The sequence below is a fragment of the Carettochelys insculpta genome, chromosome 1 (assembly GCF_033958435.1).
Source record: "Carettochelys insculpta isolate YL-2023 chromosome 1, ASM3395843v1, whole genome shotgun sequence".
NCBI lineage: Eukaryota > Metazoa > Chordata > Testudines > Carettochelyidae > Carettochelys > Carettochelys insculpta.
The window spans coordinates 137,581,440-137,653,528 of NC_134137.1; the positions used below are offsets into that span (position 1 = coordinate 137,581,440).

Sequence of the window (72,089 nt, forward strand, 5' to 3'; positions counted from 1 at the left end):
TTCTCTGCCTGATTTTTCCTCCCTACCTTATTCTTTCTCATTCCTACCCCTCATTTCCCCCTCCCCACATTCTGTCTAACTGAAGTCTGACTTAGCTGGCCAAGTCTCTGTATTTAGCAACACAGTGACCGGAAGGGCAGTTCAAAGCAATGCCCTAAACAGCTCAATACTGGTTTATATTTGCCACATCTGAAAGTGTCAGGTAAGCTCATGTGCCACACCTGTATTTCTCCAGCAGTGAGATTGCAACTGAAACACAACATCAGTGACAGATGCAATATTTTCTTTCTTTGTTGTCCCTTTTCTCTCCCCACTTCTGTGTATATTTGACTTGTTTTTTCTTTAGGGAAACAGCTGATACTCTCTGCGTGCCCCAGCTACTAAAGGGGGAACACCATGCACATTTTCCCAATGACTCACACAGCTGGTTGCTAGAAAGCAGAGGAACATTGCTTTCGACCCCCGGATGGAAGTGTGGTCTTGGGATTACAGACAGAACAGCTAAGCACATACATTAGGCACATTCATTGGGAAATACCATGTGGATAAATGGATGAGATTGGCCATATTAGAGACTCAGATTCTTGTCCCGGTTACTTTACATAGCATCTCAGCTACCTTTTTAAAAAAAAAATAGAGGAAAACAATAGCTGCCTAACTTCCAAAGTAGGGATGGGAGATATTTCTCTAATTGCTGCAAAGCACATGAAATTAACACCAGTTAAATGGAATATCTGAAAGCTAGAGGTGGCTATCTCTTCCTATAGCTAGTCCAGTACCCCTTCCCCTAGTTATGATGTGGCTGCTGCTATTATATTGCTCAGAGGGAGCAACAGCTTGTATTTACCAGGCAGTAGACTCTGTGCAGTTGGACTGAAAAGAGGTCCATGAGATTGAAGCATGCTTAGTGCAGATAGAATGTTCAGAAATGTTAGCATCAAGTCTCTAACTAGGTCTGGTAAACCTGGACCAAGGCTTATTACTCACCCCAAATTAGTGAATTTTCATGGAAACGGCAAAAGGTCCATCTTTGATCTCAGGATTATTGCCTTTACAAAATTTCAAAATGCCATTGCCTTCTCCAACGCATGGAGGTCCTGTAGCTCTTCAATTAAATAGTTGAAAGCATTTGTCACATTGGGAAAACTACCTTTCCCCCATCTCCCTAACCTAATTCTTGGAAGCATCTGAACAATTTTTAGTGAGACTTAAATAAAATAAATTCAGCTGGAGACAGAAAGCAAGCATGGAAAATTTCAGCTCAAGCAGTTAATTTGGCAAAACCTGAACTGAAATCAGAAGCTTACAATGGAAAGTGTTAGGTAATCATAACTATGGACATCTCTGCCAGCTTTGCATTTAATATAATTTGTAGAAAAATAAAAGATACAAAGGTTGTGGTTGCTGGGTTCATTGCATGGATTCATGTTTAAAGTTCATTCAAATGCAGTGTCATGTTCATTTAAAATTAAGTTGCTGTGAAAGAATAATACTAAAATACATTTGTGTAAAACAAAACAGTGATAGACACCAGCAAAATAACTTGGGCAAGATAGAATTATTCATTTTCTTTTCATATAAGCATGCACATTTTGAGGTGTAAAGTCATAATTTCGACTTGATTTAAATAGTTCAGTTGATCTCTGGCAGTATCGTTAGCTCATTAACAGTTTCTACTGTCTTCTTCTTGTAATAACATTGCAACAAGCTCAATATATATTTTTCTGTCTAAGTCTTGCACAAAAGTCTGCCAGCTACTTTATTATTTTTTGAAAAGTAAGGCTAAAATTAATGAATGCTTGATGTGTTTCCTAGTAGCTCCTTCTGTAAACTAGACAGCAAGATTTGGCAACAAAATAATTGTAATAAACAACAGCCCTGGGTCATCAGTACCTAGATACTACATATCTGTGACTCCCAGACTGCAGAATCTCCTTGTCTCCATTGTACAACCCCATTTTTGTTTGAAATCGTTCCATTACATAGTGAGGCAATTTGTCATCTGCAATTCAATTGGTACCCTGGGGACGAAATCTGTATTATTTACACCCATTTATATTCACTCCAGGCAATAGGATTGTACCAGTGTTAGTCAGCTCTGAAATTAGTTCCTTGATGGTGTCCTTCAAAACTAATTCTTTAGATTAGTCTGGAGTGTCTTTCATGTTGCACATTGTAATCATTCCAGTTAACTTTCCCGCTGTATTTTTCAGATTAGTTTAAAATCAGAGGAAAAGGGTAAAGTGGATATGTTATGTAACTATCACAAACCAGCCAAGCATGCATGCAGGTTAGTGTCTCACCCTTGCTATGCTGGATGTATTCTTTGAAAACACTGTCAACACTTCCCACAGAGCTATGTATTCATAAGAGATGTTATTGTTTGCTATCAGAACACATACAAATCTAAGCTTTATTGGTATAGTTTTAAACACAAATTTTGTTAGATGAAATCACCTTTATTAACCTCTGAAAGTCGAGGTGACATGCCAAGCAGGTCAAGGACTGTTTTTTAAGTGTCTCAATTTTAGCTCCTGCCATATTGTAAGTAGCCATTAGGCAGTTTTAAAATAGATTTAAGAAATATAAAATCTTATGCACCCAATAGATGCAGATTTGTTTAGTCAACATTGTTTTGGGGGTTCTGCTGTCTTCAGTTGGCAGAGTCTAAGAAAAGGGGCCCCAGAATTGATGATGCAAGACTCTCTGCTCCACTGAAAGATCCAGCTTCCTGGTCAATGAACATGTATTAGTAGTGATGCTGGATAGCTAAAGGAACAGGACCAGGGCACCAATGTGTGCTGGGAGGGATCTCTCCTTATCTTGCTAGGCAGCAAGCTCCTGCATATGAAATCTCAATGCCTCTTGCAGTCAAGACATTCTGAAGAATTTACCAAAGACAGTCCAGGTACCAGCTTGAAAAAGGCCTGGTGTTCATGAATGGTGGGGCATTAGCTGTTCCTATGCCCCTCCTGAGATTACATTCTGAAGGGCCTTTGCAAGGTTTAGCATTTTGCAGTGTAGAAGAATGGGTTGCAGATTTTTCCCTTCAAATCAAGTCAGGTAAGGCAGTGCCTGGTCCCAGGGCCACGTGTCATGTCTTAACTCTCATATCTGGCACTCTACCTACACAGATCTAGATGCAGAACATCGCATGCTGTAATTTTGACGTCTGTAGTACTGCACAGGCATAAGAACATAATATTCAAATACAGGCTGAACTCTCTAGTTCAGCACCTTCAGGACCTGACCGGCGCCAAACAAGAGAATTTGCCAGACCACTGGAGATCAGTATTGTCTAGCACATTACCGACACTTCCACCACTTACCTTACATACTGGGCTCTTAGAAGACATTAGGGACAGGAATAAGGGGATTTCAACATCTGCAGGATCCTTTCAATCGAAACGTGGCACTTTTGAAGTGCCATGGCTGGCAGCATGCTAATGAGGTGCCTCATTAGTATTCTCTAATTTCGCCAGTAGCATGGTCCTTTCGAAATTTTGGCCAAGTGTAGACACAGACAAGGTAGCAGAATCTGGCCCTCATAAACTGGGGTTAGATTTTGCCATCCTTTGTTCATACTGTTATTTCTTAGCACCAGATTTTCCCACTTTCACTCATATTGAGTTATTCTGTGAGTGGCCTCATTGACTTGTTAGTTATTTGGCTATTTACAAAGAAAGGTAGCATTTACTGTGCGTACATGCGGCAAAAACTGGAATTTAACCCATTGTAAGGAAATTTTGTGGATTAAATTCCTCTCCTAATTTCATCCCTCCATCCCTCAATTTTATATAGCTTCAGCTTTCCACAATTCATGGAAACCTACGTAATTTCAGACAGATTCATCTGCTGTCTTCTGCAATGAGTGTAACTGAGAACAAACTTTGGGCAACCTACAGAACTTAGTTTAGTGGCATGAATCAAGCAGCTCTTAAGCCTACTGATGTGTACATGAATCTTGATTGTTGCTTTATATTATTTTAATTAAGATGATTAAAAACACAGAGAATGACAATAGACAAATAAAAAGGAAAAATAGTGCTTCTCACCCCAACCAAAAAAAAAACAACCCACCAACAACAAAGAAAAACAAAAACTTGTATTTCATACTTTGGCCTGGTTATATAAAAAATCTGTTTCTTATTTGTCTGTCTACTAACTAGGCATCTCCTTCAGCTTCCCTGACACACTGTATGAATCACCATGAATATTTCCATTCTATCAATAATTGCTTTAAAAATGTAGCTGGTTATGCTGAACAGTTGTCTTAAACTTTGATTTTTATTTTGAGACTACAGCATGACTCACTTGGAAAGCCACACGGGTCTTGAAATTCTGAGAGACAGTAAAAAACCTAAATCTTTACAGTGAATGCATTGTTATGATGCCATGAGTGAGGCACACATAATCATACCTACTTCTTCCTTTAACTTGCTAACTTCAGCTCAGCAAGTGTCACTTCATATGAAGTAAGAACCTATGATTAACATACTAGCATGACATGCAACATAAATTCACGGGGCCATGAGATCCCTTGATTTCTGTGACAGCACTTTCCAGTACTTCCCAGGGAACTCAGAGGGAAAGGCGAGGATGGAGGGCATAAGACTCAGGGGAAGGCAATGCATTCATGGGATCTTAGTGCCTACCTGTTCACCTCCTCATCTCTGTTCTGACCTTTCTTGAAGGCTCCCCCAGCTGGCTGCTGCCTGGGGAATCTTTATGCAAGTAACCTAAAGGTGAAAAAGCCTTCCAGCTTGCCCAAACTACTAGCAGAGCATTTATGCTCTCAAAGAGCCATTCAAGTGGTAAGGAAGCCATCTAACAGGCATTTGCCAACCCTCTTATATGTATACTTTCAAGCTGAGTCTACATGTGCTCCCTCCTTTTGGAGGGGGCATGTTAATGAGTCAGTTTGGAGTATGCTAATGAGGCACTGACATGAATATGCAGTGCCTCATTAGCATAATAGTAGCCACATATGATTCGAAAGTGCCACTTTTGGAAAGCATGCCGCCCGTGTAGACAGGGCCTTTTGAAAGGAGCCCCCTGACTTCAAAAGCCCCTTCTTCCTAAAACCAAATAGGAAGAAGGGGCTTTTGAAGTCAGGGGGTCCTTCCAAAAGGCCCTGTCTACATGGGTGGCAATGTTCCAAAAGTAGCACTTTTGAATTGCACTCAGCCATCATTATGTTAATGAGGCACTGCATATTCATGTCAGAACCTCATTAGCATCTTCTGAACTGCCTCATTAACATGTCCCTTCCAAAAGGAGGGGGCACATGTAGACCCATCTTCAGTTTCTGAATTAGATGATAAACAAGTGTGAATTAGTGCAATATTTATACCAAACATATTAGTCTACAGGACCTTAGTTTAAAATTTGCTTTAGGATATTTCATTAGTGTGTTTCTGAAGATTATAAAAATCAAATCTCTAAAAATAATTCCATAGATATTCAGATGCACAATCTGAGATGGTTAGCCTTAAATGCTTGGAAGTTCAAACACATAGTTTTTAAATAAATCCTTCAAAGACCCTCTTTATCTAAAATACACATTTTAGTTCTAATTACTACAGTATGAAAAGTTTGTTGCCCAAGTTTCTTGAATTTCTGTCAATCCTCTACTCCCACTTTAAGGGAGCCTTTAAAGGGACAATACCTCTTTTCTTCTAGATGGTTTCACTTTCTTTACTTCTATTTCATTAACTAGTTTAACAGAGCCCTCCAGCAAAATCAGTACCTGAGTAAGATGTGAAGTACTTTGTTATGCCTAAAATATTTGAAAAGTTTATGAAATTTCATAAGTGGATATGAAATATAAAATTTCATATTTGAAAAGTTTATGAAATTATATAAACAGGTCTATTTTTATGGAGGTTACACAAAGTAAATTAATATTCCATTTTGCTAAAAGCACTGAACATTGTTATGAATACACTAAGCCTCTGTGACTGATTATTTTAAATGCATGTGTCCTGTTGAGTTAAAAATCTATAGTCATCTGAATGTATTACTTTATGAAGGCTTTATGTGTACATTTAAAATTTAAAATCAGCTTAGAAATATTGATTATGAAAATGAAAAGCAGAGAGGAACTGAATCTTGTTTTCCATAATATTTAATGTTGTATTGAGCTGGTCAGCTGACTTGCCTTCCTTCAAAGATTTTGCACATAAATCTCTGAAAAACTCTAGGGATTTGGCTGGAAGGAAGTGGGCAGGAAGTGGTTGGAAAGGAAAGAGGGAAACAGAGGGTGTGGGTGTAGCCTGAGCAGTGCAGGGGTGGAGTAATGGCAGGGTGACAAGCAGAAGAGGAGGGCCGCCCACTGCCCATGAGAACAAAGGGATTTGACTGAGACACTTGATTTCCCCATAACTCGTTGGCCGTGATTTAATGTAATTTCGTGTTCAACCTATTGAGATGACTAAGGTGTAGAGTAATGTTTATTTTCTCCTGAAAATTTAAAAGAATTGACCAGAATATAGGTTTTTGAGGTCAAACCTTTCAGGCTGTGAGGTAAATGCTGCATAACTTCTTCCCTCCTCTCAAACTTGTTGCCAATTCACATTAAAAACACTTCTCACTTAAAGTTTATGGACTGAATAGTTAACTGCAATTTGTAAAAATTATTGTATAAATGTAATTTTCTCAAGTCTTCTGTTTTTTCAGATATGGTAAAGATGAAGTGCTAAAGAATTTCTTTTATACTTGGCTTTTACAGCAATGGCTTTTCTTTCCAAATGTATTAAATTCTATACTTTGCACTTGATCATGAAGAAAAGTACTGTTATAAAGAGCATTCATGTATGTTACAAGATACCTTTATTTTACACTTAAACTTTGTATGTTTTTATTGCATCTAGTGTACTGTGAGTGTATACACAAAACATAAATATAATAAACATTTGACATAAGGCAAGCTTTTCTTTACACAGTATCCCTGAGCAACGTATTATATGTCAGAAGTGAGATCTAAACACAGCACGATTTTTCATACTTGTAGCTATGAATTCAAAAGGATATTCAAAAGTATCTCAGTTATGGGGAGGGGTAATTCCTCAGTGAAACACTAATGAGAATTATGTGAGGGAATCATACAGAGCACATACACGCTTTCCTAATTACATACAGTCCACTGTCTGGTGGATCTATAATGTGTATTAATGCTATATAATTCCCTCACTGTGACTTGCCCCTGGAAGTTTTATTTTGATTCACATGGAGGTATCTAGAACAATAATTTAATAAAAAAAAAACAGCTCAATTTTCTTTATACGAACAGATGAAGCTGAGGGGTGTTTAAATTAAATAATTTTCATATGGATTTCTATGGTAGGCATCAACACATGACCTGTCACTCTGTTTTAGAGGTCATATTTATCTTCTGTTATAACAAAAAAGCAGTCAAATAGCACTTTAAAGACTAATAAAATAATTTATTAGGTGAGCTTTCGTGGGACAGACCCACTTCTTCAGATCATAGCCATATCAGAACAGACTCAATATTTAAGGCACAGAGAACCAAAAACAGTAATCAAGGTGGACAAATCAGAAAAAAAAAGATCAAGGTGAGCAAATCAGAGAGTAGAGGGGCAGAAGGAGGGGCAGAAGTAGAAGTGCCCCTTTATTCTCTGATTTGCTCACCTTGATCATTTTTTCTTTGATTTGTCCACCTTGATTACTGTTTTTGGTTCTCTGTGCCTTAAATATTGAGTCTGTTCTGGTCTGGCTATGGTCTGAAGAAGTGGGTCTGTCCCATGAAAGCTCATCACCTAATAAATTTTGTTAGTCTTTAAAGTGCTACTTGACTGCTTTTTTATTTTGGTAGTATATAGACTAGCACGGCTCCCTCTCTGTTACTATCTTCTGTTATAGTTTTCCAGACCTAGTCAATTTAATGATAAGACTAAACACACATACGCTTTACAGTACATACGCAAAATGCCTGTGAGAAGCAATGTATGCACTGATCGAAGCGGGGGTACTGTCGGGCAAATGTACTTTCATTTCTCAGAGGTTGTAATACAAGGATTCTAGGGGACACTGTTGAGTGTGTCATTTCAGGGCAAATTGCTCAGAGACAGGGGTATATAATGCCCAGGACTAGGGTTCTCTACTGTAAGTCCCACCAAGCCAGTCCCACAGAGCACTCTTGCTTACCACCATCAGTATTACCGCTACTTGCACAGATAAGAAGTCACGAAACCCAGTCTCACCAAATGAAAAGGTTCTCCTGATCCCCAAGGCCCAGCCACATTCCAAGTAAATTTATAAATGAGATCTTACCCAAAAAGGATTGGTTGATGGCCAGTCCTTTAGAATCTACAATCTAAAGGTTTATTAAAAGAAAGAAAGAAAGAAAGAAAGAAAGAAAAAGAAAAGTGTGAGAGCTAAGAGCTAAATTTGGTAAGGGAATCAAATAACATATAGCAAATGAAAAGTTTTTAGTGCAGTAATGGAATAATTTGCTGGCATAAATCAAGTCTCTGGAATACATCCACTGTTAGGATAGATCATCAGTCCTTAGTTTCAAGCTTCTGTTCATAGCAAAGATGTAGGGTTGAAGACCAAATGGAGGAATTTCCAGGGCCCTTTATATATCCTGGGCCATCTGGAGGGACTCACACTTTCTCCTATGTAAAAGTACATACAAAGATGGAGTTTGTCACATAAACAAGTCACCTGTTCACTCAGTTCTTTACAGATGGTGAGTATCAGAAGGGTGGCCTCGCTAGTCTGTATCCACAAAAATGAGGAGTCCTGTGCCATCTGACAAAGCGGGCTTGTGTCCATAAAAACTTATGCCCAAATAAATCTGATTCTTTCATGCGCCACAGGACGCCTCAAATTTCTTTAAAGGTGGATGCCATTGTTCTCATGCTGGTCTGATCATTCACAGAAAAGCTCACCAGGGCCGTGTCTACACATGCCCCAAACTTCGAAATGGCCATTTGCATGGCCATTTCGAAGTTTACTAATGAAGCGCTGAAATGCATATTCAGCGCTTCATTAGCATGTGGGCGGCAGCCGCGCTTCGAAATTGACGCTTCTTGCCGCCGCGCGGCGTGTCCAGACGGGGCTCCTTTTCGAAAGGACGCCACCTACTTCGAAGTCCCCTTATTCCCATGAGCTCATGGGAATAAGGGGACTTCGAAGTAGGCAGCATCCTTTCGAAAAGGAGTCCCGTCTGGACGCGCCGCGCGGCGGCAAGGAGCGTCAATTTCGAAGCGCGGCTGCCGCCCACATGCTAATGAAGCGCTGAATATGCATTTCAGCGCTTCATTAGTAAACTTCGAAATGGCCATGCAGTTTGGGGCACGTGTAGACGTAGCCCAGATGTGGACTAGCACCACCAAACACCCATTGTCAAATACTTTTATTCCCTTGCCTAGTAGTCCATTCAGAATAAGCAGGTCAACCCTCCTGTTAATTTTTCCCAGAAGCAAACACTTGAAATTCCCTCTATGAGCACTGCAAGGGTGGCTGCACAAGATGGTGCATCATGCTCCCTGCTGTATGCTCAGCCTGCTCTTTACGTCAGTGTCAATGGGGTAAGGCCATGCTTTTAGGGACTGCAGTTCCGACAGGCCCTTTCCGTCCTCTGGGGCCTTTCCTTACCATTTTATTTACTTGCTTGGGATGCAAATTTCAGATAGCTTTTGTAAAGATGATTTGAAGAAATTCCAAGCCTCCTTCACATTTAAGCTATTGAGCTCTTCAAATCAGTTAACTTCTTTAACTAAATTAATAAATTTCCCAAATAACACCCCTCCAAGCAACCAAAACCCAATAGCTGATGACCTGGTAAACTTGCTCCTTGCTGCTCTGATCGTGGCCATTTCAAAATTTGGACAAATAACATGGGAACAACATCACATTATTAAACAATTCCATATTTGATTCTGAGTGAAAGAATTTGAACATGAAACCAAATCTAAAAGATCTGGAGTAGGAATTCCATGTTTGTTGTTAGGAAACTGGAGCAAGATGGCTCAGCTCCTTAAGGGGTGGAGGACTGGTGCCAGCCAATCCTGGTTACTGAATGAAGGGCACCTGGGTTGATTCAGGGCAGGAGGTGGCTGCAGTGAAGGGGGAAGCTCTGGAAGTAGTGGCAGAGTCCACAGGGAATGGTGAAAGGTGATCCTGAAACAAGGTCTGGATGTGAGAGAACTTGGCCAAAGAGAGGAGAAAATGCAAAGTCCTCAGGCAGGAAGGCCTGGGTTCACGAAGAGAAACCTTCAGTGGGTGCTTCTAAGAATGGAATTTTTTGGGAGATGTTTGAGTTTTATCTGCAATTTTATTTTATGTCAATCAACCTAGTCCCCACGGAGGGGTAGTTTGACTAAGAAAAAGCCAAAGAGAAGTTTTATTTGAACAGTGCAGGATGGAAAGGTAAGACAGGCTGCCTACAGCTTGTCCCTCGGCCATGAGGGGGTGCATAGGAGATTGCTGGCTCGGTTTCAAAAATGGTATTTCTTAAGATGGACATTATGTCTAACGATGGGTGTTATATTTTCACATTTTACTTCATAGTACCAAAACAAAAAAGCAGTCCAGCTCTAGGTGACAGGCCAGTTCTCTCCTACAGACAACCTCCCAACCTTACGAGGGTTCTCACCCACAACCACAGTCTATACCGCAGGAACACCAGTCCTGGGACTTTTCCTTGGAACAAAGCCCTTTGCCAGCTTTGTCCACATATCTATTCTGGAGATACCATCACTGGACCTAGCCAGGTTATTCACAGAATCACAGGCACATTTCATGTTCCTCAACTAACATCATATATGCCTTCATGTGCCAACAATGCCCAGATGCTTTGTATATTGGACAGACTTCAAACTCTCTTAGACAAAGAATTAATGGGCACAGAACAGACATAAAAACACTCCTGATCCACAAAGCGGTCAGCTAGCTTTTTAATGGAGTGGGCCATTCTGTTAATGACCGGAAGGTCTGCGTCTTACTGAAAAGGAATTTTCACACAACTTTGGAAAGAGAGGCTGCTGAACTCTCTTTTATACTCAAATTCGACGCATTAACTTGTGGTTTGAACCGGGATGGCAATTTTTGAGGTCATTATAGGGGTTCTTTTTCATACTTGGCTTAATCTAGTTCTTGACTCCCCCGCCCCCGCCCCCGCCCCTGTACTCTCTCTGATTTGCTCACCTTCATAATATTTTTCTGATTTGTCAACCTTGATTACTATTTTTGATTCTCTGTGCCTTAAATATTGAGTCTGTTCTGGTATGGCTATGGTCTGAAGACGTGGGTCTGTCCCATGACAACTCATTGCCTAATAAATTATTTTGTTAGTCTTTAAAGTGCTACTTGACTGCTTTTTTGTTTTGATAGTATATAGACTAGCACGGCTTTCTCTCTGTTACTACTTCATAGTAATGATGTTGTCTTCAGATGATACTTGTCTGAACTACTATGAAAACATGAAAAAGTTGGTTGGAAAATATTTTTTATTATAAAATGTACAGTATACTAACCTTGACATTATAAACCACAGTAACGTATCAGAGTCTTGTAAAGACCAATAATTTATAAAATGAGACAGAGATCACTGTTATTCTTTCTAGTCTCATAGTCTGATTTAAAATATACATAATGACTGAATTCAATGGGAGCATCCCAGCTGGCTGGAAAAGGTTCATTCACTCCAGTAACTAATGTCAGAATGTCCTTGATTAGAGATAGATCACTCTTATTTGAAGAATTAATAGAAAGGTTAGATATTTCATAAGGCTAGGTTATGTAAAAGCACTGCAGGGGATTAAGAAAGTGATGTCTCTCCAACAAAATAACAGAGCACTTTTTATCACTGTAGTTCATTTATTACAGTTAATACTTCTTTGGTATTTTTAAGGTGCTTGTGAAGCCAAGGTATAGCTTTGGAGTATCTACAGGAATGTATACAGTACATCAGGTCTCAGATGCTGTGGAATGCCATGAGATGTCACATTACATCATGTAAACAATTCAGATTCCTTCTCAGATGCATCAGCCTCATCATTTAAGTATATTTGTCACCTCTTCCTGCTGCAGGATTATGGTCTTTGTGAAGAGAGTGATGTACTGTTTGTGACAATGAGAATTACAGTCTCACTCTTCTGCCCTCCATATCCTTGCCTTTGCTTACAAACCATACTTTTCTGCTGCACTTGCTTGGCAGTGATTGGGCATTTATGCATGGCTAAAGGAGTCTGAACTTTAGAATATGTGAATATAGGTTGTTTTTGAATCACTGCCCAGTATATTTTTAGCAGTGCATTTGTAGAAGCCCGCATCTCTTTGCGTAGATTGCTGGATGATTAACAACCCATGAGGGTGAAGAAATTTGTTTCCATATAGACGGGACTGAGCTCCTGTTGTCAGATGTGATTTGTCTGGGAGCTCCCATGTTATTTCAGCTTTAGGAATCCCAATGGCAATGCAGTTCAGCTTAACTGCATTGCCAGGCCTCGCATAGATGACGGGCGCTGGCTCACTGGTGATCCGGGGTGGGTAGGCTATCACTATGACTGGGACGTTCATAATAGAGGTGCCATACTCTGTCACTGCCTTGCACAGGTAGGTGCCCCTATCAAATACAGAGGCATTGCGCACAGTGAGCGAGCCATTCTCTAGCAGGGAGAAGCGACCTGTGGCTTGAGGGCTGTCTAGTACCATCCCATTGGGCAGCGTCCAGGAGATATGTGCCCGGTGGTTTGGCTGGGTGATGCAATGGAGCTGCAAAGTCTCTCCATTGATGATGCTCACCAGTTTGTTGTACTGGTTGCTGATTTCTGGCTTGACACCTACCTTCAGGAAAACCACCCTCTCCGCATAGCCACCCTGGTTCCTGGCTGTGCAGCGATATGTCCCGGCATCTACTGCAGAAAGGCCACTGATATGCAGTATCCCATCCCTCTTGTGGTAGAATCTCTGCAGGTAGCTGCCACTCCGCAGCTCAGTGCCATTGGGAAGGATCCAAGATGTGCTGGGCTCAGGGTTCCCATGGACCGAGCAGTTCAGATTGATACTGTGACCAGCCGTGGCTGTGATTCTTTCACTGACTGGGTCCCGGAAGGTGGGCTTCTCCAAATGATCCGTGACCAGGAGCTGCACGATCAGTCTAGCCTCTCCCCCTTCATTCCTCCCGATGCACACTAGCTGAACTGAGTCTGTCTGCCTCACCTCCCTGATATCCAGGGTGCCATTGCGATGCACAGTAATTCTGTTCCCATAGTAGGGAGCAGGCAGGATCACCCCTTCCGGGAAAGCCCACAAGACCCGCGGAGCTGGGATGCCTTCAGCTTTACAGTCAATAAGCTTGCGGCTCTCCCTCACAGCAGTCTCCCGCACAGAGGTGATTGGGTTGGGATGCCCATTGATCTTGGGAGGCTGAACAGTGACTTGGATCCAGACTATTTTCCTGTCTTCCCCGGCATGGTTCCGCACCACACATGTGTAATTGCCACTGTCAGATCTCTGGGCCTTTTGGATGAGGAGTGTGCCATCCCCATACACTTGATACTTCTCAGACAGGAGAGGAATGGGCCTGTTGGTGGGAGAGAGCCATGTTACCCTGGGGGTGGGCTCGCCTTTGGCTTTGCAAGCCACAGTGACCACATCTCCATAGGGCACATTAATAACAGAGTAGGTTTTGTTTCTGATAGTTGCAGGCTCAGCCACCACTTTGACCCTTATTCTCATCTCATCCTTCCCTATTTGGTTCTCAGCATAACAGGTGTAATCCCCTTCCTCTCTCAGTCCCACCTCATTGAAATACAGTGTCCCATTGTTGAAGACCACGTATCTCTTTACTCGGTTTCCACTGTCATCAGACTGCATGAAGGTGTTGATCATGCTGCCATCTGGCAGGCCCCAGGAGATCTCAGGATTTGGCAGACCAGTGGCTATACAGTCGACTTTCAAATCCCCGCCATACATAACCTTGTGGTTATTTTCATTCTTGTGTTCTATTTTGGCAGGTCTCATCATCACATTCACTTTGAGAACCACATAGTCATCTCCAATCATATTGCGGGCCACGCACAGATAGTCTCCTGCATCCTTATCTGTGACTGCACGGACAACCAAAGTTCCATTGGCAAACACTTTGCTTCTGGTCTCCGAGCTAAATTGGGGAAAGAAAATAGAATAGGAAATGAACTGCAAAAATCAGCTTTCATTATTTTATCATATACCATAACTTGAGTGCAAAAAAATATTTAAAATGCCAGTGTGGCTACTGGTAGGTCTTAGAAATTTTGACATATATGTGTGTGTGTGTGTGTGTGTGTGTATATATACACATACACACATTATACAGCATCATATATACATATATATATGGAGATGACTATATATATATATATATGTTAAAATTTCTAAGACATTCTATGTACCTACCAGTAGCCACACCTGCATTTTAAATGTACATATTTCTGTTCAGTTGCAACCAAATAATTATTCTCTGAATTTAAATTGACACAGCTAGCCTTCAAGGAATTTTGTTTTAATTTATTTTGATTACTCTTTTAATGTGGAATGCATCTAGAGTATGCTGTAATATTCAGATGTAGTAACTCTTAAAACTTTAAATTAAAGCTTTAAAAACACATGTATTTACATACCATAACTAAGGGGAGACTGGAACACTGTCATCAGCACAATTACAAACCACTATGTGCCACTTCCTTGGGATTCCCAGACAATCTTTTCAAACTTGCAGAACAAATTTCAAGGAGTAATTTTGTTAAGAGTTTTATATTTGTACAGAAAATTAATCATCTTATCATGGATCTCATGATGACTTAGGGGAAAGGAAGAATTATTGGTACACAAACTACAAAGCACCATTTTGTTGCCATGGTCACAAAACAGAAGAAAATGTATTATGGAAGGACTCACAAGCTGGCTAAATATTAGATTTGTCAACATGAAATAAACTATGATGAACATATTAATTAATTAAGAATGCTGTTGGCAAATAATCTGGCATTTTGAGGCAACAAAAGTGATGATGCCAACACATCTCTTACTGCTTTGTCTATGGATTTAAAAAACAGAGTGAATGGTATTTTACAGATCTGTGTGGGTACTTATGTTTTGGTAATTATGTTATGTCAATTCAGAGAGTGACTATTACAGCACTAGTGTGATTTCATCTCATGAGCATTAGCGACTTCTCTCACAAAAACCTACATAGAAGTTATCAAAACAAAAAAGCAGTCAAGTAGCATTTTAAAGACTAACAAAATAATATATTAGGTGAGCTCTCGTGGGCAGACCCTCTTCTTCAGACCATAGCCATACCAGAACAGACTCAATATTTAAGGCACAGAGAACCAAAAATAGTAATCAAGGTTGACAAATCAGAAAAAAATTATCAAGGTGAGCAAATCAGAGAGTAGAGGGTCAGAAGTGGGATGGGGAGTCAAGAATTAGATTAAGCCAAGTATGCAAGAGAGTCCCTATAATGACCCAGAAAATTCCCATCCCGGTTTGTCCCACAAAAGCTCACCCAATAAATTATTTTGTTAGTCTTTAAAGTGCTACTTGACTGTTTTTTTATTTTGATAGTATACAGACTAGCATGGCTTTCTCTCTGCTACTATTCTACATAGAAGTTGTTTTTGTAAAGGTCTTTTTAGAAGCCATTATTAAGGCTAAAATGACTGCTTGTTTAAATAAGAGGTTTTATTTCTTCAGCACAGAAACTATGGCAAGATCATTTCTGTCCAAAGGGTCAAAGGGACAAAATGTAATGGCTCACAGTAGAATTGGACTCATCTAATGGGAGCAGAGCAGAATGGGAAAATAAAGTAAATAAAGTCAGTATATACACCTCCCTCATATGCTGTTCAAAGATGGAGAATAGCCAGTTGGTCAGTGTACTCAGGCTGTGGGAAACCTCAGTTCTCTTTGATCCACATACACACACACACAAAAAATTAAAAAAGATCTCCTTTTTGTTCCAAAGCAAAATTAAAAGTAAAATTGCAAAGCCTTGAAATTTTTCCTTAAACAAAAATTTTGTTTTCTGGCTAGACCTAGGTATATGTGCATGCATAAGAATTAGAGTAAAGGACATAAATTAACTTATTTACAGAAGTTCTGCACACCCATGGTTCCTTTTCAGCTTGGCTGAAGTTATGAGCACACAAATGAGCCCAGACATGTTTACACGTGCCAAATTAAACATCTGCAATGATTTTTTAGCCCTCTCATTACATCAGGATACCAGTATCAGGAGAAATGACCAGTTTAGTAAAGATATGCCTATATTTAACCTCCTAATTATTTTGTCTGAACCTGCAATATATTTTAAATAATTAGATATAATATGTGGGAAAGATCTACATTTTTCCACATGGGAGCCAATAATGATCCAATTAGTCTGTAGCAATGGTGAAAATTACTTAAATTTCTTAGAGTACTGTTGTATTCTCCCCCAAGGGGTGTCAGGGCAGGAGGTTGAGGTTGATATGACAGTACCTGTAAGAAATTTAAGTGTGGGGTGGAACATGGGGGGTTGAGGGTAGGGGGCTGAGGTGTGTGTGGGAATAGGGAAGCTCAAGACTAGGGGTGGGGATGTTGTGGCTGCAGAAGTCAGGGCTGGAGGTGTGAGGAGGAGCTCAGGGATAGTAGGTTTGGGATGTGTGGAGGGGTAGAGTAATCAGGGAAAGGGGGCTGATAGCATTGGAGGGTTCAGGCAGGGGTGCATGAGGACCACAATGGTGCAAGAATACCCATTATGGATTGCGGGGGGTGGGAAATGGTTTGAAGACCTCCTCCATCCTTACTGATATTCCTTGTTGCTTGCTACTCTCCTACCATCACTGTCAGGGAGCCAGAGGAGAGCTCAGATTGTGGATTGTAATCTTTTACAATACGAACACATTGGCTCTCCCTCTTTCCTTGCCCCAAGAGAACACTTCATAACAATCCTCCCCCTACACCTCCCCGCCTGCATGCCGAAAACCATCAGACTCTCATTTCCCAGGAAGAAGGAGGTTTTTTGTTTTGTTTTTTTTTTTGACAGATAGGAATCTATGTAGTATTGGAACAATTCCAGGTATGCAATTAGATACCACTGAAATGTTGTGAAAAGACCATAGCACGAATCTTTTGCTGCTTGGAATTCTACCACACAGTGGTGTGACTGTAACAGCCTGTTGATCATTCAACTTGGACTCCTTTCATTATGGAAGCCCAGAGGCACTGAGACCACTTACCAGGGAGAGTCAAGTCTCAGCTCTACAGCCCGGGCTGAGAACCAAGGGGTCTTTAGCTCATGTGATAAGAGCACAGGTGCTTTAACCCCTCTGGTTGCAGGTTCAAACTTGGTGGCTAGTAAGCCAGGTCTGTCAGTGTTACAAGTGCCTCTAGGGTTGCATTGTTACTAGTGTCTTTGTTCTAAAACAGCCTTTTGCTTTGGATTCTTCTATCAACAAGAACCCCCCTCTTTATCTCAGTGGGCTTTGCATCAGCCTCATTGGAGGAGCAGGGCTCTTTTTTGTAAAAATAGAGGAGCCGGTACTCAGCTGGCTCCCCTTTACTGCCCCCAGCAAATCCTGTGTCTGGGGCTGCTGAGATGCTGGTACTCTGTACTGGCAAGTACTGGCACAAAAATAGCACTGTGGAAGAGTAATTGATACAAGCTTCAACGAATAGTGATCTACCTGTGCAGCGAATCAATCATCCTTTTTGAAGGCAGCCTCCATAATATTCGTGGCCAGGGATCCCCGGAAGCACTGCAGTCCAGATGCAGGGTGCTGCCATAAGTTACATCTGTTCTCTGGGGAGAGCTCCAAGTGATCTTGGCGTTTGATGAATACTTCTTCACATAGAGCTGAACCGTTCTCCTGGCTGCTCCCACCATGTTAGCTGCAATGCACTCATAGCTCCCACTGTCCTCGGGGGAAACATTCCGTATGTAAAGGGTACCATTGGGGAAGACAAATAATTTCCCATTGACAAACTGGGAGGGTCGGATCTGGGTACCATCAAAGAGCACCCACCGGATGCTGGGGAGGGGAGCCGCTTTGGCAGTGCAGTGAATGTGAATGTTGTGACCAAAGGACAAGGAAATGTTCTCCTGTTTTTCCTGCTGGATGATTGGGGGTAAGGCTGCAATATGAAGCCTCACAGCTATACTGTCCGCTCCTGCAGTGTTGCTAGCTATGCACTTGTACACGCCTCGGTCCGAAAAGGTTGTCTCCTTGATAGACAAAGTTCTATTTTCGTGGAGCATTATCCTGCCCTCAGTGGTGGATACTGTCTGCAATATCTTCCTGTCAGGTAAAATCCACGAAATGTGTGGACTTGGGATCCCGCTGGCCTGGCACTCCATTGCCACTGTGTCTCCAAAATACACAGTGGCATCTCGGTAACGGGAAACTAACATTTTGGGCTGCTGGGCTGTAACTGTTAACAGGACAATCATTTTATCGACACCATACAGGTTCTGAGCAGCGCACAAGTACTGTCCACGGTCCTGGAGTTGAACATTTCGAATAATGAATGTGCCATTTTTCAAGACTTCAAACCGTTGCATCCTTGTGTTTGCTGTCATCAGAGCTCCTGGGAGGATAGCATGAAAGAAAGAAAATTGGAGAGTTTGTTCTTAAGACAGACAACACTGCACTGAAAGACATTTATGGAAACATCTCTGTTTACTGCATATGAACAATAATAAAATAGAATCTAGGAGTAAAGATGAATAATGGGGAGAACAGACTCCCCACTTAAGAATGGTCTATATGAGCAAAATCTGATATATGCCTTCTGCTATAATCCTGTGGCTTTAGTGGAAGAATTTGGTGCTTCAGATTTTGTCATCAAAACCAACCATCCAAAAAGTCCAAGACTTAAAAACATTAGGAAATGATTTTCATAGGCTGAGTCTTCACTAGCCCCCTTCTTCAAAGAGGGCATGGTAATCAGCCTGAGTGGAGAATACTAATGAAGTGCTGCAACGAATGTGCAGCACTTTAGGCTAATTCTCCGTGCGGGAACTTCGAAGTATCAGACTTAGAAGCACCGGCATACCATGTAGCCACAGGCACTTCGAAGTATCTGCGCAACTCTGAAGTGCCCTTACTCCCCAAAATTTTGCAACTTCGAATTCGCCGCAGAGAGAATTAGCCCAATAAGGTGCTACATATTCATCACAGCACTTCATTAGTATTCTCCGATCAGGCTGATTACCATAGCAAAATATTGCCTTAATGCTTTGGGGTGTCAATTAATCTCTTGCATGCTTTCCAGGAACATTTTACTGGCATAAAACAGCAATGCATTCTCTACCTAATCAGCTCCCAGGCTCCTCTAGCATAAATTCCAGTCTAGGAGAACATGCACACAGGGATGTCTAGATCTCCTAAAAAACAAGTTATTTCTTTTGATACAACTTCCCACCCCATCTACTGCATTTTATATTTTTAGTGGGGCTAATGTTAATGTTAAAAAATATAGTGCACTGATAGCCTGAGACAAAGGGCAATGAAGTAAATTCTCTCCATTGACTTTGTATCAGACCCTTAGGGTGCGTCCATGCTAGGAACTAACTTTGAAGTTAACTTTGACATTAGGCACTACACTGAAGTAGCCAGCAGTGAGTCTACACACATTTTCCCTTACTTCAAAATTAACTTCCAAGTAGGGAGCCCAACTTCGAAGTCCTTACTCCATTTCTGGGAGGCTGTGTCTACACTATTCCCACCCTTTCGAAAGGGGCATGCTAATGAGACACTTCGGGATATGCTAATGAGGTGCTGCAATGAATATTCAGTGTCCATTAGCATAATGGCAGCCATGGCACTTCGAAAGCCTACAAGGGGTCCTTTTCTAAAGGACCCCGCACACTTCAAAATCCCTTTAACCCTATTAGGTCATAGAAATGAGAGGATTTTGAAGTGTGCGGGGTCCTTTGAAAAAGGACCCCATGTAGACGAGCTGTGTGTGATCGAAAGCAGCACTTTCAAAGTGCTGCGGCTGCCATTATGCTAATGAGGCGCTAATGAGTGAACAACTTCTAAGTTATGTTTGTAGTGTAGATCCAGCCTTAAAGTATCTATTTGAAAACTTCTAAAAGTCATTTTTATTTCAGAGTGGCAGACAGTAGAGGTTTTTCTCCTATCTATGTGTTGAAATGGGTAGCCTTAAAAGATAAAATATCCCACTGCTTCAAATTATTAACATGGACAAAAGTGTTATATAGTATTTTGAATCATTGTTGTAAAATGCTATTGAGTTTTTTTGAAATGGAAGTTACTGTATTTGTCTCTGTTTACAGATACACAGGAGTAAATATTTAACTAACTTACCTGTGGAGACTTTTGTCCAAGAAACCAAAGGCTTGGGTTCTCCTACTGCATCACATGGGATAACAGCATCTGTTTCAGCAAGGACAGATATGCTGTGAGAACCTTTCATGGTAATTGTAGGCCTTTCACCAGGTGACCTTAAGTCAGTTGTTGGTTGAATTACACTAGAATTTTTTGGCATAATTCCTCCCACCTTGGGCACAGATGGGATTTTTTGATTATTATAAAGTACACTTTTGAAGGACTGAATGTTAGAGGATGTTTGAGGTCTGATGCTTTGAGAGATGAATGCGAGAAGAATGCTCTTCGTAGTAGTTGTGGTTGGTGGTATGGGACTTGAAGTGTGGAACAATGCTGCTTCTGGAGCCGCCATATTCTTTACAATGGTACCTTGCATTGTAATGCTAGCAGATGAGACCTGTGTGGCTTTCCTCTCATTTGTAATTAGTGGATCAAATGGACTAGGCACCATTGGCTTAGGATTCACTCCTAAATGTGAAAATGTCTTTGTTCTATTAGAGACAAAGGGGATTCCAGGGTTGGGATAATATGGGATTCCTTGACTTGGTAGTCTCCCAGCTGTGCCTCTGTTATCAGGAACATAATTATTGCCAAAAACTCTGGAGCTGACATTGTATCTGTTTTGTCCCTGGTTGCCAAATCTGTTTGGAGCAAGTGGATTAGGTCTGTACAATGGATTTCCTGTCGTTGTAGTAGTTTGCTCTGTTGGAGCATAGGTTTTTCTGTCCTGTGTTGTTTGTGCGGCATATGCAGTTATCTCTGGTTTGTTGGTATAGTGAAAAGGCTGCTGAGTTATAAAATGATGATATGAGCCTTTCATTATGAGATATGGTGGCCTCCTTGTTCCCCTCACTGGAATACGCTTTGGAGGTGCTACAGCAGGTTGCTGGTTAAATATCGGTACCTTTCCAGCTGACTGATGGGGAGAGTTTGGATTTAGCAAAACACTATTGTTAGACCTAATACCAAATGTTTCTTTAAATCGTTCCTGTTTGTGTTCTGCATTAATTCTGTTTTGGTTTGAAAAAGAAGTGGAAAATGCATTTTCTATTTTGCTGAGTGTGATCATTGTACTGTCAATTTCAACTTCTTTGGTCTCTGGAAAGTTTACTTGACTGAGTGTGGTACTTTCTTTTGTAGGAAAATGACTAGACAAGTATAAAGAGCTTGAAACTAATGGGGGAAGAGTAGCAGGTTTTGCAAATGGAACAAAATCAGTGGCTGTTAGTGGAGATTTAGGTTTTTCAGTTGTGTATACAGCAATTTGATCATGACTGAATGCTTGAGAACTGGTTTCCTTTTTGTCCGAGGAAGCTGATACTATTTTTGTCCAAGTTTGTACAGGAGCAATAATTGGTTTCTCGGTTTCTGAAGGTATGAGAAGTTGAGACCTTTCTGTGCTGGAGGGAAAGAATACCGTTCCAATTTGTGTTTGCTGAGGCAGTGGGGTTATTGTAGCTGTTTTAAAGGATTCTGAAGGGTTCCAAAATTCATCTGAAATTGACAGGTCCTTAAAACTTTCCATTGTGCCAAAAGGAGCCCTTGAGTGCGGTACAGTGGGAGCTACTGTCTGAGATATTCTTGGGCTGATTCTCTTCTCTAGAGCTGTTGATCCAAGAGAAAGGGATTCTTCTTGAAATTCTGGAGTCACTGAATAAATAGGACTATGCAGGCTATTAACATTAATATACTCAGTGGAAACTGAAGTGCTTGTTTTTTGTGCCTGACCATCTGTAACCCCAAAACTTGTTTTAATTAAAGCATCTTCAGACACATTAACTAACATATGGCATGGTGCTGTTGTCTTCTGGTCTGGTTCCTGGGTTAAATGTATCCCTGTAACAGAGACTGTGTTAAGTCCACCATTTGATGATGATGCAGTGATAACTGCAGCCTCAGGATGTCCAAGAGTTTCAGCAGCCTTAGAAAGTGTTGCATGCTTTGTTTCAGGTAGAGAAGCAGTAGGCCTCAGTGAAAAAGCTTCCTCTGTGTCTCTGGCTTTAGTCAGCCAATCTAAAACATTTGCCTCTGTAACCAAGGAAGCAATCGTCTCTAAAGGATTATGTTTACTAATCTGTATTTTAGCATAAGTTTTATGATCATCCTCAACAACAGTTCTAGGAGAACTTCCAGCAGCATCTTCTATTTTAGATGGTTTTTGAACAATAGGCATCTCCTCTGTTGTAAGAGCAGGAGCGGGAATAGGTTTTGTCCTTTGTCGAAATCTGTTTGGCCTTAATCTCCTTCTCCCAAGAGGTCTTCTTCTGGGATGCTGGGTAAGAAGTGTGCTAGTAGTAGTAGTAGTCGTTCTAGAGGGAGCTGTAACTTTGGGCATAATGGTCAAGCTGCCAAATAAAGCAGCAGTTGTTACAGACTTTGTTTCTTTAACAGGAGCAACAGTAGTTGTCAAAGCAAATATGGAGTCTAATTTTGGAATGGGCATGTTTTCATGTGCAGCGCCTTCAGAGCTCCCAGGGCTGCTAATAGGCCCTCTTATCTGAATCTCTAGATCCCTGTCAGTCTGTGGTTCCTCACTGGTATTGCCGTAAATTGGTCTGAAAACTTGAACATTTGTGTTAAAGTCAACGTCCATACTTTTAGTCTGATCAATATGTATTTCTTGGAGGTGATACTTTGTGGCATTGCTATCTCCAGCCACAAAATCCTTAAATGGTGAAGCAGCAGGAGAAATAGTAGTTGTGATTATTAAATCTAGATAGCTGCTCTTATACCCCCGAGAAGGTTTGGAAGTTACAGACTCTGCATCCACTTCACTGTGCTGTGAACCTGTCTCCAAGGCGGCAGGGAAATAGGCAACAGTCTGAGGTTCTGCCAGGCCAGTAGCATCCACTGGCAGTTCAGGAGAAGAGGAAGATTCCTCCATGGTATACAGTGCTGTTATAGCTGCATTTTCCACTGGGTACAAAATGCTGTGCATGTTGGGCAAGCTAGCTGTTATTTGTTCACCTCGGGGCTCCTCGGTGACAGTATGTGCATTTTCTTCCGCCATTGGTGGATAATCAGTGTTTACATCAGCCGGCTGCTTATCATGTGAGCGTAAAGTTGGAGAGACGGGAGTAAAGTACGTAGCGTGTACAGAGGATGGTTCTACAGTGTATATACTTTTACGTGTTCCTAAAGACTGCAATTTTAGGGAGGGCTCGGTTTCTGTGCCCATTAATGTGGGTTGAGCAGAAGTTGTTTGATCTGAGCTATAATCTTGTGTTAAAACAGTAGGGGAAATAGTGATTGGGAACATCTCATCCCCTCCCAAGAGTGACACATCAGCAGAAGACTCTTCCCCATTGGCTGCACTATCTAGAGTAGGCTTCTGAGAGGAAGCGGCGATAGGAGAAGGAGCTGCAGTGGCTTTCTGCAGGACTGATGGTAATGTAGCTGTTAATGAAGAGCCTGTTGTCATTTTAGGAAGGTTTCTCCCACGGACCTTTGCCAAAATGTCAGCCCAGTGTTGTGGATTAATCTGTTTGTTTAACATATTTATTCTCCTCCGAGATTCAAATACCCTACGGCCTTCTGCAACATTGCTGTCTTGGGTTCTGTCTGTACCTTTCCATAACTTCATTTTCCTCCTGCCTTTCTTGGTTTTTTTAACCTGAACCTCAGGCACAAGGTCATTCTTTTGTTTAATAGACATTTCACGGTCCTTCAGGTGAATCTTTTTATGCTGGGACTCAGCTGGGACTTCCTCTCCTGATCCCCCATCATCTACTATCACCCCCCCTCTTCTTTTTCCAGAGGTTTTCACACGTGGACGTTTCCTCATTTTTATCCTTTTGGATGATCTGTCAGATACCATCTTATTTACTGAGACCCTAACAGCAAACTGATCTGATCCCTGCTGATTGACAGCCACACACCTGTAAAAACCACTGTCCCCTACATGACTCTTTGGAATTAACAAAGTGCCATTGTGGGATATATACCCTTTGGATGAGTTTGACAAATCATTAAGCACTTGGCTGTTTGGAAGGATCCAGCTCAGCTGTGCCTCTGGTACGGCAACTGCACTACAGGGCAAAACTATTGGGTCCCCTACATTTTTTTCAACCCTCATTATATCAGGGTCAGTGGGCTGAATGACTGGAGGCTGCACTAAAACTCTGTAGGCCATTCTGTCAGCATCATCTCTCACCTGGGCAACACAGTGGTACAAACCAGAATCAGTGTAACCCACTTGTTTGATCATCAACTGGCCGCTGCTGAGGATGGAAAACCTGCTGTCTTTCTGATTCAATGGAGCTGTCAGCTTTTTCCCATCTGGCAACACCCACTGGATGATAGGACTCTCTGATGCTCTCACATTGCAGCTCAGCAAGCAGTCTGAGCCTTCCACAACACTCTGGGATGTCTCTGAGTTCTGAGGTTGCTCTATCATCACCCAGCTGCGCCTGTGCTGTTGTACGTCTTTCATCTGAATTGTTTGAGAAAACTGGGTAAAAAAAGACAGCACCACTTGTTTCCCTGTGCTCTGGCGTCTATTTAGTTGGATGTTTATCAGCGGTTGCATAACCCAGGCAGGTTCAGCAAGGATTTGAGCTTTGACACCTGTGTAATAAAGAGCATCATCATCTGAATCTTGACGGTACTCATAACTTATTTTGGACTCTTTGCTGAGCACAAATTCCCTTTGTAATTTAACAGGCACTTCGCTGTAATAAGCTATAAGTTTCCATAATTTTTCATAGTTTTCTCGTTTCATTGGGCATTCAAAATCAAGTGAAATTGTAGCATTGATATCAATCTCCTGAGGATTGATTTGGTTCCACTCAATTTTGGCAGAGTCTGTTGGTTTCTTCATTTCACAGTTTAAGTTCACTATGTTCCCATGCTCATCAGTCATATTGAGAGTAACATTCCATCGAGATGGCTGAAACTCCTCCTTAAGAAGTTCATAATTGTCCTCTTCTTCCTCCTCATCAACGCTCTTGTTCTTTTTCAGTGGCGATTGTATAATAGGTTTAGTACAGGAAAGTTCTTTCAAGTTTTGAAAATCTTGTTTTTGCAGTTGTCTGGGGCTAACGCACTTCGGGCACAGCTGACCTCCCTCATAAGCTTTGTCCTTCTTGCACTTTAATACACCTGGAATTAAAAAAAAAAAAGATACATTCTAAAGAACACAGAATTCTATATAGAATTCTTGCATTTCTTTGAGAGCTAAATAAATGCTTTAAGAATACACACATCTTCAACCAAGTTTTCAAAACTGGCTAATAATTTTGAGTGATTTAGTTCCTAGATTTTTTACTTGCAGCAACGAAGGACCTGATTTTCAAAGCTGATGAGCAATCAGGGCCAGTTGTGCTGGAAAAATTTTAGGGTACAATTGAGCTCTGCCCCCCTCCTCCTTACTCTGTCTGCAATTTTCACCACTTCATCTCTTGCAAGTTTCTGACAAAAATGGGAGCATAAAAATGGATATGGTGAGCACCTGTAGCAAGTTTGCACTAAGCTTTTAACATTATAATTGTGATTTATGTGACTCACTTATGACAGGCAAGGGCAAATTGTGAAAATATCCAACATAGCTGAATGTTTACTTGGTTATTACCCATTTACAGAAAATGTATTAGGTTTACAAATGGCATAGTGAAAACAAGTTTTTAAATGTTTCTTGTGAGTCATGCAAAAGTCTTCAGTCATAAACTCTTAAAAATGTGTAGAGTTTAACTGAAAAATATGGCATATATTTTTTATGCATCAAATGCTCCAACAGATTATTTACAGTTCAGCTGAAATGGAATCATCAAGGATGCTGCATACAATGGTATACAGATTGAACCTCTCTCGCCCGGCACCTTTGGCACCTGACCAGTGCTCAAAAAGAGAATTTTCCGAACCACTGAAGGTAAATATCGTGTAGCTGCACTTCCACTTCCAACACTTCCACTGCTTACTGGGCTGTTAGAAGACATTTAGCAGTAAATTACAGCTGAAGACCAGCACAGAACACTGAGAGCCAGGACTGGTGGCTGTAAACAAACTTTACGGGACCATAGAAAATTTGGCCACCTGCATGGTAAGTGTACATTTGGCTAACTAAAACCATGCTGGATGACAGATGTTGCCAGATTAGAAAGTGTTCGATTAGAGAGGTTCACCCTGTACTACTTTATTGAGGGGACATTACACTTAAAAAAAATTATGCATCTCCCACACTGTGAGGATTTGGGGTTTTATTGGCTTCTCACTTCCTTCAGCAGAAGCTAACTGTGACATTATTGGAATTTAAAATGAACATGAGAACCACTATTGTAACCACTGTCCTAAATTTGCACCAAATCTTGTGCCAAGTGGGCCAAGTTAGGTGTCTAATGAAAGCTGGTGATTCACTGTTTACGCTGCTTATATATATGTATTATTTTTGTATGTGAAGTTGTAAGATTGGATCTGTGCTTGTATTAGACATATTAAGTTCTGGGGCATCACAATGGGAAGGATTCTGAGACAGGCAAAGAACATTCCTTAAGTCTAATATACATCTCAGGGAATTAGCTGTGGACGTGTTGTCTGGAAGTCTGCCAATGGCCCCAAAAGAAGACATGGACAGTTGACCTGATCATGTGATTCTCCATTGCCAATGTGCTCCCAGACAAGGAGAAACAATGGATTTCCCTCCACATGGGTAAGGGTATAAAGGAGAACCTGAAATTCCTACATTTTGCCTGCAATCTCCAATCTTCCATCTTAACCCCAGCTCATCACTTCTGGAGCACCTCTGCTATGAACTGAAACTGGAAAAACTGCTGACCCATCCTGACAAAGGATGCATCCTGGGTTTTCATGATAGCAGGCTATTCCATCTGCTGCAGCCTGCATCAAGAACTTTATGACTGATGTATGTATTTTGACCATTTTAACAATCTTACTCTCAACCTATTCTTTCTTTCTTTTTTACTAATAAACTTTTAAATTTTCGATTCTAAAATACTGGCACAGCACGCTCTTTTGGGTAAGATCTAAGGATGTGGCTAGTCCTTGGGCTGGGAGAACCCATGGGGATTTTGTGAGACAGCTTTTCATAACCTCTCATATGTGTAAAGAGGGATGCTGGTTGTGGCAGAAGAGAAGCCTGAGTGCCTGAGGCATTTGCTTGTGTAACTTCTGGCTAGCCAGTGAGGCAGCAGAGGTGCTCTTTGTGGCTGGTTTGGTTTGCCTTAGAGTGAAGGACCCCAGTCTTGGGCTGTAGATAGGCTGGTTTTAGGCCATTTCCCCAGGTATGGCTCTCTCAGCAGTGCCCAAAAAAACCTCCTATATTACACTAACCTTCCTCACAATTTACATGAAAGAAAAGGAGAAGAAATACAAAACAGAAAGCAAAATGGTGCTGTCAAAGTGATGAAAGTAAAAATAATTAAAAGCCTCCCCCCCACTTTTATTCATTTTTTTCCCTATTGATTGCTAGGATCCTTCCCTCCATACAGGCTAGCAAGACCCTTGTCCTCAGATAATTGCCATATTCTTGTGCTCTGATTATTTTGGTAACTAAAATCCCAGCTTCTTCTTCCAAATTTTTCTTCTTCAAACTCGATGTAAGCAGTATATCTTGCAATTATTCTTCTTATTTATTATTATTATTATTATTATTAGTAGTAGTAGTAGTAGTAGTAGTAGTAGTACAGGAGTCATGCTGACTTATAGCGATGGATTGGGGAGGGTGAATGAAAGAGGTGAAATGAAGAAGGAAGAGAAAGGATGATAATAGGATGAGGAGAAGAAAGGGGAGAGAGAGTTTTGAAACTTTTTTATTTAAACATATTATTGTTTGTCAGTCTGATAGTTGTTTTATGTAAGGCTCTCTCCATGTCCCATTCAAATGTAGAATATTTAATTAAACTATTAATTATGATATTTTAAAAACAAATTAAGCATCTTCAGCCTGGGAGTTTACTCAGCTTAGAATTACTTGTTGCTCCACAAAAAGAAAGGACTCCCAAATCTCAAATTATCTCTTTAACAAATATTTATGCCCATACCTTGGCATGTAAGGAATTCCTAATGAAGTCCATGAAAGATTTGTATAAAATTAATTGAATATAAAAGTTACATCTATTTGACAATCAGAAGAATTACTTTCTTACTACATCCAAAATTAACCTGCACCACTAGCTTTCCAGTTTAGAAAACAAAACTAATTCAATAAAAACTGTGGCAAATGACTACTGTGTAAGAAAAGAGCACTTAACACAGTGGTTTATCCTAAATTAGTGCATGTAAGGAGGAAAGGTATTATCTAAGGGAAAAAGGAACAATCTGAAATAATTTGACACATCTAATGATGTGTTTGAAGGACATGTCATCAGATGATTAGAAGGCAAACTATCTAAATGCAAACCTAAAGATAAATGCTTACAATTGTTTTAGTGCTATCACGTACCCCTACCTCACATGTCCAATATACGGTTCTACAATACAAAAATCTGTAACTGTGTGACTCCCTGCCCCTCCCCATGTGACAAGCTGCATACCATATGAAGAGATCTACACCACCAGAATCTGCCTATGTGCCCAACCTGCTATACATTTTTGATTCACCTCAATGACACCAGCCCTCATGCCTTGTCACTAACCCTGCTCAAACCTCTTCAGTTTCATCCATTTTCCTGAGAAAACCAGCCTCTTCAACTACAGCAACTCTTGTAGTCTCCTACAAGTTCTTTACCTGTTCTTTTTCAGGCTGGTGAAACGTCAGTCTCCCAGTTGCGTCAGCCCCTGACCTGGCTGATGCTTCCCAGTGCTGCTAACTACTTGATCCTCCTCATACAACTTCCGTTTTCTGTTCTTTTTTTTTGCTTGCCTCAGATGAGGGTTGCCCAAGTGTGACCTTCCTCCCAATCCATTTTCAGAAATGATCTTTCATTTCCTGTGTGTTAACTACAATAAAGCCAGCCCCTTGGTTCTCGCACCATGGATATATCTTATTTCTCCATTCACAATCTCCTCTACTCATATTTTATTACAATTTCTAGAAATCATGCTTTTTAACTGAATTGTGATCATGAGTTTCTGATGTATCAACAGAGAGTATTTATCCAAGATTCAAAACAAAAAAGCAGTCCGCTAGCACTTCAAAGACTTACAAAATAATTAACACGTGGTGAGCTTTCATGGGATAGACCCACTTCTTCAGATCATAGCCATACCAGAGCAGACTCAATATTTGAGGCACAGAGAACCAAAAATAGTTATCAAGGTTGACAAATCAGAAAAACTGTAATCCAGGTGGGCAAATCAGAAAGAAGAGGAGCAGTAGGAGGGGAGGAAGTCAAGAGTCAGATAAAAGAAAGTATGTAAAAGAGTCCATCTAATAACCCAGGTAATCGGCGTCCTGGTTCAAATCATGTGTTAATGTGTCGAATTTGAATATTTTGCAGCTGATTCTTAAAGTGCCTTTTCAGTGAGACACAGAGATTTCCTACAGAAAAGGAACTTTAAGAATTGCTTGCAAAGAGAGAGTGCCGAACTCTCTTTTATATTCAAATTTGACACATTAACACGTGGTTTGAACCGGGATGACAATTACCTGAGTCATTATATGGACTCTTTACATACTCTCTTTTATTGACTCTTGAATTCCTCCCCTCCTACTGCCCCTCTTCTTTCTGATTTGCCCACCTGGATTACAATTTTTCTGATTTGTTAACCTCAATAACTATTTTTAGTTCTCTGTGCCTTAAATATTGAGTCTGCTCTGGTCTGGCTATGGTCTGAAGAAGTGGGTCTATCCCACAAAAGCTCATCACCTAATAAATTACTTTGCTAGTCTTTACAGTGCTACTGGGCTGCTTTTTTGTTCTGATAGGATATATAGACTAACAGGGCTATCTCTCTGTTAGTATCCGAGATTCAGAATTACTTCTCCATCGCATTACTTTTTGGAATGTTTCTTGTTTGCGAGATAGTGGAAAAACAGAGCGGGCCTTCGGGAAGTCACAAAAGGTAAGCAGTACAAGCAAGAGAATAACAAAGGGTTTCATGCACCCAGCAGAGGCAGGGTACCAGAATGTTCTCACGAGAATGAAACAGAATAATCATTAATCTTTTCTCACCTCCAGTCTTCTTATCCCATTCCAGGAGCCAATTCAAGCTGCAGTCACAGGACCAGGGATTCCCGTGAAGGTAAAGGTTCTCCAGGAGTGGCATTCCTTGAAACATCCCTGCAGGCAGTGTGTGAATGGTATTTTCAGACAGATACAGGTGTCTTACTGTTGACAGCCTGAAATAATGCAGGAATGTAAATGTTGAAAATGTGTTGGGATGAAGCTGCTGGAGTAAGTTTCCTTCTAAATGGACCAATCTCAGAGAAGTCAGTCCATTAAAAGCATTAGGGTGGATGAATTCAATTCTGTTGTGGTCCATGTGCAATCTCATTAAACTAGAAAGACCTTGGAGGGTTTGCCCGGTTAGAACTTTCAGCTTGTTGTAGCTAATTTTGAAAACCTAAAAGAAAAATAAAGAGAGAAGAGCGAAGGAATAATACCAACAATTAATAAACATTATTATTCATGGCATTAGTGCAATTCAAAAGCTTTCAATACATTTGGAATAAACTGGATAACCTATTAGATAATAAACAAAGCGTTAAATAAACCTAGTTACTCCAGTCTTTCACCATTGAACAACCTGCAATTTATTACATTTATAAACACCTTAATATTACCTGTAGAGACATGAGATCTTTTAAAGCTCCACTGGGTATATTTTGGATGTCATTTCCATGAATCATTAGCAATTCCAGTTTAGTAAGTCCTGAAAACGAGTTTTCTGATATGGACTGTATACTATTAAACCTGAGGGGGAAACCAAAACATATTCTGTTATATTTCATGCATGACTAGCTCTCATGGATTTTTAAGGCTAAATTAATAGTACCTGATGTTCTATAATATGGAGACACACCCCTGGCTAGAGCTGGAAGGAGCCTGGGGAGGTCATCTAGGCCAGTCCCCTGGCCTCTTGGCAGGACCAAGCACCATCCCTAGTCACCTATTTGCCCCAGTCCCTAAATGGCCTTCTCAAGGATTGAATCATGAACCCTGGGTTTAGCAGGCCAATACCCAAACCACAGAGCTAGCCCTCCCCTGCTGGATACAGCCTAAAGTGTACAGTTAAAAGACCAAATGATTCAGTAACCATTTTTATTAGGCTACATGTACTTAACCCATATTTACATTATGTTTTCAGTTAGCCACAATTTAAAGTAAAATCAAATGTAGTTTAAATTCTTAGAATAGCAGTTAGTATATTCTTCCATGAAATTCTCAGTAAGAGAATGGTGTAAGTCATTGGTATGTTGCCAGTATATGATAGTATGGTCACCAGCTAATTTGCAGTGTTGCTAACAAAGCAACTCATAATAAATGAATAAAGCTTTATGAAGAGAACTGTTTGAAAACAGAGATTTGCCACACTGCTCCTGAATCAGAAAATCAGAAAACCACAGTTACCACTTGACCTATTTGGTCAGCTGTAACCGTGTGTTATTGGATATTTAATTACTGACATAAAGTCCATTACTCATCTTCCAGTTGCAAAACTATTTGAGATTCCTTCTGGGAAGTAAGGGAGAGAGAATTTGCTATTTGGAAACAACTCATTTCAGCTTTCTGGACTGACATGTCTGATTCCATTTCTCAACTTAGGTTCCTTAAGTTAGGATGTTCAATTTTGCATTTGGACTAAATGTTGGACTATCAAGGACTGACCCAAGCACCAAGAACTCTATATTAGGTATCCAAGTTTTAAAGTTGGATTTTTCATTCTTTCTACTGCTGTAATGCATTAGTGTTCAGGTAGAAAAGAATATGAGGAGCACGGAGGAGATACTGAGATTTATGATCTTGTTGACTCTAGGATATCAGGATATCTGGCTTTTTAAAAAGAGATGTTTTGTTCTTTATAGGTGGCAAATTAATTATCTGTTTTGTATGTTTTACTTCTTGACTTCAAAATCAGCTATTTCCATTTGAAAATTATTGCTTGCTTCCCAATTCTGTTGCTCTTTAATGCCATTTATGAAGAAAATTTTCGACTCTGAAAACAAATGCAGGAGCAAACATGCATACACTTCACTCCCTAGCACAAACAACTTTAAAATATAAAAAGGACCACTGTAACACTACCATCGTTAAATAAGACACTTTTATAAGAAAAACTCATCTTCTGGGGTAATATTTTCAAAAATGACTAACTGGATTATAAACTACCTCCATTTTCAACAGTGATTTACAGCTTGACTTTTAAAGGTGTTTATGTGTCTAGGTGGATTTTGCAAAAACACCGAAAGAAGGTGATGTGTCCAACAGCCACTGAAATCAACCAATGCCCAAATTAAAAGTCTGACTCAAGTGCCTCAAACTGTTTTCAAAAAGAGTCTTGGGCCCCTGAAAGCACACAAGTGCCTTTGAAAAATGTTTTCCTGATCAACAGGGACAAATTTTAATTTTGCCCCCAAACAGCCTATCCACTAATACCTAAACCACAAGAAAGACAAACACTCTATGGGCAACACCAAATAATTGCTTACACAGATGAATATTTGTATACTCAAGTTCCCTTTTGTATATACACTTCACTCTTTTGTGTTTTTACATGCCTACTCTGCATGTGTAATTCACTGTTTTGACGGGTGAATTGTCTGCAAGCTCAATTTAGAGGCCAATGATGAAAAATTTAGCCCAGTGTGCCTTTTAACAGTTTTTAATAACAAATAACAGTACAATAGGCAGGTGGATCATATCATTATTATTAAACATTTTGCTAGCCCCATGTTTGATGTGGAACTTTACAGAAATAAAAAGAGACAGGATCCCTGCTCCAGTGAACTCAATATCTAAACTGATCAAACAGTGGAAATACTGAGAAGTAAGAGGAAGAAGAAAGACGAGAATTGAAAAAATACAGAAAGATAGGGGCCATATGTTGTGCCTGCACCTTGAAAATCTAGACAATTGCATTGGAAAATAAGGCCTGGTCTGTACTACTGATTAGTCTAAATCAAACGGTACTCCCCACTGATGGAACTCACCTGTTACATCAACTGAATAACTCTGTGATACTGCACCCCATATTCATCATCATGGTATTATTATAATATTATTATAATATAATGATGACACACCTTTTATAGAATGTGTCATATGAGGCACCACTGGAAACATAATGATTTGCTAAATATGATTATCCTACATGCATGCATGCATCAAGTTTGTATCTGGAGTTTGTTACTTTGCTTCACCAGAGCAGCACAAAACAGTAAAACCCTTCAGATGAATGTGTGGCCCGTTGCATGAGGAAAGACATTCTGAAAGAATCCTACTTGCAAGGAACAATTCAGACATCAGAAAGATCAGAACACTTTAGCTCATTCAGGCACTTTCACTATTCAGTGAAGTAGTTTATGAAACAATGAGCATGATTCTCTGGTACTCTTTAACCAATTTGTGCTGCTTCAATTGCACAAACAGCCATAACCCTGACTTAATGGCCTCCTGGAAGGGACTCCTCAGATGGCCAATTGTTGCTGTACTTGCTCCTCTCGAAAAGTAAGAAATAAGTTGTTACCCGTCGCCTGGATATGGCTACCAGAGCTGCAGTGTATCCACAACCATTACCAAATATTTGCCCCATTAATTACCGCTTAATTATCACTTCTGCCCCTCAACTCTGCTCAGCATTATTAGGGCCTTCCATGAAGGCATGAAGGGGACCGTCGTATACGACGGATCCACATCCGAACCCTTTGAGATTCTCAGTGGAGAGAAGCAGGGGTGTGTGCTGGCTCCAACACTCTTCTGCATCTTCTTTGCAGTTTTGCTCAAATATGCCTTCGGAACTCCTACAGAGGGCATCTCTCTCCTCACGAGAACGGACAGCAACCTCTTCAAACTGTCCAGGCTTAGAGCCAAGACCAGGGTGCTTACGAAGTATCTAAGGGAGTTCCTTTTTGCTGACGATGCAGCTATTGCTGCTCACACTCAGCAGGAACTGCAGTCACTCACAACTTGCTTTGCAGATGCAAGTATGGAATTTGGCCTCACAATCAGCTTAAAGAAGACCCAGGTGATGGGCCAAAACGTGGGTAACGAGCCATCCATCAACATGCTAGACTACGAACTAGAAGTCGTCCATGAGTTCGTGTACCTAGGCTCGATGATCTTGGACAACTTGTCACTTGATAGCGAGATTAACAAGTGCTTTGGAAAAGCCGCCACAACGTTCTCCAGGCTGACGAAGAGAGTATGGGGTAACAATAAGCTCACTGTACACACCAAGGTGCAGGTCTACACAGCCTGTGTTTTGAGCACACTGCTGTATGCCAGTGAAACATGGACTTTGTGCTCAAAACAAGAGCAGCGGCTCAACACATTCCACATGTGCTGCCTTAGGCGCATACTCAGTATCTCACGGCGGGACAAGGTCCCCAATAGCGCAGTGCTTGAGAGGGCAGGCACCACCTCCATGTTCACCCTTCTCAAACAGAGGCATATGCGCTGGCTGGGCCATGTCTCACGCATGACGGACGGCCGAATACCGAAGGACCTCCTCTTCGGCGAACTGGCACCTGGAAAGAGGCCAAAAGGGTAACCTAAATTGAGCTACAAGGACATGTGCAAGCGTGACCTCAGCACTCTCTCTATCAGTGTGAACACCTGGCATTCGCTCGCCTCAGACAGGCATGCCTGGAAACAGGGAGTGAAGGAAGCTCTTGCTATGTATGAAACTACCTTGGTGAAGGAAGTGGAAGACAGGAGAGCCCTCAGGAAGATCCGTGCCCGTGATACCAGAGCGACATCTGCCTACTGCTGCTCACAGTGCGGAAAGGACTGCCACTCCCACACCAGATTGCACAGCCACAGATGACGCTGCTTGAATCAGTCCAACTGGGGCGCAAACCCATGATCCCTCGGGATCAAAGGATGCCTACTAATTATCACTTGATCAAGATGCTGGACCACATACCCTCAGCTGGTGAAAAATGGTATAACTAATGAAATAATACACAATTACATTAATTGAGAATCTGACTTATAATGGTTAGCACTTCACATCATTCATTTAAAACAGTTTCTCCAGCCTGGCAAACTTTTTTCTTGCTCTTCTCTGGATAAGTTTAGTTTTCTGATGTACTCAGAAATGTATACTGTACTTCAGGCATGGTCCCACCTGTGCCATGTAGAAAATGGTGATCCATACCATAACACTTTTGTGCCTGTGACCAAAAGAACACATTAGGGCCATGTCTACACTTAGGAAAAACTTCAAAATGACCATGCTAATGGCCAAATCGGAGAATACTAATGAGGCACAGAAATGAATGTTCAGTGCCTCATTCGCATGCTGCCAGCCATGGCACCTTGACAGTGCCATGTTTCACTCGCGCGTGGCTTGTCTACATAGGGTTCCTTTTCAAAAGGACCCTGCAAACATCAAAATCCCCTTATTCCTATCAGCTAGTGGTGTGTCTGTGTAGATGCTTCACGCGTTCTTTCAAAAGACCGCGGTCTTCCGACCTGGATTTTGAATGTACTTGCTAGTGTAGACGCACCCCTAATGGAACAAGTGAGAAATGTGCCTCTACAAAAGCTGCAGTATTTGAATGCAAGAACTGAAGGAACTGATCTTACTCTGCCAGCTTCCATGAGAGAAGGGGGTAAGGCTTAAAAAATGTGAAGAGACAAGCCAACAACAGTTCTCAGTTCTGGAGAACTGATTTACATTCCGTTCCACCCCATCTTAGTCACAATTATCAATCACAGACTAGGCCAGGAGTTCTCACAATAAATATTCAGTAGCCTCAGAACGTGGCCACAACCTCTTGTGACATTTTTTCTATAATGCTTAATTACCTTTAGAAAAAATATACATGCTCATATATCATTATAATTCAATTATGTAGTTTTTTTGCTGACTCAGTAATACAAATAATATAGAGCGATCTCTATGTTTTACTGTACCTAAACAAAACAGAAATACAAATAAGATACTTTGCACTTTCTTGTCTTTTTTCCTTTTTTTTTTTTTGGTGGTTTTTAAAAAAATTGCTGGCTACTGAGTCTGCTATGAAAAGTGATATTAACAAACATACAAAGGTCGTTTTTACAACACACTGACTCAGCTCCAGCAAGCCTGAAACAAATTAAGCTGTGGACGGAGAAGTGAGTAGGGAGAAAGTGGGAGCCAGAGGTAACTGAGCTCAGAGCTAGAGCCTGCCACTGCGCATATGGAGAATGGAACCTGAAGCCCCATGGCTGAAGCCTGCCAGCCCTGATCCCAGTGCTGAAGCCCGACCCCACCAACCCTGTCAAAGTGGGGAATTCACACCTGCTGCCTGCTCCTCCAACTTTTGTGTCTCCAGAGAGGGACAGGGCCAAACCAGTGATGGTGGTACCAGGGGAGGGGCCACTGCTTTGCCCCTCCTCCACTCACTGTCCAGGAAGATATGACCACAAGAAAAGCCACTGGTAACTATATTTGAGAAACATTGAAATAAGCCATAGGTCTCCTGTTTTAACTACTATTTCTTACTTAAGGGCCAACATGCTCATAGCTACACAAGTGAAGTGTGTGAACATGTGAAGAGAAGAGATGTATTAGGTCTAAAAGGCAAAAACACAAATAAGACAGAAGAACAAGAATCATAGAATCACAGGACTGGAAGAGAGCTCTAGAGGTCACCCAAGCAAGTCCTGACACTCACGGCAGGACCATCCACCACCTAGCCCATACCCGTCTAACCTACTCTTAAAAATCTCTGGTGATGGAGATTCCACAATTTCTCTAAGCAATTTATTCCTGTGCTTAAGCACCCTTACAATTAGGAAGTTTTTCCTAATGTCCAGCCCAAACCTTCCTTGCTGAAAATTAAACCTATTGATCCTTGTCCTAGACCCTGAAGTTAAGGAGTATAACTTTTCATCCTCCTCCTTGTACCAATCTTGTACATACTTGAAAAGTGTTGTCATGTCTCCCCTCAGTCTTCTTGTTTCCAAACTAAACAAACTTCTATTTTCTCTCATAGGTCAAGTTTTCTGGACTTTTAATAATTTTTGTTGCTCCTCTAGGGACCTTCTCTAATTTGTCCACATCTTTCATGAAATGTGGTGCCCAGAACTGAACATAGTACTCCAGGTAAGGCCTAATCAGTGCAGCCACACTCCTGCTAATGAATCTCAAAGTAATATTTGCTTTTTTGCATAAGTGTTACAATGTTGTGCTTTATTTAGCTTGTGATCCACTATATCCTCTAGATCCCTTTCTGCAACACCCCATCTTAGACAATCATTTCCCATTTTGTATGTGTATAATGGATTGTTTCATCCTAAGTGGAGTCCTTCGCATTCATCCTCATCCAATTCCATCCTATTTACCTCAGACCGGTTCTCCAGTTTGTCGAGATCATTTTGAATTTTCATCGTATCCTCCAAAGCACCAAAGCAATGCAGAAACCAAGACCTACTGTCTTGTATGTCTTTAAAATACATGGTAGGGAATCCAGACATCACTAAAATCAGAGGCAGTTTTGCCATTGATTTAAACAGGGCCAGGATTTTATTCACATATCCTACCTCTTGCTCTTCTCATTTAGTACACAAAAGGATTTTAAAAGAGGCGCAGGCATAGACCTGGAGCTTTGGAATTAAACCACAAATGCAGGGTGTGTCTACAAAGGCATTTTTAATTGGATCAAACCAAATTAATCTGTTTTGAAAGCAGTTGTCTACATATGACACAACCCATCAGTGCACACTAAGTCTGTGTTTTTTGGAAATTCTAGAGTTCTCCCACAGAGTGCTTGGCTTTGAATGTTTGTGTGCACACAATTACTGTGCACCACCATTTGTATAGTGCCAACAGATACTCCAGGGCATGTCTACACAACAGAGTTATTCCTCAACATCTTATCCCAGAATAATTATTCCAAAATAAACTATTCTGGAATAACACATCTACATTACAGGGAAGCCTCAAAGTAAGCAAAAAATTTATTCCAAAATAGTGCATTTGCACACAGTAGAGCCTATTTAAGGTCCAAAATACTATTTCTAAACACAAGTTTTATTTGAAATGAGCTATTCTCGAATAGCTTATTTTGGAATAGCACCTACTCCCTGTCCGCATAGTCTCTATTTTGAAATAGCTAAAATTATTCCACTCATGGATGGAAAAGATTAGAGGGAACACTGGTCTGCAGGTGAGATGCAGCAGTACTTAAAGATTGAGAAACAGCTCCATTTTGTTTAGCACATTAGCCACATGCCCATGTCCCCTGGTACAGCTTGGCAAGCCCCTTCCACTCCTACAGAAATTCCTACTTCCTCTGAAGCTCTCCAAAGAATGGGAAGGATCCAGGAAAGTAAAGTCACATATGCATACTAAAAAACAAACAAACAAAAATAAAAAAAACCACCACTTGTCTGGAATATGAACGAACAAATTTCTCCTTCCCGCCCTTGCTCAGCTTAGCCCCTGCACTTACATCAGTCAGACCACCAAAGGAAAAGGCCCTGTAGTGCTGACAGTTTGCCCAGCCTGGGAGCATGGGGAGGGAAGTAAGACAGAATGAGATGTTTGCAGCACGTACATCAGAGTGAAAGAAAACCAAGCTGGCTGAGAGTTGAAGCTGTACCAGAAGATCCAGCCAGAGAAAGAAATGGAGCTATCCTAGGAGATCATGACAGTGGCCAAGGAGGGAGTGGCTGTGGCTAACAACAGCATCACAGTGGTAAAAAAGTACATGGAAGAAGCCAGAGAGATGCAGATACAACTCATAGATGCTATTCTGAGACAGAATGCCCCCCTGCAAAACATGGCTCTTGTAGGCCTGCAGTCCCATGATTAGGGACTCAGTCAAGTCCTTCAAGCCCTGGATAATGCTGGCTTTTGGGATCAGCAGCAACTCCTGTGCTCTGCATCCCTGCAACAATATTGCCAGAGGATCCCAATATCCTCTTATTTTCAACCTTTGGGCATCAAGTACACAACACCCAGCAGTCCAGCATTTGTACGCCTTGTAGAATTTTGAGCTGTGGCACTCAACCCAGGTAGACAAGAGGACTCACATGTAAGGCCTATACATGTCCCTGACTTTATGCACTTCTCCCAAAAAATGGAAGCACTTTGCGTTTTGTTTATTCTGCTGCAGTAATTAAAGGTTTGTATATAGCTGGTTACTTATGACAACTGGTTAGTTACATTTTTCCATATCCAAAGATATAATTATTTACATTTTTCTCATTAAAACTTATTTTATTGTTCTTTCATGGCAAAACTGTTCACAATAAATCCATGAGCTATGCTTGCACTTAACATAAAAATCCTTTAAATAAAGCTGAAATAAGTCATAGCATTTTACAATAGCACATAGGAATGTGGAACTTCAATCACCCACACACAGTCTTCCTCCCTTCCCCCGAGTCTCGTCCATCCACAGGCTAACACATTTACGCAGGAGACTATATGAACAATAGACGTCCTTGACAGCAGGCTCCCCATGTGTTTTGGAAGTCTGTGAAGCTCCCTGAAGGCGGTTCAAACTTCCTAGCAAATCTGGATGCCTTCAGTAAAGCTTTCTCTCTTTCACTCACAAATATTTTGCAAAACATAATATTGCTGGCATAGCGGGAACAGGGTTGGGGTTTTCCCCCTGCTGCTCCCAACCTATTCCATAAATAGCCCCATCTGCCTTTCAAATGTCCAGACCCACACTGAATTACCATTCTGCAGCTACTAGGGTAACAATGACCTCTGAATAAGCCTACTCATAAAGAATAATCTGGCAAACCACCACACCATTATTGTGCTCTCCAAGGGGAGTGCACACAGTCGTTTCTTCGTTAGTTTAAATAATGCTGCCTTCTGAAAGACCTTAGCATTGTGGACCCTCTGGCTACGGCTGCATGTTGGGTGCTATTTCGGGATAAAAAGGTATTCCAAAATAGCAACACCATGGTTTTCACAGTGCCCTAAATAGTGATGCTATTTTGGATACCATGTTGCAGTTCCAGTACCCCTTGTTGTATGAGTGGTAACGGAACGTTCGAAATAGCCCCTTATTCTGAATTTGAGTGCCATTTGGATGGCACCAAGTTTGGAATACGGTATTTCAAAATAATTTCTGCAAGTTGCGTAGTGCTAATTGCATAAATTATTTTTAAAAAATCACCACGTAGACATAGCCTCCCAAACAACCCTTCAATTATGTCTGTAAATCTGCTGCAGAGGTCCACCAGTCATTGGTGCACTATGGAGAAATAGCCCTTTCCGTTTACAAATTCTGTGCCTTGGTGGGTGGGAAACAATAGGCATATGGGTTCTATCAATTGCCCCAATATACTTTGGGAACCCCATATACAGCATAGCTTTAATAAACTTCTAAATGTTACCCAGCTTCATGACCTAATTAGACAGCACCTCACCAAATCCATACCAGACCTTTAGGAGAATGGCCCCAACAGGTGATCTTCCTAAGCTGCACTGGATGGCTACAGGCCAGGAACCTTCTGGAGTGGCCAGCTTCCAGATGGCAATAATGACTCATCACATATTAGCACAAAGTCACTGAATCTCTAGTGCCAGTTCTCTGAAGATTTCAAAATAGGTATCTCTTCCCCTCCTGAAGCTCTCTGCCACTGCTGGTCCTCCCTACTCCAAAGAACTATCCTCTTCCACCCATCCACACTGGTTCCGAGTCCAGAGACAGCACTGAATGATGCATAGGTGATCCTGGACAGGGCTTCTTCTTCCAACAGCTCGGTATCTTTCTTTTCTTCCATTTTGCTGCCAGGGATGCACAGTATCACAATATCATTCTGCTGCCACAGGAGCTGCTGCTGGTGTTGAATATTCTCCTGGTCCTGAAGCTCACTGGTGTGACAGAAGAAGTCTCTTGCCAAATTTGTCCAATTCTAAGTGCTATAAGACAGCCGAAATGCCCTATGCATATTCACACTTGTCACCACAGCAGCACAGAGCACTGCTGTGTCTGTGTGTCTGGCACGAATGTGAAAATGCCACAGAAAATAAGTACGGGGTACAAAGAGTGAAAATTATCGGAGGGGTAGCTGTGTTAGTCTGGATCTGTAACAGCAACGAAGGGTCCTGTGGCACCTTGTGCCACAGGACCCTTTGTTGCTGTTAAACAGTGAAAATGTGATTTTTTAAAAAAGAAGTGTAGCCATATAATGAACCACAGTTCACAGCAGAAAGAATTTCCAAATACTTGCTGCTTAGCATTGAAGCCAATGGATATTCCCAGAGAATTCTAAACCTTCTGCTGGCAGCAAATTGCAGCCATGTGTTCAACTGATGTGAAATGAAAATGGAACAAGCACTGTGCATGCATGCTGTTGGTGAAACTTGTATACTACAAGATACATGACACACAACAAAGAGTTTCAGGTTAACTCCCTGTGTAGTGTTTTCATCCTAATTCCCATTTATGAACAATGAAAGCCTGTACACTATTGCCACAGGAAAAGTAGCAGGCCAGATAATCAGCTGATCTAAATCAGCACAGCCCTGTTAATTTCTGATGGGCTGTTGAGGATCTGGCCCAATAGTCATAATTAATAATGAGTCATTCATATAACAGATTTTGAAGTTCACTGGGAACTCTGAAAGAAATAGTTTACAGTTTAATTAAATGTTGTTTTAGCAAAATGAAAACATTTCATTTGAATTTTGACCATTTAAAATGTTTGATTGGATTTTTAAAAATATACTTAATGAATGAAAAGTCATTTCAAGCAGAAAAAATGAAAAAATGAAACCTTTTGTTTTGAAAATGTCAAAATTAAATGCTCTGATGGTTTAATTATTTTTCTATCTGCAATAAACTGGCCAAATTGACAGGAATTCACAAAGGCCATGTATACATTATCCCCTTACTTTCGGAAGAGGCATGGTAATGAGCAAGCTGGGAAGATGATAATGAGGTGCTGCCATGAATATGCAGTGCCTCATTAGCATAATGACAGCTGTGTGAGATTCGAAAGTGCCGCTTTCGAATCACGCACCACCCATGTAGATGGGAGCCTTTCAAAAGGACTCCCCGGACTTCAAAAGCCCCTTCTTCCTAAAACCAAATAGGAAGAAGGGGCTTTCGAAGTCTGGGAGTCCTTTCATAAGACCCCTGTGTACACGGGTGGCACGTGATTCGAAAGTGGTGCTATCGATTTGTGTGCAGCTGCCATTATGCTAATGAGGTGCTGCATATTCATGGCAGTGCCTCATTAGTATCTTCCCAACTCGCTCATTACCATGCCTCTTCTGAAAGGAAGGGGCTAGTGGAGACGTAGCCAAAATGAGTTGGTATAGTTAAATCTGCATTTTTCACTGAAAATATTTCAGCCACAACGTTTCACCTAATTCTAAAAATAACATAAATAAGCATCATAATTTGCAATATATAACTAAGACCATCCAAACCTTAGTAAAACAAGACTAGTGTAAATAAGGACTGGGAAATAATTGTACATAAAAGATGGGATAATCTTGTCCACTATTTCTGCTTCATTGGAATGAAGTTCATTCATAAAATAAAGAGTAAACCAACCAAATAATAGGACATCTCTTTTCTCTGCAGCAAAACCTGAATTAGGGGCCTAAACCTGAACTCCTACCAAACCATTTTGATTGTGAGATAAGGGAGTGCCCCCACATGGTGCAGAATGACTCACCAATGATTTAGATAATTCATTATTATTAAAAAAGGGATAGAAAATAAGACAAGGAGTATCTTACTGCCCCTATATAAATCTATGGTATGCCCACATCTTGAATACTGTGTACAGATGTGGTCTCCTCACCTAAAAAAAGATATTCTGGCACTGGAAAAGGTTCATGATTAAAGGCTTGGAATGGGTCCCATATGAGGAGAGGCTAAAAAATTGGGACTTTTCAGTTTAGAAAAGAGGAGACTGAGGGGGGACATGATAGAGGTACATAAAATTATGACAAGTATGGAGAGGTTGAATAAGGAGAAGTTATTTACTTGTGCCCATAATACAAGAACTAGAGGACACCAAATGAAATTAATGGGTAGCAGGTTTAAAACTAATAAAAGAAAGTTCTTCAATCAGCACATAGTTAACTTGTGGAACTCCTTGCCAGAGGAGACTGTGAAGGCTAGGACTATAACAGAATTTCAGAAAGAGCTAGATAAATTGAAGGAGGTTAGGTCCATAAAAGGCTATTAGCCAAAGGTAGGAATGGTGTCCCTGGCTTGGTTAGAGGCTGGAGATGGATGGCAGGAAACAAATCGCTTGATCATTGCCTTTGGTCCACCCCCTCTGGGGCACCTGGCACTGGACACTGTTGGCAGACAGGCTACTGGGCTGGATGGACCTTTGGTCCGACCCAGTATGGCCGTTCTTATGTTCTCATAATGGCATATACGCTTATACACTGTGGGGATGATACCAACCTGGGAGGGGTTGCAAGTGCTTCAGAGGATAGGGTTATATTTCAAAATGATCTGGACAAACTGTAGAAATGGTCTGAGGTGAACAGCATGAAATTCAGTAAGGACAAATACAAAGTACTCAACTTAGGAAGGAACAAACTGTTGCATATATACAAAAGAGAAAATGGCTGTTTAGGAGAGAGAGGCGCATGGGTCTTTGTGGACCACAAGCTAAATCTAAGTCAACAATGTAACACTGTTGCAAAAAAAGGAAATATCGTTCTAGGCTTCAGCTGAAGTAATGTGTCCAATTCTGGGCACCATATTTCAGGAATGATGGGTCAAATTGGAGAAGGTCCAGAGAAGAGCAACAAAAATGATTAAAAGTCAAGAAAACATGATCTATGAGGGAAGACTGAAAGAACTGCATTTATTTAGTCTGGAAATGATAGGAGTAGAGAGGACATAAAAACAACTTTCAAGTACCTAAAAGGTTGTTACAAGGAAAAATGAGAAAAATTGTTCTTCTTAACCTCTGAGGGTAGGACAAGAAGCAACAGGTTTAAATTGCAGCAAGGGAGGTTTAGGTTGAATGTTAGGAAAAACTTCCTACCAGAATGGTTAGAACTGGAATAAATTTCCTAGGGATGTTGTTAAATCTCCATCACTGGAAATTTTTAAGAGCAGATTAGACAAACGTCTGTCAGGGATAGTCTAGATGGTGCTCAGTTCTGCCAAGGGCACGGTTAGTGACCCACACTCCTATGCAATTTCAGGGTGTGTGAGGGCACCGTGTGCTGCCATCCAGGGGACTGGGACCAGTTGGGTCTTTCTCAGCTATTACCATTCAGAACAGCCAATCCCAAACACCCACATGGTTTGTGCCAGTCAGAGGGATGCGTGGACCTCACGCCCCAAGCAAAGGACTGAAGCACAGGCATGGAGATGTCAAATCTTTTATTTCTCAGGAGGAGAATCCTATATATCAATGAAATCCTCCACGAACAGCTCTTAAGGGCAAGATCTTTCCATAGCTTTTATAGGCAGAGTTGGCAGTGATGCCCTATAGGCAAGGTCGCTTTAAAATTTCCATCTAAATTCTGTTTTTAAGTGCTTATAATTTTGGCAGATTTTAACTATTTGGGCTAAAATTTTCCATATCTGGTGTTTGCATCAGACTGAATTATTCTCTAAATTTTCAGTGGGAAAAATTATGCAATCATGTAATTAATGACCGTATCACAATGAATGCATACAAGGGAAAAATTAACTTTTCACAGACAAACTTAACTCTGGAATTTCCTATATTTTGAGTGCTTGACTTTGAAAACTTATTGTTCTTTTATCACAGATTTTTACATAATTTGATTTAATACTGGCTCCTCTGAATATTCAATATTTTTTACCATTTTCCAACCAAAGGTTCACCAGCAATTTAAGGCCAACTGGAAGAGTGCACATGCGGCAAGATAGAATTTGAACTTTCTTAATTTCCGTTTGTTTGGCTGCAACTTTGAAACAACAAGCTGAAATGACTCCCTGAGGTACCATTGAGATGCTTAGCCTAATTTAAGATTCATTTCCCATTTATTTGTGCAAATAATTTATTTTCTGAATGGGGACCACTAAAATTATAGTGATAGCAGATGGTCTGAAATAATTACAGAGCAGATTTGGACCAAGACTATAGTCGTTTGCCTCACTGGAGCAATTAAAAGGAGTAACAAAGCCATCTTAACTAGGTGCCCCTTCCGTATTCTGGAAGTTACACGCTATTCTGTGAATACCCCCAATGATTTCATAACAGGCAGCAGAAAAACTAAAAGAGCTACAAAAATATAAAAGGATGTAGCATAGCAATAAGTCTTCTTCTAAAGTGAACATTATTTGAAATAGAGAATTATTTTAAGATGGGAGGAGATTCTTTTTTTACTACTTCAACAGAATAATTATATCAACATTCAAACTATCACTGATCATTTATACACATTTTCTTGTTTCTGGTATTATTTTATAATTATTTTGCAAAACAGATTTACTACCAATGCCATTATTACTTTCCCATTGGGTGCAATATTTCCCTAAGACACATCTTGTTCCAGATAACGACAAAAGTTTTTACCCGGCTGGATACAATATTCATGGGGAAATTTCTAATATAATGTAAAATATTAATTTGTATAGAATTTAAAACATTTAATTTGCCTTACCAATGTTCATAACATGCTATTTAAATTTAAGTGCAACATTTAATAAGCATTCCCATCACAATAATTTTTATTTGAAAAAAAATAGAATAATTGAAAATTAGGGTTGACCAAATCCTTGTGACTTCGGACACTGATGTAATTTTGAACTACAGAAGTTATCAGTAATTATCCATAAATGCAATTCTGCTCAGCAAGAATATGCAATGCTCTCATTATGCAAAATGTGTGCTAAGCTGTTTAAGATTATACACAGATAATGTAAAACTGTTCAATAAAATTGCAATACAAACCCCAAATTGATTCTTTCCACATGTTTAGAGATTCTTGCTGGCACTGCTGCCAAGGATCGAAATGTGCAGTGAACTTCAGTGGGAACATAACAGGCACATGGGCGTGGACATGCAAAAGTGATTTGTGGAAGCCCCAGGGACACAATCAGCACCACGGATAGTGCCCCCAAATTTGCCTTCTTTCGCATCTTGTCTGTTGTCTTCATTTCACCGTACCTGTTTAATTTGTAAAAGAAAATGTTTTTAATCATTGCAAAAGCATGTGCAGAGTATGATCCCTTAACTAATGGCTTCTGTAGGATCTACATCAAGATATTACCCATAGAATAAAAGTACAATTCCTTAAATCTTCAAACTGTCATTTTCAACTGTCATCAGACAAAAACCATAATTCAAAGGACAGAGTCATTAATCTGAAGAGTTTTCTCAAGTATCTGTGGTCAAGTTGTTATGACAGTCTCTATTCACTTACTTCACATAAGAACTATGGACTTTTTCAGGTGATCATTTGCACCACAGTTGTACTAAATACCTTGCGCATTTCATTTTCTTTTGAAGAACATTAAACTTGAATTTCCTTTTATATAACTCTTTCAGGAGTCCAGCAGAACTTACAGCAACATCAAGACATGCTAAGCAAAAGTCAAATATCAGAGAAGTAGCTGTGTTAGTCTGTATCAACAAAAAATTGACAAGTCCTGTGGCACCTGATAGAGTAACAGATATATTGGAGCATAAGCTTTCGTGGGCAAAGACCCACTTTGTCAGATGCATACAGTTGCATTGGATGAAATGGGTCTTTGTCCATGAACGCTTATGCTCCCATATATCTGTTAGTTTATAAGATGCTACAGGACTTCTTGTTATTAAGCAAAAATCAAGAACCAAACTTCTAAATGGGAAATTCTAGATTGCATTATTCTTTCTGTATTTAAGAAAATAAATAACAATAACACAAAATACTCAAATCATCAACATTGTTGAATCTGAAAAACTATCCACCTACTACTTACTAACTTGCAATAAAATGTATTCCTCTTTCACAGCAGTACAAAATCACTCTCTTTTTAAGCATTCCAGATATTATTTAGCTCACCAAAATAAACATATCTGAACATTTTGAAAAGAGAAAGGATAACTTTGTTAAGTTTAGGGAACTCCAGAAAATGCCCTGCTCTTTTGGCAAGATCTCTTTGGAGGCCCTGACATATCTACCAAGATGCAGATTTCGAGCAGAAGGGAGAAAACCATCATTACGACTAACAACAACAAAAAGAAGGACCCCAGGTTCAGATCTCCTAGGATATTTAGGCCTCTAACGTCTATTAAGAGCCTTAATATCCTTAAGGATGTAGGCCTAAATTCCTAAGACCAGGAAGTTCAAACCGATCATTTCTAATTTAATTAAACTTAATTTCTTTTAGAGGAGCTACATTTACTATAACCTCAGTTTCATGACCCATTTCTGATATCATTAACAACCACTTCTATAATTAAAAATGATATTTTACTTTTTACTTATTCCCCAAACATTCAGTGAGGCTTATAACACTTTTGTTAACATTCTCATTTTGCATATGGATTACATGACTTCTCCAAAGTTATAGAATATATCAGTGGTAGACTAAAGACTGGAACCCAGGGGTTCTGACTTTTTTTGTGCCTAACTGCAATCACTAGACTAGTGTTTCTCATACTGTGGAAGGTCACATTTAGACCCCTGCAGAGGAAGATACAAGCAAGGAGCAATTGCCTTTATTATCTCCACCAGGGGCTGCTGCCACATAACATGACAGAAAACAAAAGTCAAGACTAGAAACACAGCTGTGCCGGAGCTACCAGCCACCACTAGGAGTCATCAATGGGAAACTGATATCCAGGGGAGCCGAGAGAATAGCAACAGGTAGGTCCACAGAATGTGAATTGGACCAAGGAACTAGGTAGTTCCTAGCTGGGACTACGCATGCTCAGGGGAGAAGCAACCAAATAGCTAAGAATTGTGTGCAGGTAACAAGCTATCTGGCAGCACATTTAGAGGAGCTGAGGAGGCAGCTGAGTAGTATATGTAAGGCAGCAGAACATAGGGGAACAGGGGGGCATGTGCCAGGGAACAAAGAATCAGGGAGCATCACACATTCACACGAGGGGGTTGTATGGGAGTGCTGCAGATGGAAGGACAGAGACAGCACATGCAGAAGGAAAGAAGCAAACACCAACAAAGAAGAATACACCAGGAGGAGAGAAAACAGCACACATGGGAGGGGAGAGGAAATGAAGAGGAAAATGAGTGATTTTTCCCCCAAAAGAGGATTGAATATTTTTCACCTACAACACAGTTAAATATGCACTTGCCACAGGAATACTGCGTGACTGGCAGGCTTGAGAGGAGGGGTCCATGGTACAAAGCATTTAAGCCCCTCTCCTGCCCAAGGGCACACAAAAAACAGCTTAAGAGAGATATGAGTGTATGCAATTTGGGATGTGGTGGGGAGGGGGTGGGGAGAGATGTGGAAAGTCCCTGTCCATCTCCACTCTTAGTTCTTTCCAGATTGACCTACACTAGTAGAGTTAAAGGCCCCACCTCCTACCAGGGCTGTCTGACTTCCCACAAAAAGCAGAGCCCTGTGCATCAGTCCTTTGCCTGGGGCGTGAGGTCCACACATCCCTCTGACTAGCACAAACCACGGGGGTGTTTGGGATTGGCTGTTCTGAATGGTTATAGCTGAGAAAGACAAAACTGGTCCCAGTCCCCTGGACAGCAACACACTGTGCCCTCACACACCCTGAAACTGCATGGGGGTATGGGTCACTAGCCATGCCCTTGCATTAGTGACAGTATCTCTGGTTTTGAGCAGCTGACAAGGGATGGGTGCAGCTCTGAGACCATCATGGAGCAGGGGAAGTGGAGAGGGACTCTCTCCTACAAGCTGTGCTGAAAGCTACACCTCCTCCTTCCCTGCTACTGCTGGGGGCTCAGGAAACGTGGACTCGGGTTTCCCTTCTTAAAGGGGGGCTGATCATTTCCACATCAGCAATGTCCTGGAGGAGCTGCTGCAGGAGGACTCCCCAAATGCCTGGGGCAGGGAGGTGGGGCCTTTCCCTCCCAGCCTGGTGCGGGGCAGATGCTTCCCACTAGGGAAGGATTCCTCTGCTTCACCGAGGTGGACTCCAACGCGCTCAGCACCGAGCAACAGAAATGTCACGCGCCCCACGTGCGTAGAGGTGACCCCCCCACATCCGCCCCCCAAGGGCTGCTTTCAGGCAGCACTGCCCCGAGGCTGCTAAAGGCCCCCGGGGACCACCACCCTAGGGCTGCACTAGCGCGCATGTGTGCGGGTTAACCAGGCACTTTCCCCAGCGCCCCTCCAGGGGGCTCTTCGGCAGGGTCCCACGTGGCCAGTTCCAATGCGATGAAGATGGCCCAGCAAAGGGGCGGCGGGGTTGGAGAAAGCGAAAAAGCATTTGGTGCAATAGCCATTACCTGCAATTTGGTGCGGGTGCGGGATCACAGAACTCCGCCCGCAGCGCCCATCCTCCTCCTTCGCGGGCCGAGGCTGGAAGCGCGTCTCAACTATGCCCAGCAGGGCGGTGGTTTCAGATGTCGCGCGCTGGCGCTGCGCGTCTGTCCTTGGGCAGCAGCCGGGGCTCCAGAAGTTTATGGCAGCCCAAAGCAATCAGGCTCCGCTCCGGGCTGGACCCCCTCATGCCTTCTCATGGCAGGCTGGAGAGCGCAACCCCCACCGCTTGGGTGGAGGGGGGGTCTTCCCAAACAAGAAGCCAACAGATCCCCGGCTCACTTGCTGCAAAGCGAAGGGCCCGCGCAAATCACGCCGGCACTGGGCAGCATTTCACAGCACCGCAGCTCCTGGCGCCCAAGCGCTGCCCCGGCTTCGCGCCCTTCCCCAGGTGGCTCGCGCGGCGCAGCCAATCCAGCCGGAACGGGGGCGCGCGCGGCCGGCAGCTTGTCTGCTCCCTCCTGCTCCCGGCTTCTCGGGCGTGCGTGGGGCTCGGACGGAGGAGCTGCTCCGCGGTGGGCGGCTCTTGCGAGGGGAGCCGGTAGGGAGGGAGCTAAGCAAGGGGGCTGGAGTCTGGAACTCTACTGAGGTGTAACTTACGTAAAGCGCGAGCTGGCTCTTGCGGGGGCTGGGAGCCGAGCGGGGAGCTGGGCCAGGCTGCACAGGAGCGAACTACAGCGCACAGAAGGGCGTAGAGCTCACCCTTCATTGCACTGCAACCCACTTGGGGGGCCCTTTGAACAGAGGGTTTGGGGAGCTTCCCCCGCCTCGCCCACCGTTCCTACAGGCTGTGCCAGCTCCCGGGCGGGGCTCTGAACTGCAGCACCGCATTAGTGCGCAATGTAAGAGCTACAGAGGTGAGCGATTCCCCGGGCAAGGAGTCAGGACTTTGTTTACAAACAGAGCCAGGGTGATCGAAGGGCGGGGGTTAAATTAAGACGCTGACGGAAGTTTCGCCTGTAGAACAGAAATCCCTCTACCAAACAGGCAGCTCTGTAGTACCTCAAAGACTAACCTGTACATTTATGGGGCAGAGGAGGGGAAGAAATGGTTGTTTGCAAGGGACTTAGAAAAATGGAGCTAAGGAAATGTCTGTGCTTAGGGGAAGATCAAGAGGGTCAGGATAGATCTTCCGGAATTCAATTTCTCACCTCTGGGGGTATGTCTATACTTACTGTGGGTTCGGCGCGCCACAATCCATCCTCAGGAGTTCGATTTTGTTGCATCTCTGAAGAGGCAGCAAAATTGATCTCGATGGGCATGGACGTTGACCTTGGTACTCCACACTATCGCTATCACATGGAGTAAGGGACATGGGCATGAGGCTGAAGAACCCAAATCTACACCAGGGAACGAAGTCAATCCTGATACGTCGCTTCTAGATACGCTAATGACGTAGCTAGAATTGTGTACCTGGGATTGACTTTGTTCCCTGGGTGTAGACCAGGCCTGATAAACACACCTGAAATTGATCTGTCTGGAGTTGGCCGTCAACCCCTGTACTCCTTGTTATTGACAGTGAAGTTTCTTACCTGTTGATCTGCAAGCTAATTAGAGTAAATGTTGTGTTGATAGGGGGTAATGCAAAATGAGGACAAAGGATGTGTTATGGGACCCTTACTGAGGGGTGAAAAATATGGACAGTGGAAGGAAGAAAGTTAGAGACTGGGGCTGTTTCTACTCATGCCATCTTCGGTCAGAGATGGCATGGTAATGAGGCAACTTGAAACAGGCTGACAAGGCACTAACGTGCATATTCAGAGCTTCACTAGCATAATAGTGGCCATGCGAATTTTGAAGTGCAGACTTCAATTGCAGATTGACAGTGTAGATGGGGGCAGCTTCGAAATAGGTGCCCCACTTCAACATTCCCGTACTCCAATTTAGTTCTCTGCAAGTAAGGGAATATCGAAGTAGGGCACTTATTTTGAAGCTGCCCCATCTACACTGTCAATCTGCAATTTGAAGTGCACTTCGAAATTCACATGGCCACCATTATGCTAATGAGGCACTGAATATGCACGTTAGCATCTTAGTAGCCTGCTTCCAGTTGCCACATTACCATGCCACCTCCCATCGGAGGTGGCGTGTGTAGAAGCAGCCTAGGGGAATGATGAGCATGTGAACGAGTCAGAATACCTAAAGGATTTGCTGTGGAGACGATGTAGTGGGAGATCTACCATACGGGCTTGAAGGGAATCAGCAGGGACTGGTAGGTCTGACTGAAAGCCTGGTTGAGAAAGCAAAAGATCTTACTTCCTCAAATTTTATACACACAACCCTATTTCCCTCCTTTTATGCTTCCCCCGCCTCCGTGAGATATTGTGGATATAAATCAGGGTTTATGCCAGGCAGACTGAGGGTCAAATCTGGAACATTAGATGCTTTTGAATGTACCCTGAAATCTTTGTATTTATTTATCATTATTATTTTCTCGTTATTGTCCAAGGAGTCTGGACCTTAACATACCTTGACCAAGACATACAGACCTTTTCCAAAATGATTGAGTACCCATCGTATAGATCAGGCATGTGCAGCCCGCGGGCCGCATGTGGCTCTGGACAGCTACTAATGCGGCCCCACAAGATCATAAACTTTTAACATTATTATGTGATTTATATATATTAACTACATTATATATTTTATATGCGGCCCAAGACAATTCCTCTTCACTCAATGCGGCCCAGGCAAGCCAAAAGGTTGGACACCCATGGTATAGATGAATACTGACTCCCTCTGCCTGTCAATTAACTGGGAATAATTCCTTCTTCTGCATAGCAATGTGGAAATGAACAGCTAGCATTTTATGCACTATCCCTTAACCTAAAATATGAATAACAGCACAGGCACCCTTTTGTTCTTTGTGTGGCAAAACTAAAGAATAAGACATGAAGGAAAATAATCCTGTTTAAAATATCAGGAAGGGATGTAATAAATAAGAAAGAACTTCACCTCATTTGCTTTACTTAGAAAAGTAACTCAAACTGAAATTATAAGGCTTCTTGCCTGATTCTGTACCCCTCTGGCAGACTTTTGGAACACAGTGTGATGTCTCTGGAGCCACATCAGATTAAACTAATGATACATTTCGATAAACTCTATGGCAGATGTCACCAGGGTAAAGCTGTTGTGCACAGTCATTCAAGTACTTTAACTTTGTATGCAAACTACTCTTTAGTCTTACGGAGTGTCTATGTTGTTGGTTTGGTTGCAAAGAGATATGTAAAGGAAGCTGTTGAAAGCAAAAAGGAGATTTACTGTCTGCTAGAATCAGTAGATTTGCATATTGGGAACCAGGCATTGGGTCAGTAGGAAGAGATTTCTGGAAGGAAGTAATTGCCTGCATGCTCTTCATGAACATCTGTGTTCCAGGACTGCTGTCTACATATAAATAAAGCAAGTCACATTTAGAATATACCCACGCCCAATGTTACTGAGTTTTCTTGTACCTGGAAGCTGACCTGTCAGGCTTCAGAATTCTGGCCCCACTGAGCAAAGGGACCCTGGTGTTAGAAGTATCAGAGGGGTAGCCATGTTAGTCTATATCCACAAAAACAACAAGAAGTCCTCTGGCACCTTATAGACTAACAGATATTTTGGAGCATAAGCTTTCGTGGGCAAAGACCCGCTTCGTCAGATGCAATTCCAGAGGCAGGCCTGTTTATACAGGCTCGTGCAAAGGAGGGAGTACTAAGCAAGAGGAAGGCCAGAGTTGACAAAGTCAGTTCAGTCAGGGAGGATGTGGCCCACTTGCAGCAGCTAGTGTGGAGGTGAGAACAACAAGAGAGGAGAAACTGCTTTTGTAATTGGCCAAGCAGTCTGAGTCTCTGTTCAATCCTTGACTGATGGTGTCAAATTTGCAAATGAATTGTCGCTCTGCAGCTTCTCTTTGGAGTCTGTTTTTTAAGTTTTTTTTTGTTGCAGGATGGCTACTTTTAAATCTGTTACTGAGCGTCCAGGAAGATTGAAGTGTTCTCCCCCAGGTTTTTGTGTGTTACCATTCCTGATATCTGATTTGTGTCCATTTATTCTTTTACGTAGAAACTGTCCAGTTTGACCAATGTATATGGCAGAGAGGCATTGCTGGCACATGATGGCATATATTACATTAGTAGATTAAATTGGTTGCATTACATTGGTTCCTGAGTTAAAGTTACCGTTGTTTGGTCTATAGTTCCTGGTGAGAATTTGTTTCAGGTTGGCAGGCTGTCTGCAGGCTTCCCAAGGTATGCCAGTCCTCGCTTACAGACAGCCTTATTCTGGTTACTGAGTATACATGTGTATATCACACATTCATCACATATCTTCAGCACACAGTGTCTGTTTTTAGTAAAATACACTCATTATATTTACAGTTCTGGGAGTCCCTAGTTTTCTACCAAATATCCACAAATGTAATATAGTACCATAGATGTTCCCTTTACATAATGTACATACATCCTGTTCAGGTTTTCAACATGTTTTATGTGGAGACATATGTACATAACATATAAGCCCTGGTGGTGCTCCATTGAATCCAGATGCAGGGATTTTTGTCCTACATCTGTAATTGTTTCCACTATAAACCTGTATTTCAGGGTTTAGAACTCAATCATTAAAATTGGCTCCAGGACAGAACTTGGCATATAAGGTCACAGTCTAGTAACATTTCCTACTTCATTTGAATTTTCAGTGAAAATAATTTTTGCTCTTGTAAGTTATAGGTGTGCCCAAAGAGCTTTATTGTTGGTTTTAGTGTGGTAAAACTTAATAATGCTTTCATCTAGCTAAGGGAAATGTAGTGGAGAATAAGCTGTGGCGTGGACTGACAACTTTAATATTTAACCCTAAAACTCTAGGGCTACGTCTACACATGCCCCAGACTTCGAAATGGTCACGCAAATGGGATTTGCAGCTGATGGGAATAAGGGGACTTCGAAGGAGGCGGGGTCCTTTCGAAAAGGAGCCCCGTCTGGACGAGACGCTCGGCGGCAAGGCGCGTCAATTTCGAAGTGCTGCGGCCGCCCGCATGCTAATGAAGTGCTGAATATGCATTTCAGAGCTTCACTAGGAAACTTCGAAATGGCCATTTGCGTGGCCATTTCGAAGTCTGGGGCACGTGTAGACACGGCCTAGAGCATCTAAGCCACGGCTTCACCCTCTCTAAGTAGCTGGAGCATAACTACTCCAAATCTGCTTTGCTGTGAGAGTGAAATCTAGCCTTCCCTTCACAAAGACAAGAAAACTTATTTCCCTTTGAGAACTAAAGGGGGATTTTAGGGGTAACACAATCCACCCCAAACGTGTGACTAAACTACAGGTTTGTAATGTAGCCTGTCATGCTTCTTGATTCCAAACTATGGGGTGGACTATGGTTTCTGCCTTTTAAGCCCATCGTAGGGATAGTAATCCAGCACAAACATTCCCTTCTGGTGTCTGCTTGTTTGAAGCCTGCATAAAATCACTTCCTGTCTGGTATGCAGAGAGAATGGAAGTTTCACTTTACAGTTGCTCTGGCCATGTTCCTCCATGTGTACCAGTGGTGGACAACCTGCAGCCCAAGGGCCACGTGGCCCACTGTGATTTTATGTGTGGCCTGCAAGACGTTTTGTTTACTACTGCCCACATGCAGGGTTGCCAGATTCTGCTGGTTTTCATCTGCATAGTTTTTTTCCTTCTGGCATTATGAAAGTAACACATGCTTAAATCAAGGGTATGTGAAGTGAGGTATGTACTGACTGCACACAACGTTGATTGTGAGAGACGTGCATTCCTTCTGCATCCAATCAAAGAGCTGCTATGGCTCAGCTGGCACATCCTGCAAATTCTAAATACACAAACACAGTTAGCAAAACTATCCTGTTCCACGACATCATCTTGGTTGCAACAATCTTGTGCCCTAAAGAGATGAAGGACAGCTACTCATGCAGCTCACTCACTGGCCCAGGTTGCCCCTCACTGATGTGTATAGTTTGCATAACCCTGAAGGCTTTGCACTGGCTCCCTGCCAGTAGGTTTTAATTAACCTTAAGTGTCTGAGAAGGTGCATATGTTATATATTATATTAATTATATTCAGCCCTCTTTATGCTGGAAGCTAAGCAAGACTAGATCAGTGGGAAAGTGAGACTCAGCTGGCTTGTCAATTGTTTCTTCCTGGCATATGTTAAGAGGCAAATGGGCCAAAGATAGCGTTTTCTGGCACTATTAATACATTTAATCACACATCAAGACCGGGCTGGGCGAGTACTGGTTGTGAAACAAGTCTGCTCCGTTCCTCCATTTGTCATGGCAGTCAGGTGAGAATGCCAGCTACAAAGAAGGAAAATTAGAACCTCTTTTTAAAGTGACACCAAACACAAGTTGTTGCTCCTCCATTCTTAATATCATCTAAAAGTGTTCTGAAAGGTATTTTACTTGTCAGTAGCTGAGTTTTGGCTCATGTCTCTCTGGCAACAGAAGATGGCAATACTAACTGCTAAAACATGGCCGAGAGCTGCATTCCTTACCTTGCTGGGGGTATTTTTATAGGGCTCAAGGGGAACAAATAAAAGTATTGTTATTAACTGTCTCGTCCACACCCACCAACGGCCACAAGAGACCCAGATTTTCTCTCCATTCTAGTCAGGTTCTTATGGTACCCTCTTCATCATGGTATCTGGGCATCTTTCAAACTTACAATACTTAAAAGCCAAGAAGACTATGGTCTCAGCTGTGTTTTCGAGTAGCAGCAAAAACTGCATGTGAGGGTGTTTTTCTCTCTTGCATAAATAAACGAACGTGCTAGGAAGTTGTCTTTGGGGAAGGACCAATCAAAGAAGTACAATTTACATTTGCATTAGAAAGTGCTAAGGTTTGAAATACTTCTCAGTAGAGGTCCTAGTTTTCTCTGATGATAATAAAAACAAAATTATGTGATAAAAAACTAAACATCCAAAATTTTATGCAATTAAAATGAATTAGTGAATTGTAGTTTGTCTAGCCAGGATGTATATGGATCAGTTGACACAATATTTTATTGATATACAGTGGAACCCTATTTATCTGATCTAATTGGGACCAGGAGTCTTTGGATAATCCAGATCTTTGGTTTCAGGCTTGGTTGACAGCCCAAGTCCCAGCTACCATGGTTGGAGCTGTCAGATCCAATTCATTTAATAGAGAGAGATCGATAATGGAGACTTGGATAAACAGATTTCTATTGCATATGTTTTTATATTTCACAAAATGTAAACTGTACGTTTTTCCTTGGCAAACAGATGTCTAGGATCCCTGCTTCTCAGTTCCTGGAGGAATTTTCCTTGTATAGCAGTGTTAGTTAGGGGGTGATTTTATGTGACATTTCTGTACAAACAACAGCCCTAATATAGATAACTGTATTGACAGTGAAGTACTTTTGCTGGTGTATTTTATTTTGTTTGGGGAAATAGGTAGCAGCTCTTCTGGCAAACCATTTCTAGTGCTGATCTTGCCTTATTGAGAAGAGTTATAGGAAACCAGCTTTGCAAGTGGTAGATGGATCTGATGCTTCCTTGTAATAATTTTGCTGAGAATTTGCTGAGAAATTATACCAGGTTCAATTTTTTAAGGTCTGACTTTTTCAAGCCCAGCAAATGCCAGTGGTCATCATCCAGCTGCCAGGTGACAAAGGCATATCAAAGTGAAGTCAACAGCAGTAACCCCCTAGCAACTCAGCTATGGCAATATGGCATTTGTAAAGAGTGGTGTGTGATAACCCAGCAGCAGCCACGTGTGCAGAAAAACCCTTAAGCAGCTGCCAATTTTGATGATTTGTGAACGCTATAGTAGTAAAGGCCTCAAAGTCTTCCCTTCAACCTCCCAACTGCCTAGGGTTTAATCTTAACCAGCTTTTTTCTCACTCATGGACTGCTCTCAGACAGGCACTGGGATAAGAGGGAGTATTAAAAGTATGACAAAGTTTTGTATCGTTAGTATAGTTTTGACTCTTGCTATTTTTTTCTGATGTTTTCATGAGAATATTAAATACAGCCAGCAAGAGAAACTTGTGGGGCTCCAGTGGTGAGGGAGCTGGTTTCAGAGGTGGACTTTTCTATCACTCTTCTTTGGGAATTCAAAGATATTTTAAAGCAGCAGTTCTTCTACCTCACATTATGGTTGAATTGCCTCTGTGCCAGCCTTTTGTAGAGCATCGGATCACAACTCACCTAGCTGGTAGGTCTCTGTGAGATCCAGTATAGCAGTGCTATGTCTAGAATCTTCAGTCCTACCCCTTCCAGGGTACTATGATCCAAAAGAAATCAGGAACAACCTCCCCTACCCACAATTCAAAACTCAGTGGGATTCAGCTTTCTATTCAAGGCTTGTCTTCACCAAGTCCTTACTTCAGCTGATCCCTTAAGCGCTGGTCTTCTTTTCTAGCAGGCAGCTCATCCAACTGATAAGCTAGCTCAGCCTGTGGATCATAATCAGGCTTCTCTCACATAAGAAGCTGGAGAGCTCTGCTCTGACTTTTGGGAAGCTGTGAACTGGGCTTGGTCTCTTTTTATCTCCCCTCACCATGCCTGGCATTGGCAGCAAGTGTAGCAGGGCAGGGCTAGTTGGATCTGAGGCTCATATTACTCAGTTATTGCTAGTCAGGGACCATTCTGCCCCCATTGTACACCTAGGCTGATTATTTGTAACTCTTATAAGGGGAAAAAGAAATTGAAACACAGGTGTGTGTGTGTGTATGCTTACCCCCTCAACCAAATTGTGCTGAAATATCATAATCTGACTAACCCCCCAAAATCCAGGTTGAATACAGTGAAAAGTCTATCACACTTACACACCCTATTCTTCTCAAACATTGCCAGTTTCATCAAACATATTATAAATCACATATGGTGAAATATCTACTCTCAGTTAATAATTTGGCCAAAAATTTCAAATTGATCCTGCAGGTGCTCAGTTTCAAGGTAAATTACAATTTCCCTGGGTTGCTGACCTCAGAGTAGGTTTTCATTAGAAAGGGTAGTATCAGCTATGTGGGGTCCCTGAGAATAACTGTAGGCAGGGAGGCAATGTAGAGAGTATGTCATTTCTGGGGAATAACAGAGAATCATAAAATCGTAGAAAATTAAGGTTGAAAGAGACCTGTGATCTGGAAATATCTGTTAGTTGTCCAAAGAAAGCCATATCTACGTCATCCTACTGTTCTGGTGATCTATAACAGATGCCTGCCATGACATCAGCCTTGTTCTTTCACTGTTGAATAGTAACAGAGATGGAGCCATGCTTGTCTATATACTATCAAAACAAAAAAGCAGTCAAGTAGCACTTTAAAGACTAACAAAATAATCTGTTAGGTGAGCCTTTGTGGGACAGACACACTTCTTCAGGCCATAGCCATACCAGAACATACTTGGCTTAATCTAATTCTTGACTCCCCACCCCTGCCCAGCCCCTCTGCTCTCTGATTTGCTCACCTTGATAATTTTTTTCTGATTTGTCAACTTTGATTACTGTTTTTGGTTCTCTATGCCTTTAATATTGAGTCTGTTCTGGTCTGGCTATGGTCTGAAGAAGTGGGTCTGTCCCATGAAAGCTCACCTAATACACTATTTTGTTAGTCTTTAAAGTGCTACTTGACTGCTTTTTTGTTTTGTTCTTTCACTGTTTATCTTAACCCAAAGACCCTCAACAGGCTTTTCTTTAGTATCATACCCGAGCTCTGAACAATCAACAGTTCTCTGTAACCGACCGTGCAACTCCTCCTCCTTTCCTTTTCCAGCTGTCCTTCCTGAACAGCTTATACCCATCCATGACAGTGCGCCAGTCATATGAGTTACCCCACCAAATCTCTGTTGTTCCAGTTATATCATAGTTCCTTGACTGTGCCAGGACTTTCAATTTTTTCTGCTTGTTTCCCAGACTTCTTGTATCAATGTACAGGCATATAAAATAATTAGTGGATTGCCTTACTTTCTTAGTATGAATCAGGAGGCCTCCCTGGTTGCACCCTCCTTCTTATGCTCCCCGTTCCCACCCCTGGTATCCCACTTCCCCACTTCCTTCTTCAAATACAGTTCTGATTTCCTCAGCACCCTGGGAACATAAACTTTACCTGTGCACCCAATGTTAGCTTTCATGAACCTGTCATTGTAGTCCACTAAGCCTTGAAGAATAAGTGGACAGTAAATACTTTGATCCAGGTAATACTCATGTCTTTTTGTGGGCAAAGTATGAAGATGAGGATGCCATTGATGGTCCCTCTACAGTTCAGATAACCCATTATGTGGAACCCAGCTATCAAGTTTGGACTTTTGGTAATGGTGACCACCTGTGGAGGGTAGATGAGACTGTTGATAGTTTCATAAACGTGCATGACCCCAAAGAGTGAGCTTCCCCATCCCAAAGTGATTTGCTACTGACAAGTATTAGCATTTCCAATTTCCAAAGGGCGAAGGGCATCACTTCAAAACTTGCACGAGTCTCTGTAATTGAGGGATCCAACACATCAGAGTTGGAGCTAGCTCCTCAGGAGCTCCCTAAACATTTGCTTCCGCATTGTGAAGTTTGGCAACCAATGCTCATCATCCCAGGTTTCCAAGATGATGTGATACCATCATCTTGTGCTGCTTCTCCTAGCCTAGACGCAACCCTGGAACATACAGCCATAATGCTGGCAGTCTCCTGTGGGTCTGTCCTGGGGTTACAGCAAATCAGTCACCACCCTGGCCTCCCTTTCTTGGCTCATGAGAAATGTCTGAGCCCATTCACTGAAGATTCTCACCAGCTGCCTACTGCAACACACATGAATGAGCAAGAGCAAGACCGCATTGTCCATCACTCACTCTAAGTCTTCCATCAAGTAGTGCAGAAGAGAAGGGTGTGCGGGAACTGCCACTGACAAATGTGCGAAGGCGTTTACAATGCCACTAGCACACAGCAAGGCAGCATCTAGAGTATCTCCTGTGATGCCGCCCCTGAAATACTGGTTCTAAGCTTTTATATAAGAACAAGGCAGCATGAACACAGGTGTACTTGATACATTTGTGTCCAGCATTATATATTTGGAGACGTGGCATGGGTTTGGGCTAGATGCACAAGCATGCACACAGCCTTGTAACTCATTAGTCACATCAATTTAGTCTTTGTATCATAAGCATCAGTAAAGGAACGTTTTACTTACTAAGGGGAGGCACTTCCATTCTCAACAGGTCTTTGCAGTAGCTACTAACTTTATGTAAAACTTCTTGAACACACTAAGCTATGGCTACATTATAGTTGCTATTTTGGGAAACTGTAGAAACTTGTGCACTAAGCTGCAGAGGTCTCAGGTTCGAGTCTGCCTGTAGACAGTTACAGTACTACCCCTTTGCCCCCTACTCCCACCCATCATAGATGGGTCTGTTTGACACATCCCAAACAGCTGCTTCATGACAGTTTTCAGGTAACTGATGAAGAGCCTTCCAGCTCCTTTAGTGTGAGGCTGAAATCTTGCATTCATCCTCTCATAGCTCCCAGTCCAGCAAACAGATATGACACAGCAGACCTGTACACCGTTTGGAATACAACTGACTACAGTGAGATACCACCTAAGGTAAGAGTTCACCAATGCATCCATATGCAAGACCAGGGTCAAAAGTAATAACATCAAAACAGAATGCTCTGTTTTAGAATCATTTAAGCAAATTAGCTCTGCATTCCCTGGGCTACATGAAAGTTGACCTTTTAGTGACAAGGAAGTAAAAATTTCTGTAGCAGATTTAAAGAAAGCGGAGGCATTCATACCAATGAGAGAAATATGGACATTTGACAGAACAAAGAATACTTGTTTAAGAGAAATTGCAGAAGGACAATTTCTTTGCAGAACTATCAAGAGGGAAGAGAAAATAAATCACTTATTTTCAAAGAAAAGAATCATCTGAGAAGTTGATGAAGTCATTCTTTGGGCGTTATCTTCTGGGTTGAAATATGTAAGTTGGATACAGAGGAATGTGAGATTACATGCATCTTTTCCCATCATATATCTACTCCATGTGTTGTCACTTGTGTGTGATTTTTGGAACACTTTGTTTTCTTGAGGTTGGTAGTGAGGAAAGACTAATCTTAAGAAAAGCAGTGCAGTAAGCAATCTGGATTTTATTAGATGCAAATTACTATTATTTCATTACATAACATTCCTAAAAATATGTTCAGTATATATGTGTATATGTTATATGTGCAGTAAATGGCTGTGCATATATATCGAATGTGTGCAATACAGATTGGACGTCTCTAGTTTGGCACTCTCTTGTCCAGCAACATCTGTAGTCCAGCATGATTTTAGTTGGCCATACGTATGTTAAGTGGACATCCGGCTAAGTTGCACCAGCACAGTCCCATAAAGTTTGTTTGAAGCCACCAATCCTAGCTGTTTGTGTTTTCTGTTAAATATCTTCTAAGAGCCCAGTAAGCAATGGAAGTGTTGGCAATGCTGCTAGACAATACTGACTTCCCATGGTCTGGCAAATTCTCTCATTTGGCACAGGTCAGGTCTGAGGGTGCTGGATGAGAGAGGTTCAACCTGTAGTATTAATCAATCTCAATTTGTATAAAGTTTTCTGTGTTTGTAGGGATGTATTTTACGCTGAACTCAGAACAGACATATCCTCTCACATTAATACATGAGGCCCTGATTTAGCTAGCTGCTCTGTATGGCCATGTAAGTCCCTTCAGTCAGTCATCAAGAATTAAAATATTTCATAAAAATAAATGATGTAGATGAACATATTGGATTATTGTTTCTTGTGCCATTATATGGAATGTAAGTATTTTGCAAATGTTATATAACAGGGCCAGGCAAAATAAAGCCTGACAAGCCACTGGATCCAGCCCATGGGAGCCTCAGTTGGCTCCCTGTCTGCCCCATCCTCACTTGGTGCTCAGCAATTTGTCTATAAGGCTCTGGGAATGCTGGGAGCCCAGGGAGAAGGATTCTTGTGGTGCCCCATACTAAGCAAAATGTTGCGGCTCCCATTGGCCAGTTTGTGGCCAATAGGAGCTGCCTATTTGCAGAAAAGGCAGCATGTGAAGTACCCCTCCCCACCAGGGCTCGCAACATTCAATTCAAGAGAAGCACACATTCCCCTGCAGCTGTACTGAGCATGTGTGGGGGTCATGGAAAGCTGGGACCCTGGCGAAGGAACCTGCTGGACTGCTAACCAGGAGTTGCCCAGGTAAGTGATCCCTAGACAGAGGCTGCCTCTGGCACCCCAGTTCCTTCCTCTCCACAATGCTCTGCCCCAGCTCTCTGCATCCTCTCCTGTACCCCTACCCCATGTAACCCATACCCTCTACACACTTGTATCTACTTCCCTTCCCAGACACTGCCATCCCCTCCTCCATGTCAAAACTCCTGTCCCTAGTCACAGCCCATATCCCTGCACTCCCTCCTGCACCCCATCCTCCTGGTCAGAATCCTCTCACGCACCAATACCCACTTTTGGACCCTGCTCTGGTTCCCTGCTCCAGGTCAAAACCCAAATCCCTGCACCCCCTCCTGAACCCCATCCCTGCATCATAACCCCCTCCTTAACCCAAACTTCCTCCCAGATCCCATGTTTTCTCCCGCATCCCAATCCCTTTCCCCAAGCTCTCTTCTGCACCCAACCTCCACCCAAGACCCCACATCTCCTCCATCTCAATATCATCAAAGAGTTCCGCCCCTGTGCACTTACAGGAGTGCCCCCCAATCAAAATTATTGCCCATCTCTGTAGAACAATACAGCTTTTAATATTCTGGAGGATTTTCATCTATTTCTCATGCCTTAAGTGTTTCTTTGTGCAAGAGGTCACTTCTGGCTCATGTCTATACTCCATCGTTGGAGCTACACTTAACAGTAATTGAGACCTTTTCTGCTCTCCACAGTGAGGGGTCCATGTAGTTAAATCCCCTATTTAATTATCTGTGAAAAGATGCCATGCTTTTCACTGCACTGGATTTCAATTTCTAGATTTATCGCTATCTCAGTAACAAGAACAACAAATATCAGAGAGGTAGCCGAGTTCGTCTGTATCTTCAAAACCCACCATAAGTCCTGTGACACCTTATAGACTAACAGATGCGGGTGAGTCTTTGCCCACAGAAGCATATGCTCCAAAATATCTGTTGGTCTATCAGGTGCCACAGGACTTCTCGTTGTGTTTGAAGAACAAGATGCATCTCATGAAGTGGGTCTTCGCCCACAAAAGCTTATGCTGTAAACATGGTGCCACAGGACTTCTTGTTGTTTTTACAGATACAGACTAACATGGCTACCTCTCTGATACTCAGTAATAAGACTTCAGAAAAATGATATTTCAGCAGTAGCAATTAGGATTCACTGCTGTTTCCAGCAATTAAGTTCCATCACCAGAGTCCTGCCACATTATCTGTAAAATGTAGCTACCATATGAGTAACTGTCACAGAACCATAAGGTTAGAAGGGATCACAAATGTCATCTAATCTACCCCCTGCCAATATACAAGATTTGTTGACTGCTGAGTCTAAACTACTCAAGAGAGATGACAATCCAGCCTCAGTCTGAAAACTTCTAGTGAAGGAGTTCCATTGTCTTGTGTCCTTACAGTTAGGATGTGAGGATTTGTACCCCTGAGATTTACATAAATCTGCTGTGCTGTGGTTTGAACCCTTTGTCTTTTGTCCTCTGTGGCAAGACAAAGCAACTTTTCTCCACCTTTTTTATAGCAGCCTTTCAGATATCTGGAGATGACTATAACCTTGCCGCTCAAACTCTGCCTTTCGAGACTAAACATGCCCAGTTCTTTCAGCCTTTGCTCATCTGGCTTGCATCTTCATCATCTTTGTCACTCACCTCTGACGCCTTTTGAATTTCTTTATATACTTCCTACTATACATCACTGACCAAAATTGGACACAGTGCTCCAGCTGAGGACTAACTACTACTGGATAAAATGGTATCTTTCAAATGTCATGTAATGCAGAGGTTCCTAGTAGGCAATGCAAATATTTTCTGAGAAGAGCAGAATTACTAGGTGTGTAAAAGAAACATAACTTATATATACGCTGTTGCCCTAAGGCTACTGTAATTAACCTTCTTCATCTCCAACTCCTTCTTATTTCTTTTTAAAAAAATATTTTTCCCAAATGCAGCTATTGTTACTTACCTCTGCTAACTTGAAAAACGAATCAGTTTTTCCTTCATTGACTATTAGAGATATCTGCTTGTATCCATCACATCTGTTGTTTTGTTTTTTGTTTTTTTGTTTTTTTTTACGCTCTCAATCTAATTAGGAATATAATTTCCAAAGGGCAAAGGCCTTGTTTTCTTATCTGTTTGTAAAGCACAAGGGTGCCTGTGGGGCTCCCTATAAAACCTTGAAGGGCTAGATGTTCATATTTTCACCTGAGTCCTGAAAAAAAAAAAAAGAAAGAAACCTGTTACTAGTGCAAAAAACGAAATGGGAATAAAGGAATTTCAACGTCGGGGGTTTATTTCAAAGCACTCGTGTCTACACAGCCAGTTTGCATTTTGAAAGCAGCAGTTTCGAAGTGCAACTGGGCGACATTATGCTAATGAGGTGCTGAGTATTCATATCAGCACCTCATTAACCAGTTCTGATGTGTGTCATTTACATGCCCCTTCTGAAAGGGAGGCGCATATATAGACATGGCCATGAGGTTTACCAATTTTGAAATAAGTCAACCACTATTTCAAATTTATTTCAAAATAGTGATTTCATTGCATAGATGCCAGGATAGTTATTTTGAAATAACAGCTGTTATTTAGAAATTACTCTGCTGTGCAGACCTACCTTAGTGTGGACAAAAGGTGTAGAAACATGTAAGTTAGTCTGTGCTGCTGATCATTGAAAATATGGAGGATGAAGCATGTGGGAGCAGTTCAGGGGAAAGGGAACTCATGGGTTTCTATCACTAGCCTTACGGAAGTATACCACTTGCCAACCTTATATCAGAGAACTGGTGTTTGTTAGATACATGACCTGGTTTAATCTGGCAAAGAAATCAGACTATTAAATACCTTGCCAAAGAGTTCAATGAGACACTGAAGGGAGCAGAATTAGACATGAAAGATATTGTTCGTAACTCAAATGTCACTTCACAAGCCTATAATGCAAACACTTGAAAGTTAATTTTACCAGACAAACAAATAAAAAATCACCCAATTATCATTGTTATTTAATGGAGAATAGTGTGACACAAAGAGTACTAATCGGCAATACAGAATTGAAGACTATTTCTGTTGTGCTATTAGACAATTATTATCCCTGATTTTGGAAATTTCATTCTTCCAGTTTTGCCAATTCCAAAACTGGTGAAATAATTTTGAATGAATTGTCAATTCACATTATTTGTTGTGGTTGTTATTCAAAGGTTTCTTTGCTGTATTATATGTGAGACAGTTTGTGACAGGCCAAGTATGAAAGCATGGGGAAGAAACCTCACAGGTAACTAAGCCTTTGCTGTTCAAAGCTCGGACTCCTCAGCCACATGTGAGTCCACAACTGATGAGCCCATGCAAGCTCAAGACGTCATTGTTGGACACGACAGAATACCTACAGAAAACTAAGCTTTAGCAAAAAACAAGCTTCTGAGGGCAACAAAAATGATTAGGGGTCTGGTGCACGTGATTTATGAGATGAGGCTGTGGGATTTGGGCTGATTTAGTCTACAGAAGAGTGAGGGTGGATTAGATAGCAACCTGCAACTACCTGAAGGGAGGTTCCAAAGAGGATGGACGGAGGCTGTTCTCAGTGGTGACAGATGACAGAACAAGGAGCAATGGTCTCACGTTGCAGTACAGGAGGTGTAGGTTGGATATTAGGAAAAGCTATTTCCCCAGGAGGGTGGTGAAGCACTGGAATGCGTTGCCTAGAGAGGTGGTGGAATCTTCCCTTGGTTTTTAAATCCTGGCTTGACAATGCCCTGACTGGGATGATTATTTGGGATTGATCCTGCTTTTTGCAGGGGGTTGGATTTGATGACTTCTTAAGGTCTCTTCCAACCCTATGATTCTATGGTTATGTCTACACTAGCCCCCTTCTTTGAAGGGGGCATGGTAATCAGCCAGAGCAATGAATATGCAGCATCTCATTAGGCTAATCATGCCCACAGCAACTTCGAAGTTGCAGACTTTGAAGTGCTGGCATGCTGTGCAGCCAAGGGCACTTTGAAGTATCTGCTCAACTTCGAAGTGCCCTTAACTCCCAGGCTCATCCTTTGAAGATGAGGACAGATAATAAGCACTCCATAGCTGACTTTTGTGAACTGTTTACTCATAGGTGCTATGTTGTCTTTTATAATTTTCCTGTGTGTGACAGTATAATCATTTGTGAGCATAATAATTTTCTGGTTTTACCTGCCTGTTTTTTTGGGGGTGCATTTAGAGCACTTGGTGAGTTACTCCACATCTTGTGACAACCATGTGTAGCATCTATGGACCTTCAAAGGTCTGTGATGCTTGTATGTGTATGTGTATGTGTGTGTGGGATGGGGGATATTGATTAGTGTAGCAGTCTGCAATTTTTGCATCTGTTGCTTCTGGCAGAGTCAGGTGCTGGGTTAAGTTCGTGTGCCCTTCTCTGTGGAAGTTTGCTTCTGATGAACTTGGTGAGATTGGGGAGGGGGAGGACTTCTTTGAAGGCCAGAAGAGGGAATCAGGAAAGTTTTCTTTCAGGATGAGGTCCCCGTCACATATAGGCCATAGTTCCTTGATGACACCTTACCCATCTTGTCTCACCTTTATAATGATTCAGGTACCATTAGCATTGACATAGAATTTTAAGAAATAACTATTTATACCTTACTTTGCCCTCTTAAGCAAAGGGTGTTGCAAATAAAACCCACATCTGTCATTCTTGAGGACAAATAGGACAGCAATAAAAAAGATGTTTGAAAGCTTTTATATATGCTTAGATTATTTCTTCTATTGCTGTCAGTGCAGAATTTTCATCTTCCTTAATAATGCTATTTTTGTTTGTTTTCCTAAAAATGTTATAGGTAATGATCCATAGGCCAGGCAGATACCACTTAGCATTGTCAGCTAATAGCATTCTTGGATCTACAAAAGTCTTCATGACCTGCTGCTCCTGAAATACATCTCCATCACCTATATTAAAGAATAATCACTACAAATCACAACTAGCGAAGAAGGCCTTTCTTCAGCCTATCATCAAGGAGTACAGGCTGTGTGAGCACTTTCCAGGAAACATCTACCCAGTAGAGGGCACTAGCACACATACACAGAAGTCAGTATTAACACCAAAGAGGGCAACATTAGAAGTAGTCTGGGGGGAAAGAATCAAACTTACCAAGGACAACATTGGCAATGATATAAATAAACATAAAGCATATTTTACCATTTCAGGTTGATTTATTTATTTTATGGCATTTCTTAATGGAGATATAATACCTTTGAGTTAAAAAAAGAACAAAAAAGCCATCCAGTAGCACTTTAAAGACTAACAAAATAATTTGTTAGGTGATGAGCTTTCATGGGATAGACCCATTGGGACAAGAAATATATAACATCTGATGAACCACATAAAACATCCATTTCTATGATTTCACTTTAGAACCCTGGCATTTTCAAGGCTTACTTTTCAGACAGAGGAATGGCTAGGAGATACACACTTGCCTTACTAAGTATAAATACATGCTATCCTTTTTTTCAAATTTAAGTAGCAAAAATTAGAAACTCAAATCCATATATATGCATTTTAGTGAAGGTGTCTTGAATTTTAGCGAAACTGAGAATATGTCTACTCTTAAAATGCTACAACAGCCATTGTACTGGTGTACAGATTCAGGCTAGAAGCTTGGTACAGCAACAAGAAGGGTGCTGCCATTGCTGTAATTGATCTGCCTCCCCAAGAGATGGTAGCTAGGTTAATTAAAAAAATAAAAATAATTAGCAGCCTAGAACTGGCTACATTGCGAGTTAGATTGGCATATCAGGGGTGTTCATTTTTCACATCCCTAATGGATGTAGCTAGGCAAACATGAGTTTTCACTGTAGATCAGGCTGAAGTCTAACTGTTCTCACTGAAATAAAATGAAGCCACATATGCATAGTGCCTCTGAAAAATCAAGCCATTTTAATTTAGGTATCTAAATATGAATTTATTTATTACTCACCTTCAGCCACTTTACTGGACCTTTGGTTATGAATCCATCCATGGATGCATATTCAATAGTCCAATTATCTGAGTACCTTCAAATATTTACTTAAAAACTAACCAGTCTGTAAGAAAGATATTTAGAGATGGATGATTTCAGTGACTGTTCATAACAAATAAAAAAAAAAATCAGATTGAATCTATCATTCCAAACTTAGGCTGATGAAGTCAGCATTCTGTACTATACCATCATTTATCTGCACATTTTTGAGGGTGAAAGCTGATGCTTATGAAATTTGTAAGGAGAAAGGTGTGGGCTGAGATGGCTGTTTTTAGGGGAACTCCTGTTTGCTTGTGCTCTAATTTTCACTTATGTAACAATCTTCCAGAGCACTGAATTGGTTCTTATAACTATATTATTTTAAAATATGAAATAATTAAATACATTAAATAAACAATGAAACCTATCAGAACATTCTTTGACAATAGCAGTCATTTTGAAAGAATGAAGACAATTGAATTATTTATTTAAAAAAGTTAGTAGATTAAAATAAAAAGAAGGTGGATGAAAGAAAATAGAATTATGAGGTATGTTTGCAATTGATTGTAACAGATGGCGAGTAGCCATTCACTGGATTGTTTTCACAACTTGGAATAAGTATTGCAAAAGCATGCCAATTCCTATAATTTTTTTAAGGTCAGCTGGAAAAGCATTTCTTTCCATTCCTTGCAAGTTTTCCCTCCTCCATTTCCAACTGCTTACCATCTGGGAATTTGTGGTTATGAACTGTTAAAAGTTAATTTTTTAGGCAAAGTTGTCATTTTCTGAAAAGTGCTTGAATCCCACTTTTGGTTTCCTGTACATGAAGAGAAGAAGAATATATTTGGTAAAGCTTCCTCCACTAACCAAATGTTACATAAATGAATGAGTTAAGTGGTTTGCTTTTGTAACCAGTATTTAAGATACAGACAATATAATGAAAATCAAGAGTTATTTTAAACTGTTCCTAGGGCTTTTTGAAATTTATTATACATTGATGATTTGAGGGAAGACTGGTAATGGTATCTGAAAAGCTTGGTAATGGGCTACAGAGTGTTTCTAGTAACAGAGGGGTAGCCATGTTAGTCTGTATTCTAGCAAAACAGCAGTCATGTAGCACTTTAAAGACTGACAGAAAGAGCATTTCTAGATTAATATACAAAGCCAGCCCAAGGAAATGATACTGATATATATAAAAGGAGGTGGTAGTTTCAGTACATTGGCTGCTGATTGGTTACATACTCTCTCACCACAAAAAAAAAAAAAAAATCACAGGACTAAACATCAGAGAGGTAGCCGTGTTAGTCTGTAGCTTCGAGAACAACAAAAAGTCCTGTGGCACCTTATAGATTAACAGATATTTTGGAGCGTAAGCCTTCGTGGGCATAGACCCGCTTCATCAGATGCATGAGACTCATGCATCTGATGAAGCGGGTCTTTGCCCACGAAAGCTTACGCTCCAAAATATCTGCTAGTCTATAAGGTGCCACAGGACTAAACATACCTTTCTTGGCTGAGTTGGCAGTGACCCAGGATTCAATGAGAAGGGAGAATGAATTTGATGCTCATCTCTAGAATAAAGCTCATAATGACATCTAATTCCTAATGCTACAGATTCATTCTTCCATTGTTCACTTTTGCCACCTTCCACACAGCTTATCTTCCCACTTCCAATGAATCCCACATATACAGGCCCCAGCACCTGTTCACTACCTTGTACTTCTTCCTAAAAGCCTCTCTATCTCCTCTCCTTCTCTGTCGAGGTTATTTTTGAATGACCAAATCCAATGTGACCTCTTCATGCTTCCCCTTTCCCCTATCACCTTGCTTGCACAGTGATGCTAACATTTCTGTCCTGCTTTCTTTTTAGCTTTCCATCTGCAGCAACCCTTTTCTGCCTGGAAACCTCTCTTGCCCTTAAAGTTCCTCTCTCCTTGCTTTTTTATCTCTCACTGTCATCAGGTAATTTCCCCTTGCAATTTAATCACTCCTACCCTCAAAAATAAGTCCTGATATCAGTTCTCTTTCTAATTATAATGTCATGGCCCTTGACTACTTCATCCATAAATTTAGTGAACTTGCCACCTAAAACTGTTGCCTCAAGTTTCTTTCCTTCAGCTCCTTCTTTGATCTCATACAATCTGTCTCTTTTCTAGTGACACATTCTCAGGGCCTTTTCTTCTTCCTCCTCTTCCTAATCTCTCTGCTGCATTTGGTGCTGTTGGTCATTCATATTCTCCCTCTTAAAATCTTGTCCTTCATTGATTTTCACCACTCTTTCTTTCCATACCTCTCTCCTGCCTCTCTGCTTGTGCCTTTAGCATCCTTCTTCAGTCACTCCTGCTTTCCTTCTCTCCCCATTTTTATAACTGTTTCAAGGGCATGTGTCCTTGGATAACATCTCTCATCTTATGGCTCACAAATCTTTCCCATATCTGGCTGGATTCCCTGGCTGTGGCTACACTACCCTTCCCTTTCAGAAGGGGCATGTAAATGCAGCCATTCAAAAATGTAAATGAGGCATGGATTTAAATATCTTGTGCCTCATTTTCATACTCCCACAGGATCTAGATTCTGAAAGTGGCTGCTTTCAAATCGCAAACAGCTGTGTAGCTGGGTAAACCCTGCTTTCAAAATCACCATTCTTCTCAAAAAATATTACACTGGATTTTTGATCCCTGGCCTGTTATTGCAAAAGAGCGGGGTTTGGGTGGATGCTCTCTGTCGAAAGAGCAGATTGATCTTTTGATCCATGTTTTGTGTGTGTGGACGTGCTCTTTCAAAAGAAGATCTTCCAGAAGATCATCTTTCAAAAAATCACCATAGTGTAGATCCAGGCTGTGAGGGTTGGAAGCACTGCAATGGGCTGCCTAGGGAGGTGGTGGAATCTCCAGCTTTATATGTTTTTAAGGCCAGGCTTGACAAAGCCCTAGATAAGATTATTTAGTTGGGGTTGGTCCTGCATTGAACAGGTGGTTGAACTACATGACCTCCTAAGGTCTCTTTGTACCCTAATTTTCTATTATTCAAGGCACAAACATTTAGTTTGTGGCAAGTTGGAGAGTTAATTTACCTCATGCTAGTCTGATGTGCACACATAGTCCATGTGGACCTTGCTGATGTGTTTTAACAGGTTGCTTTAATCTAGTCTTTGTTCTAAGAGGATAGTAGCAAC

At 41.4% G+C, this 72,089-nt stretch overlaps 1 protein-coding gene across 1 annotated transcript; it reads right to left on the reverse strand.

Annotated features, from left to right (window-relative positions):
• Positions 1-11,474: 11,474 nt before the first annotated feature.
• Positions 11,475-50,385, reverse strand: MXRA5 (matrix remodeling associated 5). Its single transcript, XM_074983329.1, has 7 exons — positions 49,758-50,385; positions 46,277-46,492; positions 31,033-31,162; positions 30,422-30,812; positions 20,334-25,454; positions 17,688-18,588; positions 11,475-14,137 (listed from the first exon to the last, which is right to left on the reverse strand). The coding sequence occupies exons 2-7, from the start codon at positions 46,480-46,482 to the stop codon at positions 12,229-12,231; spliced, it is 8,658 nt and encodes a 2,885-aa protein (XP_074839430.1). The 5' UTR covers positions 46,483-46,492; positions 49,758-50,385; the 3' UTR covers positions 11,475-12,228.
• Between the last annotated feature and the right edge of the window lie 21,704 nt (positions 50,386-72,089).

What these genes read in the sequence shown, in the direction of transcription:
- MXRA5 (XM_074983329.1), bottom strand. Translation starts at nt 46,482, where the DNA reads ATGAAGACAACAGACAAGATGCGAAAGAAGGCAAATTTGGGGGCACTA. An exon ending in TTGGACAAAAGTCTCCACAG is followed by an intron (nt 18,589 to 20,333) that starts GTAAGTTAGTTA and finishes CTATCCTCCCAG; the next exon opens with GAGCTCTGATGACAGCAAAC. An exon ending in ATGATTGATTCGCTGCACAG is followed by an intron (nt 14,138 to 17,687) that starts GTAGATCACTAT and finishes TCCCCAATTTAG; the next exon opens with CTCGGAGACCAGAAGCAAAG.